The sequence below is a fragment of the Ammodytes marinus genome, assembly GCF_949987685.1.
Source record: "Ammodytes marinus genome assembly, chromosome: 19".
NCBI lineage: Eukaryota > Metazoa > Chordata > Actinopteri > Uranoscopiformes > Ammodytidae > Ammodytes > Ammodytes marinus.
In genome coordinates, this window is record NC_137223.1 from 21,687,801 (window position 1) to 21,758,029 (window position 70,229).

The 70,229-nt window shown below is 42.0% G+C and overlaps 5 protein-coding genes across 5 annotated transcripts; 3 read left to right on the plus strand and 2 right to left on the minus strand.

Moving 5' to 3' along the window:
- Window positions 1–17,251: 17,251 nt before the first annotated feature.
- On the plus strand, window positions 17,252–19,116 carry srp9 (signal recognition particle 9). Its single transcript, XM_080048332.1, has 3 exons — window positions 17,252–17,412; window positions 17,552–17,620; window positions 18,622–19,116. Exons 1-3 carry the CDS (start codon window positions 17,341–17,343, stop codon window positions 18,739–18,741), a joined length of 261 nt encoding a protein of 86 aa, XP_079904458.1. The 5' UTR covers window positions 17,252–17,340; the 3' UTR covers window positions 18,742–19,116.
- Window positions 19,117–20,415: 1,299 nt separating this feature from the next.
- On the plus strand, window positions 20,416–27,568 carry ephx1 (epoxide hydrolase 1, microsomal (xenobiotic)). Its single transcript, XM_080047612.1, has 9 exons — window positions 20,416–20,511; window positions 21,780–22,030; window positions 22,425–22,605; window positions 22,917–23,135; window positions 23,854–23,983; window positions 24,107–24,321; window positions 24,797–24,905; window positions 25,257–25,379; window positions 25,852–27,568. The coding sequence occupies exons 2-9, from the start codon at window positions 21,848–21,850 to the stop codon at window positions 26,054–26,056; spliced, it is 1,365 nt and encodes a 454-aa protein (XP_079903738.1). The 5' UTR covers window positions 20,416–20,511; window positions 21,780–21,847; the 3' UTR covers window positions 26,057–27,568.
- Window positions 27,569–29,134: 1,566 nt separating this feature from the next.
- Window positions 29,135–31,220, plus strand: tcf23 (transcription factor 23; the record flags this gene model as incomplete). Its single annotated transcript, XM_080047497.1, has 4 exons — window positions 29,135–29,305; window positions 29,727–29,879; window positions 30,293–30,457; window positions 31,083–31,220. The coding sequence occupies 4 exons, from the start codon at window positions 29,135–29,137 to the stop codon at window positions 31,218–31,220; spliced, it is 627 nt and encodes a 208-aa protein (XP_079903623.1).
- Window positions 31,221–40,484: 9,264 nt separating this feature from the next.
- On the minus strand, window positions 40,485–48,255 carry slc5a6a (solute carrier family 5 member 6a; the record flags this gene model as incomplete). The annotated part of the gene is made up of 16 exons (XM_080047498.1): window positions 40,485–40,682; window positions 40,994–41,115; window positions 41,602–41,705; window positions 41,871–42,052; window positions 42,522–42,608; window positions 42,800–42,867; window positions 43,200–43,312; window positions 44,114–44,202; window positions 44,294–44,423; window positions 44,968–45,108; window positions 45,529–45,683; window positions 46,057–46,124; window positions 46,288–46,339; window positions 46,732–46,797; window positions 47,383–47,604; window positions 48,130–48,255. 16 exons carry the CDS (start codon window positions 48,253–48,255, stop codon window positions 40,485–40,487), a joined length of 1,923 nt encoding a protein of 640 aa, XP_079903624.1.
- Window positions 48,256–59,157: 10,902 nt separating this feature from the next.
- rpl7l1 (ribosomal protein L7-like 1) lies at window positions 59,158–63,460 on the minus strand. The gene is made up of 6 exons (XM_080047396.1): window positions 63,405–63,460; window positions 62,903–63,011; window positions 62,496–62,659; window positions 60,970–61,107; window positions 60,448–60,557; window positions 59,158–59,919 (listed from the first exon to the last, which is right to left on the minus strand). The coding sequence occupies exons 1-6, from the start codon at window positions 63,416–63,418 to the stop codon at window positions 59,711–59,713; spliced, it is 744 nt and encodes a 247-aa protein (XP_079903522.1). The 5' UTR covers window positions 63,419–63,460; the 3' UTR covers window positions 59,158–59,710.
- Between the last annotated feature and the right edge of the window lie 6,769 nt (window positions 63,461–70,229).

Consider the following 70,229-nt stretch of genomic DNA (forward strand, 5'->3'; position numbering starts at 1 on the left):
CAGAGCAATGTCAGGATCAAACAAGAACAATGTCTGAGCTACCAAACCAATCTTGAAGCACAGTTTTTTACAGTTTTCACCCCTCACTAACTAAATGTATCCAATAAAAAAACCACAATCAAATGGAATAAATTTGCTTCTGCGTCACATTTGTGCTCCGTCCTCTGCCAGCCTACCATGTCTCCTCACTGCACACTGACCAACAGAGCTGAAACTGCATAAAATGAATATTAGCAACAACAACAAAAAAGACTAGTGCGGATAGAAGGGAGAGGGGGAGAGGTTGACAGGGCAGAGCAGAGAGATGCACATTCATGAGCTGTCGTGGTTCATCATGTTAGTTAGCCCGTCCAGCGCGCGCCTGTAGCCGCTCAGAGCCGCACCAATGACCAACCGCCACGCACTGTTGACTGGCACACTGTCCCAAACACCAAGACACACTGAGGAACTAAATACAGTGGCAAGACCTCACACACACACACACACACACACCTCTGCACAGCTCAAAAACACACCAGCAAAATGCATGGTGCTGCATATGGATCTTTTTTTTTTTAGCATGTTTGCTAATAACTTGTATGAATGTACTTCCTAGCAGGCAGGGTTGGTGTTTGAGCATGTGTGTGTGCATAAGCGAAAATGTATGTAATGCAGCCGCAGTACACTTCATCCGGAGAGCCATCTGTACACCTAGACCTAGTCACACACAGTTGCACGCGCACCCACACACACACACTATATAGGTCTCAAAGCTAACCCTGCCCCCAGGTGCAAACACCAAACTGTAGCTTCACAGCATTCCACCTTCTCATACACAGCTATAGCGATGTCAGTGGCAGGAGCACACCAAACCCACAGGGTGGTGAGCACGACACCTCATGAGCTACACACACACAGCCCTCCTGTCAATCAATCACTCACACACACACACACACACACACACACACACACACACACACACACCTTAGCCAATACCTATTACTATCAGTGCCCACAGTCTGTGACCCCTTCAAGTGGACAGTAATACTCTTCCATTTCAAATGAACCTCATTACACTACAATTAGGAAGCCGTAAAAAGTTGACAATTCTTTCACTTAATAAAAAGTGATTGCACTGCAGTTGAGTTACTTTTGTCTTTATTCATTTATTTCAGCTACAATCAATACCGCTAACACGCTACAGTGACATTTTTAGCGATGGTGAAAATATGAGCGAGTGTGGGTGCAGCCTCAACAGGTGGGTGTGAGCTTGTGTGAGAGAAGTGGAACAGAAGCGCCAGTGAGACGTTGCTGCTAATCTGGTTTCACACCTCCCCGTTGTGATCCTGCATGGGAAGTGACACCAGAATAAGAGAAAGTCTGCCTTCTCCCAGGTCTGTACAACACTGCAACTGTTGACCGAAACATTTTCTGAGTTCCTGTCACATATTTCTGGACATTTTTAGTCATTTGCTAGAAACACATGTAAAACTTTTTACAGTGTCACACAAGACATAAGAGTTTGAAATACACAGTTCAATGTATGGTCTACGTTATAAGGTCTCACTTAAAGCTGGGGTATATGATTTCTGATTGGTCAAAGTTAACATGAGCTGTAAACTTTGACCAATCAGAGCGAGGCTCCGATTCTCTGTTTTTATTGGCTGTTGGGACTGTCCATTCACTTTGGCACGACTTTGTTGGTGTAGAGCGTGTCAGGGAGGGACCATAGGGGACAAGTGGAGCGGTTGAGGTATTTGAATTCGAATCTCTATCCCAACTGCCATTTTCTCCCCAAAACCTCCACCCCAGCTTTAAGGCAAAAGCTAATAAAATCACTCAATTAAATGCATGCTGTAGTTTCTTTAACCAGCAGAGGAAAACAATCTGTCTGCTGCATCATTAGGCCCTCATGTAGAAATGAATGTTCAACAGTATTGATTGGATGGCATCCTGTCCTCTTTATATTGATTAAAACATTGGAGGCTTAATTATTAACAAGCAGCAGATGTTTACTGTTCACAGTCAGGATCAGAAGAGAACACAAGCTCAGGGCAAAAGTTCCCCCGTGTTTCAATAAGATTTCTGGGAAAAAACAAGCAATAATTGTGTAAAAAAACACAGGTTTGTGAAGGCTTCTGATAAAATAAATAATACTGGATTTATAGTGGTGCCAATACAGACCATATCAAGCAAAAAGCAGCGTTGGCCATGACATCATTGATCCACATTTATGCCACTTTCTTTGTGGTCGTTTCTGTACCAGTTACAAGCTTTTGACGATGTACTGCCACACTATGCAGTGTACAATGTTTAAACTGTAGGTCAAAATGTGTGTTGAAGAGGAGCAGTCAGAGTCCTTACTTATTAGCACTATGACAAGCTACAGACAGGGGACAGTGGCATGGTGCTCTCTGTGCGACTGACTTTATTTATGTTGAGCCCAGTGCAAAGCTGAACAGAGAGTCCATCTGTCATTGGATTGCAAAGGGCATTATTTGCCAACTGGAACAAAATGACACATCGGAAAAGGCAGAAAAAAAAACATGAAAGAGAGTTTATTAACCTGAGTGTCTATGGAGTGACTCATCATAAAAAGACAAGGGAAAAGGGCAGAGTTAAACATCAAGCACAGACACAGACAACCACAGACACACAGACACACAGACACACACACACAGACACACACACACACACACACACACACACACACACACACACACACACACACACACACACACACACACACACACACACACACACACACACACACACACACACACACACACACACACACACACACACACACACACACACACACACACGGTGGTAGTATACTACTGTACAGATTAGAGACAGAGGTTGCTGGTTTGAACCGCAGGTCAACAAGGAGTCTAAGTGTTTCAAAGTGAGTGAGCGATTCCCCATTAGTAGATATTGGTGAGACACACTTGAGCAAGGCACTTAACCTTCAGCTGCACAGAGTGAGAATGTGTGCTCGGGTTAAAAGCAGTAACTGTACAGCACATGACTTTAGCTGGTCTTTCCTTCTTTCTCTACCATAAAGGGTGATGGTTAAAATGTATCATAAATCAAACAATTAACAACATATGAACAAATCCTTATGTTATACTATTCGGAATAGTGCTAAGAATGATTATGGAAAGTTAAGTTGATGTAAATGCTTTAGAAGTTGAGATTTTTGCTTCAGAGTATTGAAAAACACTAGTGTTGAGTTGAGTCAAGTCCGTTTAAGATTGTTGTATAGGAAAAATATTCAGACGCAATCCAGCAAACAAACATGGTTTAGTAAAATAACACCAGTACATTTTGGAAATGATTTATTCATACTACTATGAAAGAGGACATGTGATATAAGTAAAATAGAGAAAAATCTTAAAATTGACGAGTGGTTGAAAATAACTATGTTTTTTGCCTGCTGTGTCTTCCCTTAAACACAGTGGTAATCTGTGACTGGCTGCCAGTGGCTACACTCGGAATTCAAAGTCACGTCTTTCACTCTAGTGAATCAGCAATAATCCTGGGAGAACTGTGTGTCTGTGTGTGTGTGTGTGTGTGTGTGTGTGTGTGTGTTCTGTGGTGTGTGGTGTGTGTGTCTCAAACAAGCTGTGATTACTTTCCTCCTTGGTTTGACTTTTACCTTCTGACAACGGCCGGTCAGCAGACGGCTGAAACACAAGACGTGACACGTGAGGAATGAAACTAGTTTGGGAATAAAGGGGGAGGAAAAATTTAAATGAAAAAAAGCAGCCCTTGTTTGAGCAGATAGACAGGGGGAAATGAAAGAGTGAGATTAAGGAAGGATTGACGGAGGAGAGGGAGGCTGCAAAAGGGAGGAGAGGAGAGGAGAGGAGCAGATGGTGCAAATGCAATCAAAAAAATCAAAAGGGAAACCACTGGAGCAAAAATAAATTCATTCTCTTGCTATTTGTTTCCGTGTGCATGTACTTATTATTTCATAGCTCCGTCCACCTTTCAGATACAGTCAGAAGAATAGCACAGAGAGACGGACACAAGAGAAAGGGGACAATGAAGGGAAATAAAAGAGATTGCATTGGTTTAGCTTATGGGACGATTAGGTCAATGCATCTGATTAGTCTTTTCCGGATAATTCTTTCTGGACATTTTATCATATGAATTATTCAAGATTATAGTATCCGGCCGGGGAATAATATTAAGCATCAATCGCTCTGCATGGATTACCAGGCTGACCCGCGGGGAAAACTTGGATCAGTCTGTGCCCTTTTCATGGCGGACAATAATATATTAAAAGCGCTATCGAAAGAGATTTCTAAGCCTGCGTAATGACTTTGGTATACGATTAAATATCATCTTTACAGTCTGGGGGACATTTTTTTTTTTTTTTATGTCCGCTCGATTTGGCTTATGATCACTTTGTATGAGAAAAGAGGAGAAGCGGACACAAGGTGCCTTCAGAGAATACTGACCGATTTCACACAGTCCTTTACACTGCTAGGTTACATTCAGTTGCACAATAGGACAACGCATAGGAGTGTTATTGAAGAGATCTCAAGCCCTGGGAGTTCAACAAAGACCACCATATTGGATGGTCAAATTGAATGTGAATTAGAGTTGTTCTGCTCCCTGGTTTAATGAAGTCATACCTCTATGATGATGTAACAAAGATGTAACAGACATTTGTCTTCCCTGTAAAAGGAGAGACCAGACATCTATATACCATGACTCAGCTCCTTTTCTGACTGTTTCATTGCATCTCTGTTTAGACTCAATAAAACTGAAGAAGACACTTAAGTCAACTGACTGGATGTAATGTATTCTCACATGTCCATTAAGTCTCAGGCTGACATCATTAAAAAGGTGGAGTCAGTCAATTCTAGAGAGAAAAGCTTGTTCTGGACACTACATTTTTTGACAAAAAGTGATTTTGACTAGAAGCATTCTCTAAAAATCGCTTCAATAAAAAATGTGGACAAGGTGGATAACATAACAGTGTCGTTCCAATTTTAACTCCTGAGTGTGTTAGGCTGTCAACTACAGTCAGATAAGTTGCTCAGCTGATGTCATTCATGTGTGTGTGGCGTGAAACCTGCACAAGGCATTTCAGCGGTTGTCAAGGCTCGTTACCGTGACACCTCGCAGCCCCGACGACGACGCTGCTGCTGCTGCTTATCAAACTGGCCTCAGATAAGCATGACATCAGCGCTATGTGGCGCCTGACACAAACCAACCGCTCACCGTTATTTAGCCATTCTCATCTCCATCCTCATGCTTATGGAATGTGCTCCAGACAGGTATCTCTGACCTTCAACACCATGGGCTGCTACGCCTGGCTAGGCTAAAAAGTTTGTTTGAAATAACAGCTAGCTTCTCTTGATGCCATACTGAGAAATAAACAGAGAGTTTGAGGGGCGCCCTTAGCTCAGTTGGTAGGGCGTGTCCCCCCCATGGGCCTCGGCCAGCAGCGGACCCGGGTTAGATTCCAGCCCGCGGTCGTTCTCTGCATGTCACTCCCCTCTCTGCCCCATTTCCAACTTTGTCTCTACACTATCAATAAAGCATAAAAATGCCCAAAAAATATCTTAAAAAAAAATTATAATAATAATAAATAAACAGAGAGTTCTGTGGAGACGATAGGCATAATCAACTTTGCGTCAACTCTTTCGGCTCGAATGTAACAGACTTCCAGCCTGTGCTGGGCAGACAGGACTACTGGTCCTGACATGTCAGCTGAGCAGAGCGGGGACATTTGATCCACCGCTGACGGGCTGCGACGGCCAGATGACCATGACGAGTTCATCCATGGCAAACCTCTCTCAGCTTTCACTGTTCAGTCGGCCGGCACTGGGAGTCAATGGACTACTGGGGACTTGAGCTGCACTGGGTGTGTGTGTGTGTGTGTGTGTATGTGTATGTGTATGTGTGTGTGTATGTGTATTTGTATGTGTATGTGTGTGTGTGTGTTTGCATTTGTGTTTGACGGTGAAATGGGAAGTTAATGCTGAACCACGGCCGCATGTGCTGAGTGTACCCAGTAACCACCAACCTGGGGTCGTCCACAGCCTTATGGCACAGTAACACACAGCTGAAAGAGTCCTGCATGAGTCAGCTGTGTGCAGCTGGGGCCGCCACTCACACACACACACACACACACACACACACACACACACACACACACACACACACACACACACACACACACACACACACACACACACACACACACACACACACACACACACACACACACACACACACACACACACACACACACACACACACACACACACACACACACACACACACACACACACACACACACACGCACGCACACACCCCACCCCACTGACACCCCAATCTCCCTTTGAATGACAGCAAGGAAACCAACTTGAAGTTTGAAGCTACAGTACAGTAAGCGTGTCTTTGTTTGTGTTCTTTCTGCAGTCAGCGGTTTGGTGATGCTACGTTTCCACCCATCCTGCTTAGTTACAGAAGAGATAGGAAGATAGGCTCCACAACAAAGGAGAAGATGGTACAAACGACAGATGAGAAAGTTGTTAAACAGTATGAGGAAAAGGGTGGATAAAAAAGTTAACGTTTTCCATTTAGGGACATGGACGCAACATGCAAATCTTTGAAACAAGCCAAGCTATTGTTAACCACAGCTTGGCCTACCGATAGATTCCAACAGCTGGAATCAATTAGGGGCTTTCTTAAAGGGGGCCGGCCCCATCCCCGCTGCGTCTCTCTCTCTCTCCTCAACACACAACGTTAGATCATGGGTGAAAAAAATAATAATCAAGGTCACACACACGACACTAACATAGAAGCTGTTATGACATTTGAGCTGAACATCAGTCAGTGGCACACAGGGAGACATCTGAACAAAAAACTGCTGTGTCGACCGGAATCAAGTAAAACCAACACTTTTTTTTTTGCCTTATTTTTGTAGCCTCAGCAACCCTGCTTTTGAGGACATGTCCGCAAGAGGGGAGGAACTAACACAAAACAGCTCAAAATGATGACCACTCTGGCAGCTTTTCGTTGCATGTTTGTCCTGGATGAGTCAGATGATGATCCCCCCCCCTAGACCTTGACCCTGAGGTGGAAACAATACGCTGTGAGCTTCCCGGAGGCATTTTAACAACTCCACCAAGAGAGTAAGCATCTATAAAGGCAACTGACTCCAAACAGAACAGACCATACAACTAATAATTACAGCATGTTCTGCTCCACTACTGGCCACACAACTTTCTGTCTTTAAAAAGGTGGTGTCAGCAATTCTGGAGGACGCTTGTTGTCAAAATCTGAGAATATCACCTAAAGATCCACTACACTGAGGCTACTGTGTGTGTGCGCTGAAAGAAAATCAAGTGTCAATACACAGCCTAGGCTATGTAAACAGGCATTTACACAACCTTTTTTTATAAAGCTGTGTATTAACACTGGGTTTTGTTTTCAACGCACACACACAGCAAGGTTGCAGAATGTGAGGTGATATTAACCAATGTTGACCAAAGGGAATCTGACAACTATAGAGCGTTCTCAAGAATCACTGACTCCACCTTTAAGTAGCCTTAACTCAGCTTGAGGTCATCGTTGCCCTTTAAATGACAGCCAACCTCATGCACATCATAGCGGGGGAGAAAAGACTCAATTTATGTTACACAACAGCCACACACAGCATGGCCTCACAATGAACATCTGGTCCAGTGTGCCCATGGGTGTCACAATGATGTGTCTTCATGTGTGTGTGTGTGTGTGTGTGTGTGTGTGTGTGTGTGTGTGTGTGTGTGTGTGTGTGTGTGTGTGTGTGTGTGTGTGTGTGTGTGTGTGTGTGTGTGTGTGTGTGTGTGTGTGTGTGTGTGTGTGTGTGTGTGTGTGTGTGTTGGCCAGAGGTGCGCGAGCCGAGCAACAATATCCCCAATGTGGCATCAAATGAACGCTGCGCTCATCAGCAGGCAGCAGTGCTGAAAGATAATCCCTCTAGTGCGGTGTAGCAGGAGACACGAGCGAGCGCCATTCCAAAGCCCAATAGCCCATGCATGTCCACAAATACAGCAGCATTTGAGTGTTTAACGTTGAACGAGCCTGTCGGTGCAACTAAGCGGACAGTCTCCTAAGCTATTCCTCCTCCAGTGAGGCTTTAAAACACAGACATATCGACACACTAGTCCTCCTTCAGTAGCATATACAAGCTGCGGTAGGAGCATGTTTAGAGACAGTGTTTCTGTGTAGGCAATGATACATCAAAGCAACATTTTAAGCTAATATGTCAATTTTCCTCGCGCGCGCCGCGGTACCCCTTCTTCAACTCCCGACTTTCATCACGTCGAGAAGCCACTTCTCTCATGTTACCGGCTCAACTAGACTATTTAAGACAAGTATTAGCTCCTTACCTCATGGCGAAAAGTGTTGCCAGGCCAGATATGTCACAAACTCCTTATTGGTATCGACGTCGGGTGACTTGTAGGCTTGTTCCCCGTCAAAAGTTGCCCGCGCCGCTCGCTCCGAGGCTGCACTGCAGGCGACCAGATGAATGGGATTCCGACTGCGTGACAGACAAGAGGCTTCACAGTTCGCAGGCTGTCCGGTAAAAACTAAAAAGTACAAAAAAAGAAAAGAAAAAAGAAAAATTGGGGTTCTAAAAAAGGAACAGTCGTATCCTACATGATATAAGGCGTCGCAGGCTCCGCTGGTAGCGACGAGTCACTGGGGAGAAAGTGGTGAAATTGAAGCGTTTCTCGAGTTTTTCTTTTTCCTGACGCACTTGCGTCGGTGTGATGCGGCGCTGTGCCGCTCGGGTACCGGTCTGCTGCCGCTGCCTGCTGGCTGCAACACGTGCTGCATTCAGGGTCGCTCTCTGAGCCCCTACTTTGGAGTTCCCCAGTCATAGCCTACACTCTTTTTCATGAAAAACGGTTTCTATTTTTTTCTAATTAATGCGTAATATTGGGAAAAATGTGACACCGGTGTTTTTTTTTAGTAGGCTTCGAAAGAAAAGTATTTATTTAGCATAATATTGTAAAGGTGTACGCTACATATTCTCATTGAAAAGTTAATACAAATTGGGCTACTGAACAGCAAGATTATTAGCCTGTTATTTGGACAGGTAAAGGTAGATGTATAGGCTCTACCAAACTGCCCCCACAGCTTGAGAGAACCTTTCTAGACTAGGCGTAGCCTATTTCATTCATATGAACGTAGGTTATAGCACACTGCCCCAGGTTGGGACAGTAATTTATTTGACAGGGTTTGTAGCCTATTAAGCTAACGTAGCTTCTGCTGTCAAATGTTGGGTAAAGAAACTTTTGGTAAGGTCTTTCATAGGATATGCGCTCCATATTTCAGGAGGTCTTTAATTTCCCACGGCACCCGAAGGCAGCATTTTTTTACGCAGCTTGTGGGACGTAGCACGTTGCCTACAGGTTGCCCCTGACAACTGAGTTGGCTCTTTTGCTGTGGGCCTCTTGTCTGTGATGTTGAGCTGACCAAAGTAGACTGAATAGGCTATATTCAGTCAGTGTCATCCTTCAGGGTATATTAAATAAGCATGTTAAATTGTCTGTTTTAAAAATAACTACAGTAATCCCCGGATACATTTAAAAATACAACAGCATAGAGTCTTAACTATAGCCAATATTATATCCCTATAGGCCTATATAAACTCTAGTTTATATAGCCGGAGATGACATTGTACAATCTGTATTAAAAGTATACTCGAATTTTATTGGCTTCACCCACAGTATGGCTTTTTTTATAGAATTAATTAAGGGCCTATCAAACTACTGCACAAGACACTGAGGAAATGATTTAGTGTCAAAGAAAACGTAGTCAAATAAGTTGAACATGTCCCATCTCTGGTACATTAAAATGCACCTTCAGATTGTGGAGATCTTGTGCGAGTGCAAAAGCTGAAGAAAAAAATTCTGAATTCACCAGAGCCACAAACAAACAACAGATGGGGTGACAGGAGCTGGTGTTCTGCCAACAGGTGGCCAATGTCACCAGCTGTGTGTGTGTGTGTGTGTGTGTGTGTGTGTGTGTGTGTGTGTGTGTGTGTGTGTGTGTGTGTGTGTGTGTGTGTGAGAGAGAGAGAGAGAGAGAGAGAGAGAGAGAGAGAGAGAGAGAGAGAGAGAGAGAGAGAGAGAGAGAGAGAGAGAGAGAGAGAGACAGGAGAGGTGGGGACCTTTGATAGTCAGTGTCATCCTTCAGGTTTGAGTCTTTATGTCATCCTGTTGATTATATATACATCATCATACAATAACGTCACAGCAGCCAGTGAGGCCAGGTCTATAAACTACTTATCCAAAGAGGGACCAATTGAGGCTTACCAGAGCCGGGGCCAACTCCAACTGTTTACAGCCAAACATTTAAAAAGATTTCTTAATTTAGCTCAGTGGGATACTATTCTCTACCGTTGATTTATATATATATGAGTGCAGTGCAAAAAGCATCATACGAATGTTGATTAGGACAATGACAGGAATAGCTCAAATGGTTCCTCTCTGGCCTTGCTATTGAAAACTAGCTGCAGGGTATAAGCCCCAATGGCCTTGTTTGGCCCACTGTTTGAAATGAAGCCTCCTGACTTATAAGTGTACAATGCGTATTAATAATATAACTGAAGCCCTAAGCTGCTGTGGATACGCACTAACTATAATGTTTAAAAGTAACCCGGCTAATCCTGCTGGTTATCTGATGTTCTAAAAGAGGATTATGAAAGGGTCTTCTAAAAATAAAATAAAAAGGTTGAGGCAAAGGTCATATGATAAGCTCCTCTGCCTTTATGTAATGCCACTTTGATGGAAAGGTTCACCTCCGTGGAAAGGGGACAGAGATTTTTTACCAAGGGAACACCAGCAATTTTCCGTTGCAATTTGGCTATGATGCACATGGTGTGGATTGTCAGGTTGACTTTAAACTAAAAATAAAAGTGTTGTTCATGTTTTTCAGCATGATAAAGGATGGCCCTTTCAGCACCTCTGCTCATGACTAGAGATTCCTATAATATGAATTATATGCTGCTATATTTTCCATATATAGATAGATAGATAGATAGATAGATAGATCATTTTTATTACAGACTCTAAGTCCAGATACAAAAGAACATAAAACAATACAAACAGCGACGACAACAACAACAACAACATACAAGGTTGTCTAGCAACCCCCTATTAAAAGACACTTGTACCAGTGTTTCCAGAGCAGTGATGTGTAACGTGTGGCACTAAATGCAATGTTCGTCAGTTCCAAAACAATCAGATATAATGCATGTTTATGTGTGATTATGTGTGGAGAGTAACTATAGGACCCATTTCTTTATTTTCACGTGTTGATTATAAAAATCCGAAATAGAGGCAATGAGAGAATTAAGAAGTCAGTCAGACACTGGAGTGACTGAGGTGCAGCTGACTCATTTGATGATGAATGAGCTTGTCAGCACGCCTCCCACTCCACACCAGCTCTCTAATGTGACATCTAACGCGCTGAGCCAATGAATGTCACTGAAGGAAATTAGGCTTTTACTGTCATGCTAAACTTGCTGTAAATTGGTAAGGAAAAAAAGTTGCCCTTCTTAGTTCATCCACTCATCTGAGCCACCCATAGAAAATACATGAACATAGTCTGCCATCTAGCGTCCACCCATGGAATTACCACTCCCATTCCAAACAGCTGGACCAGTGGTTATTTTTTTATATATTTTTTTTTAATGCTGCATACATTTGAAGGCCTTACTGATAGAATGTTTTGAGGTACCTGTGCATTTCCATTTTATGATACATTATTTTTTTATTCTCCACAACATTTCAGGGGGTAGCCTATGTTAAACTTTTTATACCATTACATTTACAAAATGTAATTTTAATTTATCAGCTGAAGTTCCAAGTTATTTAGTAGAATCAAATGCCTCGTTTCCACTGAGTAGAGCGGGTAGTTATAAGAAACTTGAGTGAGAGAATCTTTTGACAATTTATTTCCTTCACCTGTTATTACAATACACAGCAGTATGTATATTTGCCTGTTTATGAAGTCCATGTAGGCCTACTTTATACCTAAGTAGAGTTTACAACTGGAAGCAAATTTGATAATATTTTCCCTTTATATACACACAAAACAATTCTCTCTTTCCTGATTTCAAGATTGATGCCCAAAACACCAAACTGTTTTAAAAACAACACCATTGTAGAGCTTTACAAAAGGCTTTATTTGAGAAAAGTCAGGCACGTGTTAACAAAATATAGTTGATCCAATAACACACGTAAGGTGTTACAACAGCATGAAAGTGGCTACATTTCAACTTGATTGGTCACAGAATACTTGATGTGTAGGTTGCAGTGGTTAAATGTATCTGTTCTGGCCAATTCTATAAACAGGTCTCCAACAAGATCAGTAAGAAAATACACAATGCAGTTTTGGGATCGAGTGTGGGTAAGGTGCTGGAGTCCTGCAGGGTTGAATGAGACACCTCATGGTCCTTGGATGGCACTAATATTTTTGCTGGCAGGAATGGAAAGTGCAAGATTTCTCCAGATCTGTTTTGAAGAGAAAAATACATAAATATGACTTGGGAAAGAGGAGCAGATACAGAGTGTGTGAGTGGTAAATCAGTTCAATGACTGAAGTGTTAATCATGATCTTATTGTACAAACCTGGAGTGGAGTCAGTGCACTGTCTGAGTGAAGTCATGGCAGTGACATACTCTGGTCCCAAGAACTGGCTGTAGGTTCTTCCAGTTGGAATCTCCTGGAGACACTTGGAACATGTTGAATGAGGGATCGCTTCCACTAGTACCAAACTTGGCCTATAAAAAACAAAGATTGAAACCATTTTTTTTTTAAACACTCCAAATCAAATTCAATGCAATATTTTGAAATGCAAACAACCAAAATGGTCACTGACCTGCTGGTCCTGGAGAATACGGACCACTTCATCGCGGATCTCCGGACGAGTCACCACGGCATGTGCGGGCACGTTAGCCAGGTGACAGGAGACAAAGTCATTGATTGGCACTGGACTCTTATTGGGGCAGATCAGCTCGTAATCAGCAGACTTCACAGCACTAGCCCAGGCTGGACCATTTCCTATGAAGAAAAGAGGCGGCATGGAAGAATGTTTTAGTTTTGTAAGAAGCAGTTTTATTTGTCAATCAAGTTGTGTATTAAATTCTGTTTATGTTTGTCTTTCAGATAATTCAGCTTTTGCACAGACGCCGCCGCCGCAGGCCAACAGTTTAGGCTTTCAGCAGAGCCAGTTCCAGGATTCACACACACACACAGTGGGTGCAGAACTTCAGAAGGAACATTTCTGTACCTTTGCAACATGATGCGTCCAGCGCTACAGAAGCAGGACACAAACTATCGACTGTGTGTTTCCCTGAAAAAAAGAGTTGCCATCGCACTGTGGAAGCTGGCCACCAACAACGAATGATGACAGGAGCATAGGTCATCTTTTCGGTGTGAGCACAACAACAGTATGTCGATGTGTGCAAGAGTTCTGTGATGCTGCCTGCAAGGTGTTGGCTCCGGACCAGATTTAGTTGAGCGTGGAAGACTTTTTCCAGCCTGCACCAGGAACATTGCAGGGGTGAATGCTGGTCATTACACTCTGGGAGACTCTGCCTATCCTTTACAGAACTGGCTCCTCAAACCATTCCGTGAACATTTGATTTTCTTTGGCCATGTAGATAAGTAGGTTGAAGTTGTTTTTTCACATGTATCTTTTATTTCTTTATTGTTTTGAACACAAATAAAACCTTCTGCTTTAACTCTGCCTCTTCATATTTTGTAACAATTTGCGATGAGTTAATGCTGTATACAGGGCCGCCGCTCCCTATACGCAGAGTACGCAGACTGCGTAGGGCACCAAGTTCCTGGGGGGGGCACCCCAACAAAAAAAAAATTATAATTTTTTTTTTTTTTTTTTTTTTTAATTAAAAAGGAAAAAGAGATGGTCCGGGGCCCCCCCAAAATAGTTTATTTTTTTTAAAGTTCATGATAATCATTACATTACAAAAAATATATAAATTAGTTATGAACAGGCCCATCGTTGTTATTTCTTAATTGTGTAACCTATCCAGGGGTGGATTACTGCACAGGCACACCGGGCACAGGCCCAGGGGCCCAAGGGCTCAGGGGGGCCCTTAGCCAGAGATACTGATAGTAACTTTTCATGTTGCATAGTCAAAGAGCTCAGTCACTGATGTCAATAACAGGGTCCAAAAAGGAATAGCCTAAATATAAATACTCATTAAAATGTAACAAGATAGAAATCATCATGGGCCCCTCAACTAGTAGGGGAGAAATACAAAAGCAAGTTAAAAACAACAGCATTAGTAGCTCTGTCTAAGGGAGTTGAAGGCCCCCTCACACATACACAAATAAACTTTATATGTGTGAATTCTAAATTGTTCATATCCACCCTTTATCTGTTGAATGGGCCCCTCAATCATAGAACATGGGTCTGCAGACCAATCTACTGTTTTTACAGTTGCAGAGTAAAGAGTGCTACCTGTTTAAGAAAAATCTGAAAAATAATGTTCCTTCTGCATCTCAGGATTTGATATCTCTCTAGTCTCTAAAATGTCCTCACAAAGTGCACCAGATTGATGCATTTTACTTTAAAAAGGTAAAAAAAAATTCCACCCACCCCCCAACAAGGTACAGGGTCCCTCCAACAATACCCCAAAATCCTGTGGGAAACACTGACTTCCTTAATATGTTTTTGCCATTAATTGTATGTATCCGTGTAGAAAATTCAGTGTACCTGACTGGATAGGGACAAGTGGGGGGCCCTTTAAGAGTGTAAGCCCAGGGGCCCATTATCTCATAATCAGTCTATGATCCTAACACTCAATTCCTTTGCAAAGGCAGTTTTTTCACAAGTTAAGCTGTTCTTTCTGTTAGTAAATGTTGGCAAATGTGCCAAAAAGCAGTCGCAGAGATCTTGCAAGGGCAAAAAAATTTCGCTCGCGCCCTGCGGACGCGAGCTTCTGGGTGTTTTTTTTTTTGGGGGGGGTGGAGGGGGGCATCACTGACAATTTCTGCTTAGGGCACCCAAAAGCGTAGCAGCGGCCCTGGCTGTATAACACAATGTATATCACAATTGAGTGAGATGAACTTATTACTTATTAATCACAAGAGTAACAAGTAGGTAGTGTTATACCAGTACATTTCCTCTCAGTTGGGTATTAATCAGGTGAACCAGCTTAGATTTTTTTCGATTAAACAGTGGGCACAAATGAAACCAAAGGTGCAAAAATCCTAACAGTGTGCATCAATAACACGCATAATTATGTGCAATTCATGTGCATGTTTACGAAACAAGCTCACTCGTGCAAAACATGGGCAACATATTTCAATGATAAACACACCTTTTGAGTTTAAATGATCTGAGTTATTTTAAATAAAAATTATCATTTTTGTTATGTGTCTAGATGAGCTTTAGTTTATCAATATTTCAAAAAGTCTGATTTTTAAATTACAAAGTTCTAAAAAAATCTCTGATTTGCAATTTTGCATAAAGCACACCTGTGTGCTGTTGCTGCTTTGAAAGAGTAATTCAAATGGTGCATGTGTGTATCATCTTGATGCTAAAAACAGTTTTGAAAAGGGATAGTTAGGTTTGGTTTCAAGACACACGGAGACAATTTTGCAACATGTAAGCATTTGGCAAAACCTGTAGATGAAGATTTCTTAGCCAATAAAAAATTAAATGTTACAAACAAAACTCCTGAATTTCCAGGGCTGTAATACATACAAAAACAGTAAATGTAAAGTCTAGTCTCTCAAAGAGTGGGTGAGTACACCTCCCCATTCAGCTGATGAATAAAGTGCAATGAATGGTGGCACTACGGCAATTGAAAACAAACTTAAACCCCTCTTGTGAAAAAAAAAACTATGATATGCCCATCACAATTTCTCCATGGGGTTAAAGTTTACCTTACCCAAACTAAACTGAGTTTATAAAATAAATAATTCTGGGTAAGAGTATCTGGAGCTCAACTGTGGCAAATAGTTAACTGAACTTCATTGTGACAATCAAATGTGTATGGGAAATGTATAGAAACAAAATCCTGTTATAGTAGAGAAAATGTGCTTTATTTACATAGACACCTTTCAGGTCAAATGTAAAAACAAAGCAACAAAGTGGAAAGCAACAAAGTGGTCTTTACAAAAGACCAGTGAATAGTGTAAAATGCAAAACAAGCAAAAACAAATGTAAATAGTTAAAATAACAGCAAGCAAAAACAAATTTAAAACAAAGTGCAACAAAGTGGTCTTTACAAAAGACTGGTGAATAGTTTACGAAGTAAAAAAACAAACGACTTGTATTTATAAAATACAAATTTAACGTGAGTTTTGGCTGGATCATGGCACAGGGTCACGGCGTCCACCCAGCACCTGCACCATCTGACTAAATGTCTGGAGGAAGGCGGCGTTGAAAGAGGCAAGGTGCTCCATCTGTACTCTTGCCACCTCAGCCGCTTCCTGCCTGGCAATCCAATTTTGCATAGAAAGCATATGATGAGTTAATAAAACATTGCTGGCCTGGTACAGAAAATACCAGTAGCCTAAATAGCAATAGATTGGCCTACCATTATCCATGCCTCCAACAATACTGTATTTTTTTTCTTTATTATAATATAGCCTACTGTAGGCTATGTTTGGGTATTGTTCTCTTACTAGTTGGCTACTACTAGCCTACACTGTTGCAGAAGGCTATTTCTGCCTTACAATGATAAGCAACATGCATCAAATTATATTTGTTTAGGACAAGCAGACAATTTAAAAAAAAAACATTTAACATAACATTTTGATTACGAAATACTCAAATACTGAAATAAATCTTTCATATTCCTAGCGTTAATGACTGGTCGTGTTGGAGGCCAATCATTTTTCCTTTTTTGTCAGCTTTATTTGCCACCGCTAGAGGGCGACCTGTAGAAATTCCCACCATACAACTCAGGAACATTTCCGGTTCTGCTGCTGAGGGTCGTTTCAAAACAAGAGTGGCTTGGCGGTTAATTTAATTTTAATTAATTAATTATTATTGTTGTATTCTTTCTATTTATTATGTACTTTATTTTACTGCATAGATGTTTGTGTATTGTCATGCTTTTAGTATTCTTCTTCTAAAGAGTTAATAAAGAAATGGTTAAATGTGACTAAATAGCAGAGATGTTGCAAGTTATATTTACCGTGCCATTGTTGTGAAACAATAACCCGGAAGTGGCTTCACCATCTCGTTGATCCTGATTGGCTGTGTTCACGCTGATGTGGTGTTCCCGAAGTTAGCATAGCTGGTGTGCCGATACTAAACAGATTGTCTGGTAGAACAGTAACTTTAGATTTCAAAATAATGCCTTACTTTCAGACCTGGGAGGAGTTCGCCCGCGCAGCAGAAAAACTCTATCTGACAGATCCCATGAAGGTGAAAACACGCTGTTTATTATGTCATTTAGCATGCTAACTGGGTAGCCTGCTAGCTCGTTAGCCACGTTAATGTGCCAACTGATTTTTTTCCCCTCTTCTCAACTTTCGATTCTAATATTCACTTGTTGTGTTTGCAGGCCAGAGTGGTTCTAAAATACAGACACTGCGACGGCAACCTGTGCATAAAAGTGACCGACAACGCCGTGGTAAGTGACACGAGGATATAATGTTTTAATTGGACTGTTGGTGTTACATGCAAATGAGTGGTGGTTATGTTTACACTGGAGACCTCTGAAACCTTTTCTGGCTAACGAACAGTACTGCTTCTAAGCTTTTTTTTTTGAGTATGTCACTTGGTTTTAGTTTGGCTAGGAAGACTGGCGTTGAAACTGAGGATACCAATGATCTGTAATGTCAGTGCTGCTCGTCACAAAGCAGTGCAAGTGTGTCTACAGACACAGTGGCAGCTCTGTGAGGATAGATAGATAGATAGATATGATGGTAAATAAAACCTTGGTTTGATAGATGAGTTTCAATTTTACTATCACATCACTATGGTTCTAGTAAAGGAAGGGGATTTACGATGCAATAAGATGACTTCAATATCTGTACCCACGTTTAGTGCCAATCCATCTGGTACATGTAGAGAGATTTCTCTGGAAATCATGAGAAAGATTTGGCCGGCCAGCATGTTCACACATCGCTTGCTCCCTTATCTAGGCAACATTAATGATTAACTAATAGTTCATGTCAATCCATCTCATAGTTGTAATTATGGTTCTCCAATCACATCACAGCACTGTATGTATCAAGATTAACATGTCATTGGGTTCATTCATGACATTTTGATGTGACTTAGCTGGAAAAGCACAGAGGCAGCTAATTACGTTAATTTCCCTTTGCCAGCAGCCACTCACTGATGTTTTAACCAACACTAGTCATGCTGTTATATGATACAATTCCATGTTAAACCTTATTCAAACAGACATACTTGTAATGTGTGCTGAAAACAACATCTAGGGCTTCACTTGCTAAAAAAAAGAGAGGAAAACTTATAGTGAAACGGGTCAAACTAATAAAAACAAATGGCACCACTTCTATAGTCTATATAACATTATGTTTGGTGTGCAATCAAAATGATTGTGTCACCTTAGTTGGATGTAACAGTAGCTTCCATTGCCCTCACACTGTCTTCTGTCCCCCGCAGTGTTTACAGTACAAGACGGACCAGGCCCAGGACGTCAAGAAGATTGAGAAGCTCCATGGGAAACTGATGAGACTCATGGTGTCCAAGGAGACGCACAGTGGTTCAATGGAGACGGACTAAAATGTTCCAGAAGGGATCAAGCCTTCTGGAACATTCCAGGACTGAGTTCAGTGAACACCATAGATATAATATACGTATATATGTCTATGAGTGAACACACACAGGAGGTTGTTAAAAGGCACAGTACCATCGGAGTGCGCTGTGGAGTCGGTCATAAAGAGGGATTGATGTGGAAGCCTACACTCATCTAATACTGTCAGAGATGTGACGCATATATACTGTATATATTTTATTCTCTCAGGATTTTTATTTTTTTTTTATGATACTTTTTAGTAGTTAATTAAAGATCCCATTATCCTGCTTTTTTTTTTTTTTTTTTTGCCAGGCATTTTGATCACATCCCTGATGGTATTATTAATATAAAGTAAAAGGTTGTGTAGGCTGCTGGGGGGGGGGGGGGGTTTATGAAACGTGGCGAGAATGAGGGGTTGGGGGAATGTGGGACAAAATGGTCCCGAAAAAAAAGTACAAATCCGCTGCTGCCTGTGTAAGCGGCGTTGGCTCTTTGATTTCTTAAGAGGAGCTTGCATTTAGTTTCAGTTTTAAAGGGGGCGAAAAAGGACGGCAAAGTGAAGACGTTGCATGTCTTTTTCAGTACACATCACAAAGTAGCTGGATGTTGGATTCCATTTCAGCACAGCGGTTGCTTTTCATTTTGTTTGTCCTCATGGACTCGTGCCACGTGAACGAAGCAGGACCTTCTGTTATCCGTACGTCGGTGTGGAGAAACACACCATTTCTACAGAGAAAAGCCCCCACACCTCAATATGCCATCTCATCATCTGGGAATAATTGAGTTACATGTTCAATAAATGTTTATTTACCCCAGTACAAAACACTACCTGTCCTGCATTCTCTGTGTTCTAATGAATAAGCTCGGCATGTTGGGTCAAATATGGGGGGGGGGGGGATTTACGGTGTTCCTAGAAAGGAGAATTCAAATGGGGAAAAACATTATTCGGATGATCGTGCCCTAAACCATTTAATCTATACACTAATTGTGTGCACTTTCAAGAGATACTAGATATAATATTGTGCAGAAATAAGTTAGTAATGTTATCATGAACTTCTGTGGGTGAATATAAATGTAATGCTGTAGTTTGGAGTCACATAAATCAGACAAAACAAAAGATAGTATAAAAGGACAAAACCTGCAGTCAGTGTCAGCCAGTCGTCCTCCACAGAAGACTACATGTCCCATCATAAAAAAAGAGGAAAACTTATAGTGAAACGGGTCAAACTAAAGAAAAAATGGCACCACTTGTATAACATGTTTGGTGTGCAATCAAAATGATTGTACCATTTAATCTATACACTAATTGTGTGCACTTTCAAGAGATACCAGATATAATATTGTGCAGAAATAAGTTAGTCATGTTATCATGAACTTTTGTGGGTGAATATAAATATAATGCTGTAGTTTGGAGTTACATAAATCAGACAAAACATCAGCCAGTCGTCCTCCACAGAAGACTACATGTCCCATCATGCACCTCTGGTGTGTCCACACATTCAATTCCCAGGATAATTTTTTGTCCTCATGCACATATAATTACCTTTTATTATAATCTATGAAAATGACAAGCAGTACATGCGTATGGTCAGCTGGCTTAGTTTACAGCTAAATATTAAAGTGTGTAAGGTAAAGGAGAGAGGGTTCGCATCAGGTTTGGATGGAGAGGACAGGGGGCGGTGCTCAACGGGACCAGCCGACAGACAGCACAGACGACGGCGTCCAGGACCTTGCGTTTCGCGGTGGTACGAGAACAGGTAAAGCTGCTAAAAACCTTTTGAGTTCTGTTGAATTTTCTTTGTCAGTTGATTTTTTTAGACTGCGCCAGAGGCGACATGCATCTGCAGTGGTGACCACGTTCGCTTATTTTCAACCAAGTTAAAGTAAAGTTACAAGACGAACTTTGTACCACCTACCTACTTAATATATTGAGCTATACAAAGTATTACGTTAACTTGACCAAGTTCACTTCTAATGAGGGGACGTTTTGTGTTCGGTCGACTTATCTTCTTACTACGCAGCCTTAATAATGTTTTGTAGCCTACGTTAACTTATCGCTGTCTAGCTGTGATTTATGTCGCTGCTGGAGACGCATTAAGTTAACGGTTTCATGTCTATCACCTTAATAATAGCCAGTGTTTTGTTGTTGCTTGTTTATCAGAATAATAGCTTCGTCACTGGTTGTGTGTGTGTGTGTGTGTGTGTGTGTGTGTGTGTGTGTGTGTGTGTGTGTGTGTGTGTGTGTGTGTGTGTGTGTGTGTGTGTGTGTGTGTGTGTGTGTGTGTGTGTGTGTGTGTGTGTGTGTGTGTGTGTGTGTGTGTGTGTGTGTGTGTGTGTGTGTGTGTGTGTGTGTGTGTGTGTGTCCGTCTGTATATTGTTCCAGAAACGGGTCTAGCACACAGGTCGTTCAACCCCATTCACAGTGCTCTGTTTCAGGCTAGCATTACAAACTCATGCTAGGTGTCAGCTCCACCAGCTTTGTTGAGTGTGGGTCAGCGCTGTTCTTTACCTAATCCCGTCAGCTGGCCACTGCACCTAACACAACAACACTGACATCTTTGTTTGACTGCTCCCATAGTTCCCTCTGTGCCCCAGACTGACACCAGTGGCAATATAGTACTAGTCAGCATACTGGTCATGTTGAACTGGTGTTTCCTATGATTAGAACCCAGTTCATTCATATTTCCTGTGCAAATCATGTCTGTCATTTTACTCAATTTTTTTAGCCTTCAGTTGGCTTCAGTAAGACATGAAATGTTAATTTTGTCACTCTTGTTCATAATTAATTGTATTTTTCTCTATTATTTTGTCTATATCGGACATAATAGGTAGACTCCATTTAAAAAAAGTTTGAGGATTCTTTAAAGGTGCAATCATTATGTCATGTGGGTGGGACATTGTGAAAACAAATATGGCTTCCGTATATTGTGTAGGTTTAATGACGTGTTGGCCATCTAAAAAATGTGTTATTATCATGTCATTCTAATAAGATGATCTATTTCTTGTTACCATCTGTTCTACACAGCATACCAGTCGTCTATTACTCCATCCATCCATCCATCCATCCATATCCCTGCGCAGACTCGGGTCACCATGTTCACCGAGGTGCTTGTTGCCTTGGTGATTGGAGGGGTGATCTACTTCTTGGTTCAGCGGAGCAGGCAGCAGGTTCTGAAGACAGAGGACGGCTGGTGGGGGGCCGGAGCACAGCCCGATGGAGAGGAGGACGTATCCATCCGCCCCTTTACAGTCACCACCAGCGAAGAAGAGATGGAGGTTAGATTTGAAGAGTTAACTACTACAGTTTATCTAGCAAGTGCTGGAAAAGTCCTTGAACTTTACTCTGAAAAAAAAGCTGATTGAACCATTATAATAGCTTTGTATAGCACCTTTAAAAACAATATTTTACAAAGTGCTTTGACATAAGAAACATATAGGAGCAAGTACAAATCAAATACTGTACATACATGCAAATCAAAAACCACATATACAATAAGATAAATACACATACTCAAATATACACATGATGGTGAAAAGAGAAGAAAACTGGGCACCAAATACAACTCACCAAACGAGATTAAAAGGTGCGTGGGTAAAAGGACATTGAGGAAGAGAATAAAAATGAACATCTTGTGAGAGCTCCCACATATCTCCTGTCTCTTCCTGTCAGGACCTGTACAGGAGGATAGACCAGACTCGCCCGGTTCCCTCACTAGAGGACAGCCAGTTTAACTACGGCTTCAACTCCCACTACCTGCAGAAGGTCGTGTCCTATTGGAGGAACGACTTTGACTGGAGGAGACAAGTCGACAAAATCAACCAGTACCCGCACTACAAGACACGCATAGAAGGTGAGGCTGCACTGCTGACTCAATCCCACAGGAGATACTGTCCTACAGATGATCTAGCCAATGTCATCTTTGCATAAGTCCCAAGCAAGTTTTGATTCTGGAGAACGCTTGTTACCAAAATTACCTTTAGTCAAAATCAGTGAATATCTCCTCAAGATCCTCTACCGGTCCATAATTTATGTTGGCCTCTGACCACATGCATTAATGTTTTTCTACCATACTAAATAACAGTAAAGTATGGGTATTGGAACGCAGGCAATACCCATATCCATATCTCCATACCTCTGACCTCTTGTGCCTCTTCCACCCAGGCATCGATGTCCATTACCTGCATGTGAAGCCCCAGAATGTTCCGGAGGGAGCGACTGTTGTTCCTCTGATCATGGTGCACGGCTGGCCCGGTTCCTTCTATGAGTTCTACGGGCTGATCCCTCTGCTGACAGAACCTTCTGGCCCAGAGGACATAGTGTTTGAGGTGGTGTGTCCCTCCATACCCGGGTACGGTTTCTCTGAAGCACCGCATAAGAAAGGTGAGCATTCATCGCGGAGTTTGGAAAAATAAAAATGACAGATTTGGGATCAACTTCGATATTGTCAGGATTGTACCAAAATGGCAGGCCAGAACCCAAGAGCACGACAACAAACAGTTCAGGTATAGCAACAAAGTTTAATGAGGAATCAAACCAGGTAGCGAGGCAACAAGTCCAAGAGGGGCAGGCAAAGGGATAATCCAGGATCCAAAAAAGGATGGGTCAAAACACGAATAGGCAGGCAGGTAAACAGGCAGGAATTCAGAATTGGCTGGAGAGCAATGTAACACAAAGACAATCTGGCAGGGAACTGAGGGAATGAACCGGTATATATACTGTGGGGCTAATAGCTGATGGGGAGCAGGTGAGTGTGGTTAGGCCAGGTGGAAGTAATCAGCAGGGAGTGCAGAGCAGGGGGGAGTGGCCGGGTCTGAAATGACAAGAGAGTTAATATGGGAACAGACAAGTGACAAAAAACTAAATTGTGGCTGAAGTAGTGACAGATATGGTGTTGTAGAATACTCAAAAGTTTTTCTTGCTTTTTTCAAGAACTAATACAATGAATTACAAGATGATTCTTAAGAACCCTTTTGGTTAATACTTAAGATTCCTGACTGTAAAATACTCCTGAAAGATATATCATTTCTATGTGTACCACGGTGTAATAACTGAAAATAAAGTAAAACAGATAGTAAAATAAGTGTGTGTTTGTGAACAGGTTTCAATTCAGTTTGCGCGGCACACATCTTCCTCAAACTGATGAGGCGTTTGGGCTTCCAGCAGTTCTACGCTCACGGTGGAGACTGGGGCTGGCAGGTCACCACCAACATGGCTCAGCTGGAGCCCAAGTAAGACACACAAGAACAACAGCGATTTAAATACACCTATACGTTGACTGTATTCCTGCACACTGTGTTTGTCAATGCAATAATAACGTCTCACTACATCGCTTACATTGCTTCTTGCCTCAGAACAATCAAAGGGCTGCATGTGAACTTTGCCCCGCCCTCTAAGCCCGGCCTGTCCATGGCGCTGTCCATCATGCTCGGTCGGCGCTTCCCCAAGCTGTTTGGTTTCACTGAGGTAGACACTCAGCGTCTCTTCCCCTGTGTGGACAAACTGCTGGTGGAGTCCATCAAAGAGTCCGGCTACATGCACATCCAGGCCACCAAGCCTGACACTGCGGGTAAGGACCGGACCCTCCTTTTCAAATTCTAAGAGCCAACTGGACACTGGCTACATGTGTGGGTATGGCAGGCTGTCAGGAGTGCTTGCTTATCCTATAAAATATATGTGTCTCTGACTTGCTTCAGTATTGGTTTAAAAGGATTCATTAAATGCACAGTGTTGTTCGTGATTTGGGTGAACGGACATTTTAAAGCTATAGTGCATAACTTTTTCGTAATAAATGAATGTATGTTACATTCAAGCCATTGCCAACCTGGATGTACAGCAGAAGGTATTAAATCCATGAGCAATCACGGAAGGCTAACCTCATGTAGATCATGCGCCCACAGTTTTGTTGTAATTACTCAGAATTCCTCATGGGGGCGACAGAAGTTACACACTTTTGCTTTAAGGTCACAGAACAACACATGTACAATTATTTGAAATCAACAAACCCATGAATCAAATAGTTTGTGTCTGATTTTGCCCCTCAGGTCGAGGACTGAATGATTCTCCGGTGGGTCTGGCTGCTTACATTCTGGAGAAGTTCTCCACGTGGACAAGTCGCGACTTCAGGAACCTGGAAGACGGAGGAATCACCAGGTAAATACAACACAACAGAATGGAATACAATATGAGGGAGTCCATGCTGATAGTTGCCATTGCCACATCCCTTTCTTTATACTCTGGTATAAAGATATTGTATCAAAGGTTTTGCTTAAGATTTGTCCAAAGAACTAATCCAGAACAGATAGACAATATATTGATGGACAATGAGTTCCTACAGTGGCTAAAGCTCAGTGCCATCATTACAACACCATTGTCATCACTGAGACGTTTTGTGTGTGTGTGTGTGTGTGTGTGTGTGTGTGTGTGTGTGTGTGTGTGTGTGTGTGTGTGTGTGTGTGTGTGTGTGTGTGTGTGTGTGTGTGTGTGTGTGTGCGTGCCTTTCAGGAAGTTTTCTCTGGATGACCTGTTGACCAACGTGATGATCTATTGGACGTCTGGCTGCATCATCTCCTCCATGAGGTTCTACAAGGAAAACTTTGGCCAAGGCCTGGACGCGCCTCACGCCAAGTGAGTGACAACCACAGAGTTTTCATGTGACCAACTTGGTATCAAACTGATCCAGTGTTACGGTGCTTATAGAACAGATGTGGAAAGTAATGTATCTATTTGAACGACTGTACATGCTGCTCTTGGGCCGGCAGTTCCACATATAAACCTCTCATAGGAGTTAATGCAGTGTTTAATGATTAGTTATTAAGGTGCTCCTGAGTCAGTATTTTCCTATATTTGGTATGACTAGTGTGTTAATTATTTATTTTTTAATGTTGATATATATAGCAGCATATAAACCTTGCTAAACTCTAAATACTGAAAAAAATAAAAATGTCATTGGAGCCATCACAATGATGTTCAAATATTGCATCTTCATCATGTCAGTAGAGTTGGCGGGGCAGGGAGTATTGCTAGCTGCATGCATTAGCAGAACTCATATCATCCCTTTGTTAAAACAAAACGCTAACCCATTGTCGTCTCTTCCCAGGATACCAGTGTACGTCCCCACCGGGTTTGCCTCCTTCCCAGACGAGCTCATGCACAGCCCCGAGCTGTGGGTCAAACAGAAATACCACAAACTCCTCACCTACACGCCCATGGCCCGTGGCGGCCATTTTGCCGCCATGGAGGAGCCCCAGCTGATGGCCCAGGACATCCAGAACTTCACTAAGACGGTGGAGAAGAAGAAATAGAAGTTGAAGGAAGTCAAAGTGGAGCATGGAAGAGTTAGTGAGATTAGTGATACTGAAGTAAGCACAGTGGTTCTCTATGAGCTGGAATCAATAATATAGTGTTTCTTTATTAGGGGAATTCCTAATATGTCTTATAATAGCTCTGGACTTTTCTGAAATCTCAAACTTTTTACACGTTTTTCATGAACAATATACTGCTCGTTTGCAGCTTTAAAAGCTATAGTGCGTAAATTTTTCGTATAAATGAATGTCGGTTATTGTCAAATGAGTTGACACAAAGCTGAAGAAACACCTAAGAAATGTTTCAGTTGTTGATTCTACTGCTATGAAAAAGCCTGGACGTCTACAGCAGAAGGTATTAAATCCATGCGCGATCACAGAAGATGCGGTTGTAGATGCGGCGACAGTGTTGCTGTAATTACTCAGCATTCCTTGCAGGGGCGACAAAAGTTATGCACTAAAGCTTTAAAAAATACACGTCTTACATGAAATATATACTGCATGTTTGCAGCCTTAAGCACTACGCTGAGGACTTTCAAAGTTGCAATAGCCCAATAGTGAATATAAAAAACAGTGGGCTGAAAAGGGCTGCGAGCTGCTTTGCTGTGGGCTTGACCAGCAGTCACTAACACATTCCCAGCTGCACCTGTCAGTCAGTGCAGTGTTAAGTAAAAGTATTTTGCGTTCATTCCTTCTCCCGCTGCTCTCTTCAAAGAGCTCCTCTGCCTGGTAGTGTAACGCTCCACAGAGCAGCTGCAGATGGGAGGGCAGGAGGCCGCATGTTGTTATTGTGTTGACGGCCCGGACAAGGTGCCAGGCATTCCTCCTACTGATAACATGAAATACTATCTACTACTCAAGCCACAACCATGCTGCCATGTTATTGCCTTAAATATCTGAATTATTATTAATTTTATTGTTTTTTTCCCCCTTCAAACTTGTTCAAAACTAAATGAAGTAGTTTAGCACTTAAATGAAGTTGTATATTTGTATTGTATTACACAGTTTAATACATAGTTATCAACAGCACACTACTGCTGCTACAACCACAGTTGCCTGTGATTTAGTTACGTTATGTCTCATTGAATTGATTTGCTACGCAGACTATAAGCGCTGGTTACTCATATTGATATAAAGTGTGTGTTTGCAGAGCTTTGAAGTGGAATGAAGGTTTTTGATATGAAGTACTTACGGTAGATACTGTATATAGCACTTAATAATTCAGGTTCAGGGGCATGATTGGTCCAAAGTCATGATCATGTTAAAGAAGTTTAATACTATGTTGAATGCTGTTTATTAAATGTTGCCTGAAATTGATTTACTTAAAGAATGAAATGAATTTAGTTTCATAAACAATCATTTACTGAGTATTAGTCACTAGAGATGTTTGATCAACTTTTGAAGTACTATTTTACACAATAATGCTTTTCTGTTTCAAGCTACGCAATGTAAAACAAATTGCAGTGTTTGCTTCCATTCCAACGTGACCCGATGCTCCTATTTGTGACCAAATAAAATGTAAACTTAGCCGTGTGTGCTGTCATAACTTTTCATCTGCATCCACTTTCAACCTGGGCTTTAGCATTCAACATCACTGCACATTTAAAACAAACATGCACAGATAACATAACAGTTGAGCACTTAACGGAGTACAATACAATGTGGATCTTCCTGTGTGACCACAGCCATGGTTCAAATTGATCTCAACTAGCTTTATTATAATTGTTTGCCTAGTTTTATTAGATGTTGTTAAAGGTGCAGTCAGTAATTTGGGAGAACGCTTGTTGTCAAAATAACTTTTTGTCAAAATCAGTGGATATCTATTCACTATCATCGTCAGCTATCATGCATGTGTTGAAAATATATACGGTGTTAATACACAGCTTAGGCTCTGTAAACGGGTATGTAAACAAAGTGGCTCGGACCGACCCATCATAGCTAGCAACAATGCTATCAATATACGACCTTGGGAATGGTACTCTGTCAAACTTTGATATTTCAATAAAACGATTCATGAAGTTTGACTGACAGCCACAGTACAATGAGATCCAGGACCGCCATTGTAGAGTACAATGGCGGCAGACAACCATAGTTGACATTTGGAGTGGGAAATCTGGGACCTGTAACAATAGATACATTATTATTTATTATTTATTAGTTATTAGTCCTCCCTGTGTGTCCAAAATGCTGTTTGTTATGTTCCGATATGTGTCACATTAGCGGTTTCACAAAATGGTAGTTAATGCAGCACAATGTCAATCAGACAGTTTGTTTTCATTCTGTCATAATGAGGTCGTTAAGATGGCTGTGAAATGCACTTCCTGTCTGTCTTTGGTAATGTTCAATGTCGCTCTGCCCCGAGCTTTTCCAATCCCACCCTTGTGCAGATGTTAGCAGAGCTTTTTGAGTTTCCCAAGCCCCCCCCCCCCCCCCCCCCCTCTGGTGCCCTGGCTCGGGACACCCTCCCAGTGCTGCACTCCCCCAGACAGGACTGCCTGCCTGCCTGCCTGCTCCTCTTGGCAGCCCACTGTCCAGGGGAGGATCAGGACGACCGGGCGGCCGAGATAAGGACCACATGAAGTTCCCTAACATTACCTCACCCGATAAGGAGACAAGCTAGAGAGAGAGAGAGAGAGAGACAGAGAGACTGGGAGGGATCCTCTGGATGGGATGGTGATGCACAGAGAGACAACTAGGGATTATGGGGTTTTCTCCAACAGTTTAGGGGTCTAGGGTGGTTAGGGGTGAGGCCTGGAAAGAAGCCTGGAGATGCTCAACAGAATGGTCCTCGGTAGCTACAGAAAATCACGACCAAAGAACGGGACGCTTCCGCTTTTCTTGAGATCCGACGAGTAATTTCAGCTGTTCTTGAGTCAGTTTTATTATTTTTTGGATCAGACTTTCAAGATGCCTTCAGATTGCAAAGATGACCTCAGACTGTGTTTCCTGTAGCTAGTGTATTTAAAAGAGTACTCGCTGGTGGATGATACTTTTACAACATTCTCCGACCGATGCAAACAGACTGAAAGAAAGAAAGCAAACTGATTTTTCTCAAGTCTTCTGGAGTCTGGATCATCCATGGCAGTGAATCCTCTGGAAGGTCTCATGTCGGTAGCAGCCAAACACCAGCTGGTCTGCCTGGGCTTCTCAGCGGAGCCACAGAGGCAGCCGACCTGCGCAGCCGGCGGGCCAGCTTCCCTTCACAGACACAGGCAGAGCATACGCAGCGGCCGCGAGCCCAGGAAGTGGGTGAGTCCAAAAGAGAAAAGTCCACTCTACCCTACTGACGCTCAAGCATCACCCTGATTCTAGCAATTAGTCATTCGGAGCAATCAGTGAGATAAGGCATGGGCGATTTCATGGGCGATTTTATTCGATTTCCAGTTACACCGCCGTTTGAAAAAGTCGAGGTTTTAAAACAACTATTATTTTTGGTCTTGCATAAGGTTATCGTACCGTCAGAATACCGGCCCAGTGGGATATGGTAGAACCTTCAATAATTAGGTCGTCCAATCAATCGATCCTTTGATGTTCCCTGATCAAGATTTTAAAAATAGAGTCGACTGAGCCTTTGAAATTGTTGCTCCAACAGGCCAGTTGGGTCTAATTTAATATATATATATATTTGTAATGTATTTATTACTTGTTCTAAACGTGCCCTCTGCTGTAGGTGCATTCTCTGTATGATTCCGGGTCAAACTCTGGTTCTGGTTGTGTGTCTTCGGTCCAGTCCAGGACACTGAGGGGTCAACACTCCCCAGAAAACGCAGCACGAGAGAGGAGCCGCGTACGCAACCTGAGACAGGCCTTCCACAGCCTGCAGGTAACACTACTGATGCTACATCTCCCACCATGTCACTGAGTGTACACACTGAAAACAAAGCTGTTGCTCTTCTTTAACTCTCATTGGCCCCGTAATATTAATGTTATAGAACCAATTATATATAATATTTAAGATTATATTTCCGGACTGGTTTACGCCTTCTCAAAAACGCATAGGAAAAAAAAGCTTGGACATCTGCCCTGCATCTTCATCCATAAATGTTTTGTTCAGTCAGCCAAATATGTGATTAAAAACAGAAACCGTTTTGAATGTCTCAAATGTTTTATTTGTTAGATTGGACAGTCCTTATGAAAAAAATTTGTATTATGTGCAAAATGATTTTAAATGTAGCACAGTTCAGTGTTGAGAGTCAGATGAGAGCCAGTCACAGCCTTGTCCTCCACTGTCCCCAGGCTGCTCTGCCCTCCGTCCCACCAGACACCAAACTGTCCAAACTGGATGTCCTGGTTCTGGCTACAAACTACATCGCTTACCTAACAGAGACCCTGGACCAGGGAGGGGCGCTCGCTGAACACACCCTGCCCTCCAGGCCTGATGGATATCTGCATCCGGTTAAGGTAAAGATAGCAACCAACTACGCACTGTTTCTCATACGGAGAGATTTATACTGACATTATAATATTCATCTACAGTCCTGTAAAGTATCACATTGTGGGCAGGGCCTCCACCAGAAAGATTAACTATTGACAGTCAATCACACATCATACGCCTGAAGACTGCCGTTAAACTGTGCTTTGTAATAAAGAGGAACACAATATAGCTCAGAAGTTATAATGTTGTTATATGGCTACTGAAAAAGCTATTTAGCTCTTTTTCCTAAACATATTCCTAGGTGATTATATGATCATAGCAGTCTACCCTTTAATCTGGATTATTGCCGTTGGAAATGACTTTACCTTGCCCTTGTGAAACTATCATATTGTTCCATTTATCTAGATGAGTTTTGACTAGTTTTTGAGTTCACCACTTTTTCTGTGTGCTTATCATATTATATTTTCTACTCTATATATATATATATATTTTTTTTTATCGTTCCTAATGCATCATGGGCCAGTGATAAACGCCATTTAGATTCTGATGTATGTCTTGCATATATCAGAACTGATAATAAAAAACTTAGACTTTGACTTATTAGCATGAAGAACCAACCCATGCATGCCCTGTGTGTGTGTCTCTCTACAGAAGTGGCCGATGCGTTCTCTGCTGTACTGTGGCGGCGTGGGGGATCTGCTATCAGGAGTCTCAGCCAATCAGATGGCTCCATCTGGACGGGACGGGACACACCCACTGTGCCCCGCCTTAGAGCAAGGCAGAGAGTGATAACACAACATGGGACTTTACTCCAGCGAAACAGCATTGACCAGCCATGTAGCTATAGCACTATGAACAGCAAAAGGCACAGAGGCCAGGGTCAAGTTGTGTTGGTTATTTTATTTCATTCTTTGATTCAAATACAGTTGTTTCCCTGCCATACACATAAATAAATAATATTAATAATAGATCAAATTTATATAGCGCTTTCCCCAGTGCTCAAAGACGCTTCACAATAGCAGCTAAATCATAAGAAACAAAAAAAGCTCAACATAACAAACAAACATACACACAAAAGGTACAGATACAGATACACACATACAGGTTTTTAGAACTTGTACTTCCTAAAATGAGTGCAGGAAATTTTCTTTATTGTAATATGCATTGGCTAAAAGGAAATGTTACAAAGACAAAACAATGTTATGTTAAGCATTTTTCTTACCCCAAGGCATGTCTACAGAAGAATTGCTAATGGTGAATAATCTCAGATAGGCTATAATAGTCTTAAATCGTCCAGCAGTGTTTAACGGTTTGGCCCTGATTCACACAGCACAAGGGGGTTTGTCTTCACCCTTGTTGGAAAAGATTATCGGAGCGCTTAGACTGCAGGTTGTCAGGACGCGATTTAAAGACGAGGAAATGAAAAAGCTGCTTCGCTTGACTAATTACACCACAAATCACCACGCCGGGGAACAGTGTGTTACCCATTATCTTGATTTAAACGTTGTACAGTGTTGTGTTTTCCTTTAGTTTTTTTTCAGGAGTTATTTTTCATGCATGTGTGCTCTTAAAAATAAAATTAGAGCATTTGAGTCTAATGCTTTTTATTTCGATTTTTGTGGTATCACATTAAGTCAGAGTGAGTGTGTGTGTGTGTGTGTGTGTGTGTGTGTGTGTGTGTGTGTGTCTGTCTGTCTGTCTGTCTGTCTGTCTGTCTGTCTGTCTGTCTGTCTGTCTGTCTGTCTGTCTGTGTGTGGGGAGTAAAAGGATGGACGGACAGATGAGCAGTGAGGGAGGGATTGTTGTGGGAACACAGCTGCTCTCTGATCTGCCTTGTATCTCCTGCAGTAATGACCACTTAGTTCTGATTACAGCTCTGCCACAGAATGTAACAAGTTGCTTTGAGTAAAAGACAATCTACAATAACAGCTTGTGTGTGTGTGTGTGTGTGTGTGTGTGTGTGTGTGTGTGTGTGTGTGTGTGTGTGTGTGTGTGTGTGTGTGTGTGTGTGTGTGTGTGTGTGTGTGTGTGTGTGTGTGTGTGTGTGTGTGTTATTGCTTTAAATCTGACACAACGCGTTAAACCTTGGTGTGCAGTGTTAAGCTTCTCACCGTTTGGTCATGGAAGAACTATTTCAGGCACTTTCTCATGATCATCAAAAGTACTTTCTATTTTAGTTATATATATTCTCCTGACATAATCTACATGTTATTCTAATTGAGAAATGATCCAGAATCAGACGATATAATGAAATATGCCCATTTTTTTTTTACATCAGCAGGTAAGTGCCTGTTGCAGGTCTAAACAAATCAAATGCTCCTTCTGTAATCTTCCTTTTTGCAAACATTAGCGTCATGGTGTCCAGACCGGCTACTACTGGAGCTCTTCATTCATTGCAGTGAGACATTCATTTTTTCAACTATATTCTTATTATGTTATGTTTTGGAACCATTGTGAAACCTAAAATTGATATAGGATTGTTGGCTTACATGTACCAGACACTGATTTAGTTTTAATAATAAAAAAAACGGGGTTGGAGACTTCAAACCTTTTTACATTTCAATGATCATCTCTATAGTCCACACATTTCTCTAGAGAGTTAGTCAAGTAGGTTAGTACATCCAACCCAAAAATGGTTAAAACAAAAATCTAAATATATGCAGCATAAGTTTGACGAGATAACAACCTGGAGATAAAAGCTTTCCCAGTGTCCTCCCTTTTTTTCCACAGTATTTGTAGTTTTACTTTTTCCTCATAATTCACAAAGTATAATATATTTTGTTGCCTGTAGTTGCCGATATGAGAGCTCGGCACTCCAAAAAAAATCCCCCTTCCAATAAGTCACGTAGATATGTTTGCAGTGTGGACAAGGAGAAGCCAACGAGAGCAGCCGAACAAGATGGGCTCAGCTCCACAAGCAACAACAGCCCAGTGGTTCAAGGCTAGATCTATAAATCTGTCTAGGGCAAAAGGGAGGGGGGAGGAGAGAGGGTCTGCCCCCGATTTCCCGTGTGTAGTGATGACTAATTTGGACGTGCTGCTACTAAGGAAGAGGTTAGAGAAGGACAGACGAGGAGAATCCAGACGGTTCGATGAAGCAACTTGCAAACAGAGAGAGATTGAGGTCAAGTGAGAAGCAGGGTGACTAGACTCACAGACTCAAGATGATGTGACTGTGCAAATGGCCACATGGGAATGAGGACAGACTGTCAAAAAAATATATTCTTTTCACACCACTAGTGTGTGAGCCATGGCCTTAACGCTGTGAGGAATTGTGTGGTGTGTGTGTGTTATGTAATAGACATAACACACACACAATAATTTCATTTCGTAGTTTTGCACTTTTTCCAGCTCAATTTATCACTTTAAACTACTTTCAAACAGTGCATGAAGCTCAACTGAGTACTAAACTTTGTTCAGCACTTTTACTTGAACTGGTACTTTGGCTTCATTCATTGCTTTCACTGATTGAAATCTAAATGAACTTAAAACCCAACCACTGCCTTCCTTTAAAGGATGAAAAGGAGGAAACCACACAGAAGCAACACTCAAACCACCCTGAGCATTGTCCTCTTCTATTTACCTTGTGAATTGTATATAAATTGTATATTCTATATTGTTGTTGCTGCTTTTTTCTATTTTACTTGTATATTGCATATTTTTATATTTCTCTCTTTGCATTCAGTCTGTGGAAAACAAAGGAAGAATTTCATTGTTTGACTTCGAACCTTGAAAATGGCACAAAGGGAGAACTAGAAGCCACAAGTTATCCTGCTTATATACTGACCACAGGAGCAGAGCTGATTGAACACACCTGTGTGTGATTGACTCACTCAGCAAACCTGAGCTGACTCAATAGGTGGCAAATTAAAGGGGTACACACACACACACACGCACACAAAAACACACACAAACAAACAAAACACAGGACACCCTTCCATAAATACAAACACCTAGTCTTTGTTAAAACATCATGCACACATAGTAATGTCACAAACAATCTCAGTCCGCAACACCACTGTTTGTCATAGCCTGACCACTGTATCAACTATCAGCTAGCCAGGCTGTTGAGTTGGCCGCTGGGCTATAGTGTGTGTGTTAGCCTTTGAAACAGATATGTTAACAAAGGGGGCCCATTGTAGCTAGCAACAGAGCCTAGGCTGTGTATTAACACTGGATTTTTTTCCAGCGCACACACAGTACGGACACTAGGTAGGAGATCGTGAGGAGATATTCACTGATTTTGACAAATGGTGATCTTGGTAACAAGGGTTCTCCAGAATCGCAGACTCCACCTTTAACACAAATCAGAACCCGTAACGGTCATAGGTACATACAGGTGTGGAGATAACTCTACTAAGTGTGTGTGTGTGCTTTTACCCATGCTTCCATGTAAAGGCATCTATTTATGCCACCACATCAGCTTCCAGAAAGCATGTATCCAAAGTGTCTACCCCCTCATCCCAACATGTTTTGGGAGATCATCAACATATTTCCACTATCTCCCGCTCATTATGGCCGGTACATGTTGATCACTGGCTGGATTTATGGAGCCCTGAGGCCCCACTCCCCCCTCTGCTTTGGCCAGGGGCCTCGAGTGGAACTGGGTGGAAGTCCAGGGAAAAGCATGAGAGAGAAGAGGAGGATGACTGGAGAGAACACAATTAAAAAATGTTTTATGGTGGGCTGAGCACTTTACATACATTTTGTAATGTTCATATAACTTAGTCTTAGAATAAATACACTTGTTAAGTTAAAGTATATTTTTTATAATAAAGCCAACGTTATATGTGTCTCTTGTTGGAGGGACAAAACCCATTTATGAACAAAACATTTAGGATTAAGTGAATTAGCATTCACATATTATATCTTAGATAGATGCACCATTGAGTATATCTTTAATGAGTCAATTAAAGTCAAGAGGGGAGGCTGGAGAAGAGTAGAGAAAAGAGAAGTGGACAGAGGCCAATAAATATAGAGGGAATAGGAAGGAAGGAAAGAATAATACAGAAGGAGAAAGGGTTAGCACACAACAAAGGGACTAATTATGTTTATTTTAACCGATACTAAGGATCAAAGCTAATGTTAGAAATAAATCTCATTTGATCAGTGTGAGATAAGATTATACTTAACTGTAAGGCTTTTAAAGTGATGTTACTCTTGTTAGTTTAAGCTTGGCTAAACATTCTAATGGTCAATCTTTATTGCACTTTTATTCGGATGTCACAAAACAAACAAGTCTCTCTCACACAAACTTCCTAAAACTTTCTCTAGTCAACCAGGGCAAACCCGTTTTGGTTTTTCTATTGATCTTAAATGTAAATGAGCTGAATGACTGACTGTTCATTACATTGGTTAATATGTAATCATTTGAGGCAAGTACTGCAAAGAGTGGAGCCACTACTGAATCATTTTTAATTCAATAATGCCTATTTAAAAGAGAGAAGAGAGGCATATTTCCTTATATACAGTACATTCTAGGTAAAAATCCATAGTGCATGTTAACAACAACACTGTTCGCGCATCTACTGTACATGAAGTAGGCCTTCAGTGATTGTGCATGCATTTTGTATGCACAGTACGTCCAGGTTTTTTCTTAGCAGTGGAATCAACAATTTAAACATTTCTTGGGCGCTTCTTGGGATTTTTCTGTGCTCCTGCGCCAGTGTCAGGGGGGGCGACACCAGTTTGTAAACGCTGCCATACTAGGAAATATCGAGTTTTGTGGAGCTCATAAACTTAATCAACTTTGTGTCAACTCATTTGCCAATGGCTTGAATATAACAGACATTCATTAATATGAAAAAGTTACACACTCTAGCTTTGAATTCGAGTCAATTTTTGTCAGTGTGACCCAGCCGGGGTTACCATCTGGGGATATGAGGGAGGAAAGCAAAGACCTTCCTGTGGGATCCAACAGCCAATGGCTGACGAGGACCATCCTGGTTTCCCATAACAACTATCAGCGTTTACACATATCCCCACTCATGGGATGAAAACAAACTAATTATTTCATTTTAAAATCCTATGTTGGTACAATCAAGATGAAAAATGAGTAAAAAATTAAACTACGCCCCATTTTAAAATTGCCACAACAGTGACATACAGTAGATTTCAACAGCCCATTTACTTAAAAGACAGGGATATGAACATCTTTCCCACTAGGTGGCACTAAAGCAGATGATAGGGTCACTATCTTCAATGCATAAAACAGTAGGACATGTTAATGAATTTGTCATAATAATTTTTTAATATCATCGTCTCAGTTCAAGTACATCAAATGTGTAAGTCATACATCCAAACAACAGCGAAACATGTCAACAGATTTGAACGCCGTCGGTTGAGAGCTTTTCAATGAATTTTAAAGTTTTGTTTCATACTCTCTCTCCTCCGTCAGGACGTGGGTTTCGTTTATTCATTCACAAAGCCCCTAAACAGACGTTTGGGGCTGAGCTTATACTCATGGCAACATACCTTGGACTATATATGGAAAAAAGTACACAAGAAAATCACAAAATGAAGGCACAGCCAAAGCAGAGGAGTCGTCTCGACTTCAGTGCTTATGGGGTTGTTGTTGTTTTGGAATGCTAAAACAGGGAGAATTCTTGTGGATGGGAAAACATTTATAATAAATATTGTTCCAAACAATATTTATCTTTGCTGGAAATTACTAAGTGCCATGCGTTTCCCTTCACTCACTGTCTTCTCCACTGTAGTACTGTGCGGTCCAAAGTGATTAAGCTGATAAAAGGCCACTAATCCAGAGTATGGTTCACATAGGTCAAGTACCTACGGTTGACATAATAAAACATGGACGCTGTGCCTACGTTGCTCTACACTAACTGATGGCTGCAGTCAGATTGTGTCAATAGCAGATAACTACTGAGTACTGACTCATTGTGCTTTATTAGGTGAGTTAGTGTTGGTTAGTATCACAGTGCTCCTCCCAGTATGTTCATTAAGCCCCCCCATTAACAGCAATAGCATGTTAGCACTTGAATTATGTTCCCTCACATTATAAAAGGGGGGTTTATCAAGAGGTAACATATCAGGCACACACTTCAAGTAATTTCAGGTATGAAAGGAGAAGGATCAAAAACTACGCAATCATAAATAAAGTACACACATTAGTCTCACGTGATTGAAAAAGTACATCAAAAAACTCTACGAACCATTAAAAAATGCTCTGAAAAATTGTGACTGCGGAGGCAAAGATTTGGGATGTAGAACTAAATAGAATTAGTTTTGTCATTCCCAAATCTGCCCCGACGTGCACAGAAGAGAAACATTTCATGGTTTCTTTTGCATATAGAATCTCCCATTTCAGCTTGTGAAATGCGAGCAGGCTTTACGTGAAAATTACAAAAATATACAAATATGATCTAAAAACATGTCTTCTGTTGGTAAAAAAACAAAAGACAACAAAAATAAGAAAGAAATTCATATTCTATATGCTTTGGATAAATCGAGGTATTTCTTCGAGTATCAGGATGATGGTATACAAACATGTTGGTTCTGTTATGGACTCACTGGGTGCTTAGTTACGTGGGGTTTTTAAAGGGCTCAGCATTCCATGGAACTGGGGGATCTAGTGGTCTCGAGAGTCCCTAATCCTAAAGTAAATGAGACTGGCTAAGCAGCTTCGTTACTGCTGCTAAACTGGGTCACCTTGATTGATACGCCATGGACTTAAAAACTACTTTCAACTGGAAAATGTAAGGCATCTTGAGACCTGGATGTCTTAGCTTAGAGCTAAACTTATTGATGCGGACTCTCCATAAACTCTTAGGAAACAGGGTTGTGTCATGACTGGGTTTGGCCATTACAACCTGAACAAACACAGTAAGTCACGTGACAAAAAATGGCCATAGAAACCATCGTCATGAGCACAGACGGCAGCTACTCAAAACATTGTACACACACACACACACACACACACACACACACACACACACACACACACACACACACACCACCTTTCTTCAATACACGATGACAATGGATGACTTGAAATGCTGAAAAAATGCTCATGGTCAAGAATTCTGTGATTTTCCAAAAATCGGGACAATGATGACACTCAAACTACACACTGTTACGCAAATCAATTACGTACTGGAACTGACAACAACCTGAATTTAAAAAAAGAAAGAAGAAAAAAAATGACACAGGGCACATACAAAGATGTTAAAATACAAACAATTACCACAGATGACCGAATCATCTTTACCTTCAAATGTGTATCAACAAACTTTAAGGAGGTCTCAAAGGTCCACAATGGCATCTCAGAGCAGTGATGTGTTTCATTTAGTGTAGTCTTATTAGATAGGAGCAGAGGTAAACCCATGGAGAAATGTGGGCTCTATGTTGGCGCTATGGAGCCGACTGAGCCACTTGTACTGTAAGGCTAATACAGCAGACAACTCAGGTAGGGCTTTCACACTGGCACGGAACCTACCCAGAACCTACTTTTGAACAGGCCGGCATGTTCACATGACCTAATATAAATTGGTTCTGAACCCGAAAAGTTGGTTCTCAGCTGGAACCAAAAAAAAAAACAGTTTGGGTTTTCTGTGATGTCATCAAGGGGGCGTGTCTAAACTGTGAAGACGAGGAGAAGAAGGAGGAGGAAGCAATGGAAGGCAGCGACAATGTCCAGGCTGCAGACAAGAAGAACCTGCAGTGTTCTGGGGGAAACTAAATGCTTGGTGGAGATTTGGGGCACGAACCGACTTCTAGGAGAAGTTAGAGAGCAGCACACAAAGATCATGACATGGTGGTTAAACTTTGGTTCAGATTAAACTGGTATATGAACGCAGGCATGGTTCACAAGAAACCACAAGTGTTCTCAGTCTCCAGAATGGAACCAGAGCTGTGTCAGTGTGTGAAAGCCCTATTGCTGCAGACACATCCCACGTTAACAACAGCTCATCCAAACAGCAACTCAACTTCAGTGAGGCACTTTAGAACTTCATGGGGATGTTATATGATCGTAAATATCCTGAACATTTACCAGTGCTCGGGATACGTTCGCTATGACTGAACAAAACAGTGCTTAAAGATTTAATGTAGAAAAAAATACACTGTGTATTTTCCCAATATAACCACTAGAGCGTGCAAAGGGGGAGACAGCATCTCGGCTGCTAACTACTCATACACTGCTGGTAGGAACATGGTGATGTGGGGGATTTACTGGGCTCCATTTAATTTAACTAAAACCGTGAAACATCATCTTTGCTCTCATTTTAACACAGATCGGCCTTTGTGGACTCATTTAGACATCTGTAGTAGCAGCTAAAAGGCGACAATTAGTATTAAACCCAAAGGCCATGTGAAGACACTATAATACACAGTGGAACATACCTGTCCATGCCTTCAATTGAAGTTCACTCTTGCTTTTTCTTTTCTATTCTTTTTATATTATATTCTATTTTACATACTCTGGGATTTTTTTTTAAGTTTACAAAAATAACTAAATGTTTTACATCTCGTATCTATTAACTACCTGATGCAGTCACAGTGGCACAGCTCATTGTGCATTTGAGCTTCACCCACTTAATATAATCTCAAACTCCACACATCTGGACAGATCCGTAGCCTGTGTTTGCAGGTTTCAGCTAACGGAGATAGACTGACTAACTTCTTCTTTGATTGATGCGATTTGGGCTTCAAATGCACAGTTCCAGCCTGGCAAATTTTTATATATATTTTTTTGTTTAGTTTTTTTAGACAAAATTGCGAGAAGGTAGCAATAAAACAGTCTTTCCTCACACCAACACTGACGTCCATTGGCCTTTTTTCTATAATCAGAATCAACTGATTACGTCATTGGAAAAAACACCAACTGCCAAAACCTGGAGCTGTAGACCAATAGGACATTCAACTAAGTGAGGGACTTCACTGTCCATGAACCGTCCTTTGCTGCACTTTTCACCAAGGAGCTGGATAGTAGCCTGGCGGGAACAGTGTTTGTGTGTTTGTGTGTGTGTGTGTGTGTGTGTGTGTGTGCGCGCGCATGTGAGTCTTGTGCATGCTAAAAGGAACCAGAAAATACTATCAGAAGGCCGTCTCCTGGACCGTGTGAGGCGTCAGCTGGCACGAGGGCTGAGAGCTCCTGGTGTCCGTGTCTTCGTCCTCCGTCTGTCTGTCGCTCTCGGCCTCCTTGTCCTCTGTGACCGTGTCCTCTTTGCAGAAGGCCGCTCCGTTGCTGCCTTTCTGGGCCATCTGATACGGCTTTGTGTCGATTTCTTTGGGCTGGATCAACAAAAGGAAGATATCGTTAGCCTCATAGCATAATTGCCTAGATCATATTTACTCTACTCTAGTTATCTACTCTATTCTACATCTACTGTACATCTACTTTTCGTTAGACAAATGGCATAATTGCGTAAGTCATATTTTAAGGGTTATAGACTATGGTAAAGTTGATGTAGAGTAGAGTAAATATGGTTTAGGCAATTATGCTATGAGGCTAACGATATTGATATTGATATTGAAAGTTTCAGGTTGTGCTAAACAAACAGAGGAAGAGACAACAGGCGTGCAGTGTGTTAGTGAGCGGTTACCTTCATAGGCAGAGGAGTGATGCAGCAAAGCTTCTCTTTGTAGCGATCGGGCAGGAACCACAGCAACGTGCCCAGGACAGGAAAGACTGTGCCTGGGGTCAGGTCCTTCTCCTTCATAGGTCCTAGTGTGTTAGACATGACATCAACAAGACAGAGATTTACTTTTGATCAGTTTTGCTTTGAAGCGAGTTGGAGAGCTACAGGGTAATATAACAGGACAAAGTGAAATGACCAGAATGCACAAATTGTGATTTCATTCACTAGTGGAATATTACATGATGACCATATACAGCATAGCAAAAAGTGATGTCCAACAATACAAAAGCTGCTCATCTGAGTAGCTATTCACTGTTTATTTGGAACACTATAGTGAGCTACCTTACTGTTAGCTTGGGAAGCTAACAGCCAGCCTGCTGATAGCAAGTTCTCACCAATATTCAAGCTTAAATGTATCAAAGAATAATGAGGTATTCAAACAGGTTGGCCCCTTCACTTGATTGACAGCTGCTCACAAGCAGGGCTCTAGACTGTTTCACTAGTAGCACTGGTGCAACCTACTTTCTCAGATGGTCGCACCATCACATGATTTGGTGATAAATGATGTGTACCTGTTAGAAAGCTGACTATGAGTCCCACCACCACCACAGTGGTTGAGTTGTGAGCACTGTACCACATGTAGGACAGCGAGTAGAGCGCCTCCACACCTGTCGCCCTGAACAACAGAGGGAAGAGAAAATCAATGTTAGTCCTATCTATTATTTTTGATAATCCATTTATAATCACGTGACTGAACAGTCTATCTGTACTGTATGGGGATAATAATGCAGCACAGAATATACTGTATGTATGATGTTAGATGTTGGGGTTCCCTAGTTACCTGGGTTTGGCTATGGCGGTGACCAGTGTTGTCATGGCAGTGGTTGTCATGTTGTCAAACAGAGGCATAGCGGTGGTGTTGAGCCCCAGCTCTGGGACAGGACCAGCCATACGCATCACAAAGCTGCCGATGCCGATCCAGAAGGCCATGGCGAGGCCGGCTATCAACCCAACCACCGCACCCTGTGGGGGATACAGGGGGGAGCACATGGGTTAGTTAGGTATTCTATAGTAACTCTTCTTCGTCTTCCAAAAGGTGCATTTGCCCAGGACGTCCACTATATATAAAAACGTGTGAGGCCGTTAAGTTTGTCCGTTCTCTGTTACTGTAGAAACAACTTTTATTTTCAAACGATTATACACTGATTAAGACATTCTAAAGATTAACATATTCCATTTCTACCAAGTCTAATGAAACAATGCCAATACCTTCTACACACTGCACCTTTAAACCAAATGTGTAGTCATGTGTGATCTGATGTGTCAAATGTCAAAGACTATTTATAATTGTTTATTATAGCAGACAATGTTGTTTTGTTAGCACGCAAATCTACTTTATTGCCATGTATCTATTGGCTCAGTGACACAGTGGCACAATGAGTATATCAATTAAAAATAGAAACAATAAAATCTCAAATGAAACATGACTCACAGTAGGGTTTGCCCAGGGAAAGAACATTCCCAGACAGAAGAGGCCGAGCAGAGGACCGCCCACCATCCCAAAGATGCTGAAGGCTGCCTGAGAACACAAAGCATACGGTTCCTTCAATGGCCGACAATGTTTGTGCTACTTAACTGTACTGTACGGCTGCATAATAATAGCAAAAACACTGTTAATTTCCTTAAAAAAAAAATTGTATAATGAAATCACCTTTCCAGTCAAACAGCTATTATGGTAGTGAAACTCAGACCATGTGAATAGTTAGTTACCTGCAGCACAGATCCCATCAGAGAGGCGAGGTAGGCCATAGCCAGACACACCAGGCCATAGGCCAAAGCTGTCGACCAATAAGACAACAAAGACATGTTTAGTCGCGACACCTGCTACATCTGCCCACTTACTGTTGCCAAAAAGTCATACAGGTAGGTTCAAGTGTCTTCTAAAATGAAGTAGCATTGAAAAGCATTGGGGTAATATTACTTGTTTATAATAACCGTAATCTTTGCTAAAAATGTTCACTGACAAATAACAATAAGAAAATGAAGACAATTCTAATAGACGCTGCTGATTTTATGTTCAACAATATCAAGTTTGTAAGGGAATACTGTATAAGCATGAGCATACATTGCCTAAGAAAGTAAAAACACAAAATGAAAGCAGTGATCCTACCGAGCCCCTTGGACAGCAGCGTGGCTCGAGCTTCGGTCATGTTTGGAAAATAAGGTTTAATCAGGTCCTCCATGGTGACTGTTGCCAGGGAGTTAAAGGCTGATGAGATGGTGCTGGAGGAAGACAGACAAAGGCATCAATGAACAAGTGGGATTTTACACATTACATGGCTGAGTGTCCGGCTACAAAAACCAACACTTTATTCCTATACAATATGGACTGTAAATAATAAAGTATATTTTCATAAAGTAAATTAACGAAAGCTGAGAGAACACATTCTGCAGGAAGATATTATATCTCAAAACCTAAAAGTTATCAAAAGGAAGAATGCATTAGATATGGTTTGAGTTTTATGCTAATGATTTTTTGTGAGTAGAAATAATTAGCACATTAATAACATAAAATAACTCTTGTTTAACCCAGACTACAATTTCCCTCACTTTTGTCACACAGTCACACACACAGTCACACACACACACACACACACACACACACACACACACACACACACACACACACACACACACACACACACACACACACACACACACACACACACACACACACACACACACACACACACACACACACACACACACACACACACACACACACACACACACCTGAAAACCTTAAACCCCCTTTTAGTGGTGAGTGCACTGGGCCGGACAACTCTTTGATGCTTCGATGCTCACATTATCTAGTCTGTCAACCTGGCTTGTTATTGCCAAAACATATTGTTTTATGACTGCATGTGATAAAGCATAAGATTATAAATGACTCATATCAACTAGACAACATGCATCGGAAAACCAGGTAAAAGTTCAACCACTATAAAATAAGTTGTGAATCTGCTTCATTGTTTTACAGTCTAGCGCTAACTGTTTCCAGGTCAGTTTTCTTGGGTCATTTACCTGAGGGCTCCACTGAAGAGACAGGCCACAAACAGTCCCGCGAGCCCGGGCAGATCCTTGAACACATCCATCACAAAGTACAGCACCATCTGCACATAGGGGCTCAATATTAGGACGCACAAGAACAACTAAAACACTGTATACTAATAACTACAATGACGGTGAATCAGTTATATTGACCTGGTCGTTGGTTTTGACGTAGCCCTTGTCCAGAGGGCTGTTCTCCCCATAGCGAGCGAACATGACCAGGCCCATCAGACAACCCAGACACAGGACAATCTGCTGGCATGGGAACACTACATAGCACGACCTGGAGGGCAGGAGAGGTGAGGACAAGTCACAACAACACTGTCAACAATGGACAATTACATTGGTAAGTAAGAAGTAATGCTCAAAATGACAACACTATAACTATTGTAGAATACTTAAAGGAAGACAATAGTTACAAATGAAAGCCGATTGCATCTGCATTTTAAACAGGGTTTCTCACTAGAGGTGGAGTAAGTGATTTTTGGAGAATGATTGTTGCCAAAGTCACTCTTTGTCTAAATCAGTGAATATCTCCTCATGATCCACTACCTGTCTGTACTGTGTGTGCACTGAAAAGAAATCTGGTATGTAAACAAAGGGAATGTAAAAAAAAAAAAGGAGGGGGGGAGGGGGCACCATAGCTAGCAATACAGTATGGACACAGGTAGCGGAAAAGTGATTTTGACAACTTTTTGCCTTCTCCAGAACCGCTGACTCCACCTTTAATATGGGTAAATACTCAGAACTGGGACTCTTGCATTGTGTTATTTCTTAAAGCAGTAATGGTAAGGCCAAGCCCACTGTGAGGCATGGCTGGTACTCACATGATGGCCTCTTTCTCAGAGCGCGCGCTGAGGTACCTCTGCACCTGGGCCTGGTTGACCCCGTACAGAGCCAGCATGAGGAAGACTCCGCCCACTCCCAGCGTCCAGAAGGTGTGACGCTCCGTAGGGTCGGGGTTCAGGCTGCACAGGGAATACAAGGACAACGTGTGAATGTTGATTCCAAAAAGTAAAGTGTGTTTCTTAGCAAGATGTTCTGTCAGTTGTCTACAAGTTAACGAGCAACACTTGCTGTCAAAATCACTTTGTCAAAATCAGTGAATATCTCCTCATGATCCGCGACCTGTTCATACTGTGTGTGCAAAGAAAAGACAATCTGGTGTTAATACACAGCCTAGGCTCTGTTAACAGGTATGTAAACAAAAAGGGGAATACATGCCGTTTACAGGGCCTAGGCTGTGTATATTAACACCAGATTTTTGTTCAAGCGCACACACTGTCAGGACAGGCAGGGGATCAGTGGAGTGTCTAACAACAAGCGTTCTCCAGAATCACTGACTACACCTTTAACTCTATTAAACCTTAAATATGTGGACTACTCACTCTAGTCCTGCTATGCGGCTGCCATTGACTGCCTTCCTCCACACCTCCGTCATGCCCCCTGCCTGACTGGCCCCCACCACGATGACAGCCAGCTGGCCCGCAAACATCACCACCGTCTGGAACACATCGGTCCAGATCACGGCCTTCAGACCGCCCTGCAACACAGGTGTACATGGATCAGAGCTTTGACACACTGTATGATAAATGGAAAGACTTTCTATGTTTCTTAAGTAACCTGAGTTCATAAGAGAAAGTGATTAAAATGTTTTAAAGGGGAGGGATGTTCTGGATTGTTATAATCAGTGGGTAACAGGAGAAACTTCCTGAGTACTGGACAGTTACTCCATATCTTAACCATTGTTTTGTTTTTGTTTATGAAAAAATTTAATTAAATAGAAATAGAAAAAAATAGATTAGATAGAAAAAATCTTAGATGTTTATTTAAGATGTTTTATTTATTTTTATCAAAAATAGTACTCAACACATATTTTTACACAGTTGTAATTCAGAGAAGTGAAAGACCCTCACCAGAGCAGTATAGACGGTGCACACTAGTCCCATGGCCAGCACCGCCCCCCATAGGTCAAAGCCAGTCACTGCAAGGGAACAGAGTGAGACCGTAACCAAACACTTCATAACAGGTTACTTACTACATTTTTTAGTTGAACATTTACACAAACATATTCTGTTGGTTTAATATCATGTGACGGACCCTGCTGTAAATGATGACAAAAAAATAAATAAAAATGCAACTCTCACCTGCATTGAGTGCCAAGGCTGGAGCATAGAGAACAACCCCCATATAAATGACCTGTAGTACAAAAACAGAGCTCAGAGGTCGTGTTTTGGGGCTAGTTCAATCGCACGCACGCACAGTTGGTGTTAACTTCTAAAGGATAAATGCAACAACCATAATATACATTTTACAAGGGTCAACTGGACATTTTCAGGGACAAAGTTGCAGTCAAGCTGTTATAAAATTGTCCAATGAATGAATTCTCAACGGCTGTATTTTCAAAAATGGTCAACTCCTGCTTCAAATGTAATAATTATAATCCTTTTAGGATTGGTCAATGTCTTAACTAAGAAGTGGTTTAAGTAGGTGAGAGGTGGCCATTTTATCACAGTAAATGTGTCAAAAGTGTTGGCATGAGAAAGTGCAGCAGCTAATCTACAATGAAAATATGACACATATAAAGATACCATCTGAAAGATGAAGGTCACGGTCCCCAACACACGGACCGTCTTGTTAAAGCGCAGCTCCAGATACTGTCCAGGGGAGAAAATGTCAAAAAAAAAAAAAAAAAAAAATCTGATTAAAATATCATCTCAGAGTCATTCTGTGACATATGTTCAAGGCTGTGGACTGTCAGTTTAGTACATGATTCAAAGCCAATTCACTCTTTGTTCCAAGGACATTACGGCAGCACTGTACTCTGGCAACTGACTGATTGTTATGGTTAATGATAGACACAGTCTGGCTGCAGATAAAGACCCTTTTAAAAAAAAGATGTTTAGTCTCGAGACAAGGACGAGGTTTCTGTTGAACTTTAACACACCAGCGATAAGCAGATAAGAGATAAGAATGTGGGGCTCTGAGATCATACTGGAGAAAGACAAAGTGAGGGAACAGTGTTGACGGAGGGTAGAAACAGAAAAAACATAGACAGAGGAAGAAGGACATTACAATTAGGAAGTGTTAGAAGGCAATACATGAACAGGTCATGAATCCACTATGGTTGTACAGTCATGTCAAAGTGTGTGTGTTCATTCTATACTTGTGTGTGTAGGTGTGTGTGTGTAGGTGTAGGTGTGTGTGTGTGTGTGTGTGTGTGTGTGTGTGTGTGTGTGTACCTCGTAGGCACTGGACAGCCGTAATCTATAGAAGACTGGTATGAAGACATGAGCTGGGATGAGCAGACCCAGGAAGTAGGAGCAGCCCAGGAACCAGTACTGAGTCCCAAAGGTGTATATCTCAGACGGCGCGCCCAAGATGGCCACCGCCGACTGGAAGGTGGCCAGCAGGGACAGAGACACAGGCAGGCAGCTCATGGAGCGGTCCGCCATCAGGAACTCCTAGGAACCAACAAAATACTGCTGTCAGGCATTTTAAAAAACACTAAAAACTCAACTTTGTGAGCCTTAAAAAAATAGGTGCACTATGTAACTTTGGATGTGTAAGGGAAGTAAAAATTGTATATGATTTATTCTTATGAGTTAAACAAACTTTACACAGGAAAATGACTTCCATGGAACAGTGTTTGAAGTAAGAGAGCTTCCTGAAAATGTACTGTTTCACTGTTGTTGTTGTTTACAGCAGCAGGGCCCACAGTTTGGTTTACAAACATTTTCTGGTCTTGTCTTTGGTTCCAGGTTCCTCAAAATAATTTTGTTTTGATTCATTATAGAATTATTCAATGCTAAGAATGTCAAGTCAGAGTAAATGTTTTGTACACTAACTGCAGGCTCTGAAATGTAACTAAACCCCCTCCTCTGAAACTGTAAAGTGCACCTTTAAAAGCAAAATGGTATCGAAAGCAAGGGGAGTATTGTCTGCAAGGAAATTGGAACAAATCTTTGGTCTAAACACTAACAGTGTACCTGTGTTGTGCGCTGGCGCCCACCAGAGAAGGCATAGAACAGGCCGATGCCAGTGGAGGCCACCAACAGCAAGGCAAAGATGACGTAGTCCACCGTGGTGAAGTGCATTAGGACCACGTCCCCCATAATGCAGCTGGATGTGGGGCGGGTGGGAGGAGCAAATGCTGCTGGAAGCACGGCCGCCGAGGCTGATCACGACGTGCAGAGAAGAGTTTCACCCATAGGGAGACCCACTGAGAGCTGGAGGGAAAGAGAGAGTGAGTGAGTGAGTGAGTGAGTGAGTGAGTGAGTGAGTGAGTGAGTGAGTGAGTGAGTGAGTGAGTGAGTGAGTGAGTGAGTGAGTGAGTGAGTGAGGGGGTAAGGGGTGAGTTAGTTAGTGAGTGAGTGAGTGAGTGAGTGAGTGAGTGAGGTGGCCAAGTTAATTTTCTTCTCACTAAGACCTGGGAGAAGTAGTACCTCAGTCACTGAAATTCTGAATGAGCTTAATATGAGATGAACTACATTTTACTTGTCATTTTCATATTACAAGACTGTCTAACTCCCTGGTTTCCAAACAACAACAACCATCATGTACCATCAATGTTGACATTCAGGCTCTGCCCCTTTTTTCTTCTACAGGCAATTTATATCTATCTTGAAAATGTTTTTATTTTTTCAAGTGAAGACACATACCTTACAGGGCTGATGCTAACATTTGTATCAGTCAGATGGCATTTTAAATACATTTCTGATTGTTTTAAAATGAAATAAAAAAAATTAAACGACAATATAACAACGCTAAACCGTTTTCAACAGTTACAATAAGGGCTGCATTTTGTTGGAGTTACAGTTGGACAAAACAACCTTGATCACTTACTGCAGTTCATACATTGGGAAAACAACACAACTTGTCAGAGAAAGATGCTAACAATAAAGCCGTGCATGTAGAGTCTGCTTGTATATGACAGAGAGAGAGAAAGAGAAACAGCAAAGGACTTACTGTAGCTACTGAGATCAAGCTGCTGCCGGCGGGCTAACACACACACACACACACCGGCCACTCAGACTTAAGGCTCACCGGAGGGGAGTATCTTCGTCACTACCTCCAATCACGCTCACTGTGGAGGAGAAATCATTTAGCCACACATTAGACATGCCTGAGAGAATAAAGACCTGTCATAATATTGTCTCAAAGGATTCAATACCTCTGTGAAAGCTCTCCAAACACAGCAGAACATCACAATCCAATCCCTTTTTAAATATACATATATTTTTACAACAGATACACAAGTGTATTCTGTTACAGGTTTCACTACAGGGGAGATGTTTTTGTTTTTGACAACGAAGACAAGTTCTCAGCTCCTTGCCGTGCTCCTCTGAAAAGGATTCTCCTGTTCCACTACACACAGCGTGCTGGGCTGTGGTCACCTGCTCTACTTTATGGCAAAGGGCCAGCTGACTGCAGAGAGGTGAGAGTGAAATTAATGAGATTTAAACGCTACATATACAGTTTGCTCGCTGAAAAAAATTTTTAGTGTCAAAACGCAGCCTAGAATCTGTAAACTGGTATGTAAACAAAGGGAATGAAAACGAAAAGGGCCCCACCGTAGCTAGCAACATACCAGTTTACAGAGTTGAGACTGTATTAACACTGGATTTATTTTGCAGCACACTTCACAGTATGGACACGTTGCGGAATCGAGAGGAGATATTCACTGATTTTTAACAAAAAGTTATTTCGACAACAAGCATTCTCCAGAATCGCTGACTCCACCTTTAAGGGGAAGCTACAGATAATTGCAAAGAAAATTCAATTATAAAACATGAGGTTGAAAGCAGTGGAGGATTGCAAAAACATAATTAAGGTAAAGCACGGGAAGAGAGATAAGGAGGGACTGAATCAATGAGGTCCAGGTCTATTAACCTTATAGACAGAAAGCTGCTGATCTGAGATAAGCACAACACCGTATATTTGCATGCATGGAGCATTTGCAGCATTAAAACATTGGGTTTAGGGCTTATGGTGAATTGAACTAGTTTACATTAAGGCAGTTTTCACGTGAACAAAACCATGATGAAAAACGCATAGTGTCATAACAGAGGAGAACGAACTTGAGTGATTAAAGCTCTGCTCTCATAAGCACGACTTTATAGACTAAGGCTAAGGAGCCTCAGTATCACATAAGGGCAGCTGTAAATGGCAGCAAAGGGCAACTGTTTCAAATGACAAGAGGCTAACTACCCAGGCATGGTCACTGAACTAGCTGGAGTGCTACTAGGCTGTAGCCTTTTTGGAAAATACAGGTCAGAAAAACCCTGTCTTTGTAGTTACCAAAGGACAACTCGACAAGGATTTACATGTGTGGGGCTGTGTGAGATTATGGTTTTAAGTGTGTGTGTGTGTGTGTGTGTGTGTGTTCAGACATCAGTAGTGTTCTGTACCGACAGGCCTGTCTGTTTGATACTCATGCTGGTGTGATCAAGCACTGGCCAAGACACATGACCCTTTTAAATCCCACTGTAATCATCATTATGGTTTATTATCTCTAATCTACTTCAGTACGAGTGGCTGGGAACAGAAGCACCTGGTTCAATTCAAAAGCGCCCAATCACAAGTTTCAACATACAGTATGTAGGTCTTTTACTAACGGTACAGATGGCCAAGTCAGTGAGTACGCCCTAAACTTAAACTCATGTCACTAGAGGCAAGTTTATTCATTAGAAAAAAATGCATTGCTTCAAGGCATAAAAATAAGACTTTTCAAACATTTGCTGCTACTTAGGGTGTATTCACACATGCTGTGTTTAGTTCGGTTGAAACGAACTCAGGTGCACTTCCACCTTCCATGCGCATCTTTCAGACAGGTGTGAATACAGCAATCGCACTCGGGGGCGGACCAAACAAACGCTCCGAGACCCAGCTGAAGAGGTAGTCTCGATGCGCTTCAAAACGCACTCTGCTGCAGTTCGTTTGTGGTGTGAATTTGGCCGGACTCGATCCGACCCAATTGCAGGAAGCACTGCGCCTTTTCTTTCTTTTCTTTTTTAATAAATCGCCATCAGCTTCACATTATGGGAAAGTGTTGTTGTCGCCATTGTTAGGAAGATTAGTTGTGGTTTGACCGGGAGCCCCGAGCGAAAATATTACATTTGATAATGATGCGTGCGGATCAGCGATCAGATGGAGAGGAGCGTCTCCCGTAGCCTACAGTGCCAACAGGTTCACGCTGCGCTTTGCATGAAGTGTGTGTTTTTATTGTTCTTCCCAACGGGACCGTCAATACTGTCCCCGTGTCAGTTTGGTGCTGAACTGCGCCGAACTGACACCCAGCTGATACACAGCTTAATCAGCTGTGTTTCAGTTTGAGCCTATTCTTCACGCGAGTCGCGCGTCCAGCAGCAAAAATACAGTAAAAATTATGTTTCACATCGTAGGCTAGAAGCCACATAACGTGGCATTGTCATAGGGCTACATATTATAAACATATGAAACAACAATAATTAGATTTTTTTCTTCTTTATTTATAGGCTAGATGTAGGCATTTTTATTATTTTTAACTCCATATTATATCAATGATAAATTCGCAGTTTTTACTTCGTTCTTCCTGCTTCTCTCCACCCCAGAATGTCTGTCCAATGAATGAATGACCTTAGATCACGTGTGGTTTTGCTTCGTAATGCTGGTTCACTTGCAAAAGGGGCAATATGAAAGTGGACCACACCAAACAAAAAAATCCAAATTCTATTTGGTCTGGACCAAAGCAAGTGAACTAACGGACTTTCCATGTGTGAATACACCCTTAGTTAGGCCTGTGTGAAATATGTGAGCACTTTGGTGAGCAGTACAGTGCTTTGCTGTTTCACATGAACCTTTCCTCCTGCTGAGAGTTACCGATGGGAGCTGGCAGCAGTGTGTTGCACTGCTGTGCAGCAACAATACAACCCCTACTGCTCAGATGCCTTTCTAAATGCACAGCAGAAAAAATAAAATGCATCTAAAACCTGCCAAGTTGAAAAGGGCATTGGCTTTTTAATCCCTCCGGTGCTTAAAGATAAAAGCCATGTAACCTCACAGTAGAGGGTCCAAGCTAAAAAGATTATTAAACATGCCAAAGTGACACTTCATTTAATTACAGTACACCTTGGAAGGCAGCAACAGTCATGACACTTTATTTTCTTAAGTAAATCGAATGTGTGCTTGTTCCAGCTATTGCTTTGGCTTCTCATATTCAAAGTTCACCCATCTTTAAAGGTGGAGTCAGCCATTTTGGGGAATGCTTGTTGTGAAAATAACTTTGTCGTACTGTGTGTGCGTGCTGAAAAAAAAACCCAGTGTTATTACACAGCCTAGGCTCTGTAAACAGAGGTGTTGCTAGCTAAATTTGGAAATAGGAGGCTCATGACTGCCAATGCATTTAACTGAAAATGTGTATTGTATTCAGATGTGCTATAATAGTGTGTAGCCCTTAGAGCACTCTCTGTATGTTCCCTCTAACAGGATACTTAACAGTAACCCCACAGGCTACTCCAACCTGAACAGTGAACAGTTAATGGCTGGCTGCAATACAAAATACTTGAGCTTGTTCAATCAAAAGGACCATGCTAGCTCACAGCAAGCAATGTGCTTCTGCACCACTTGGCCTATTTCTCTATAGACTAGAGCTATGCCTTTCCACCACTACGTTTGCAAAACTAACAACACGTTTATCACTCATATCCAGCAATACCACAACTCTGTCTCCTGATTTTAATCAATGCTTAAAGTTATTCAATTGAAGCAGTCGGTTAAGGTTAATTAAAGGCGGGGCGCCCTTAGCTCAGTTAATGAACATTAATTTTCTTTAATTTTTTTTTTTTATTAATGCTGAATACTTAGAATAAAAAATAAAAAAAGCATCTTTTAACCAACCACACAAGAATAAAGCAATTTGGATTAAAGAACATGTTTTGGCCAGGCCTTGTGTTTATGTGTGTAACGGTGGTGTTGTCATGAGCATCCCAAAACACATAAGGAGGTCAGGGAGACTGCGGTTGCCTGGCAACACAGGGACAATGATTGTAGGTTACACTATGGGAGCTGAGCTAGTGGCGTTGGTGCTTTCACCCCCACATCCATGTCTTGTGTTTAAATGGTGGACGACAGAGAGAGAGAGAGAGAGAGAGAGAGAGAGAGAGAGAGAGAGAGAGAGAGAGAGAGAGAGAGAGAGAGAGAGAGAGAGAGAGAGAGAGAGAGAGAGAGAGAGAGAGAGAGAGAGAGAGAGAGAGAGAGAGAGAGAGAGAGAGCAGGTAGGACAGACTGCTGAATCAGGCCTGTGATCTATACAATCCTATCAAGGCAGTTCACGCCCTTATCTTTTCCTCATCAGACAACCAGATCAAACACTGCATTTAATTGTATGTGTGTGTGTGTATGTGAGAGTTACTGCATATTTACAGGGATTATAGGGGTAATACAGAGAAATGCTACCAGATGTCTTATTGTCCTTGACAGGAACATGCAGAAATCAAATCAGTCATCTTGTATCAGTCAGTGTGCCTTGCAGCAGTGTCATCTCCTTTTACAGATTTCAAAAGGTCAGCTTGACAGAACACAGTGCAATGTGTCCTCTCCAAATGCTTTTTACACTCATCTGGATGTCTGATATTAAAGAACTGAAGTCTACCGCTGGGTTCGCAGCTCTGTTTACTCAAACTCTGTATTTGTCCCAAAAAACCCATCAATAAACCAACAAACAATTTCAAAATTCAAGTTCATATTTACCAGCGACCTTTGAGCAATGACATGGGGTTGTGTACAATTGAAAGCAAAATAGCAGAACCCAGAAAAACCCTACAACCATCATGCTCGCCAGGCCAGCTTGGTTAAAATAATAAGATATTAATGCTAGGTATAAAGCTGGTTGTTTGCTCTATTTGAGTGTTCCTAAACTGTATTTTTTTTTGTATTACAAGAGAAAATACTTCAAGGACAATGACGACTGGGTGTTGTGGCGAATGTAGCAAATGCTGCATGCCTGAGATTTTGTAGTGGACCATCCGAGGACATCTTCTACAAAACAGTGGATAGGACAACATAGTAGGTATTACATATTATCTTAAACTGGTAAACAAAGGGTATGTGACTGGTTTTGCCAAAGAGTTATTTTGACCACAATAATTCTCCAGAATTGCTGACTCCACCTTTAAACACCAGTCGATTCTCAGAGCTACTAATTGTGTGTAGCATAATATTTTAAAGCCAGATAACAACAACAACACCACTATGAGGAGATGACTACCTTTGAACTAAGCCCTGTTGGTATATAAAAAGGACTTACTTTTCAGAGTGAAATGTCCTTCTGGTTAAGCTGCATGTATTATTGAGTCTATCGACTACATAAATGACACGTGCATGCTTACTCACAGGCGGTTTACTGTCATCTTCGGAATGTGTGCATGCACGGGTCCCAGCTCTGCTTGTATCTCAGTGACAGAGAGAAGGCCAATCATTTGAGTAATCATTAAACCTTCCACTGAACCCTGGCCTGCCCTGTGCACTAGCTACCAACACCTCCAACTGTGAGGCAAGAGCTAAAATACTGGAGGCATCACTTTTGTGCTTTTATAAAGAGACGAGATAAAGAGTTACTGAAAAGTGAAATGTAATATAATAATATCACCACCACTGATTAATGTGGAAAACATCACTTCTAAAGGCCAGGACACACCAGTCCGACTACCCGAAAATGGAGACTGCCGATTCAGGGAGCTCCAGTCTTCCCGTCGCGGCCGAAAAAGTGCAAAGAACACACCAAACCGACTGCTGACTTTCCGTACGCTCTGCGCTTGCGCGGGACGTAATGTCTCCATAACAGCAGGCGGCGCTAATCTGTATTGTGGCCCGAAAAAATACGGAAGCCGGAAATGATGGGACGGCTCTCTAGACCATAAACATAGGTAGAAATACGTATTTATATTTATGGACCATAAAGAGCACCATTTTTAGCAGAGAGTGTCGAGCATGGTGTCGAGCAGTCAACAAGGGTTGATGCATGTGAGTACTCGCTAGCCCTCCACAAATCAAATTGCTCCAACTGAAAGACTGCCCACCGCCGATTGAACATGATCGACTCTACGACGGCGATTTTCGGGCCGGTGTGTCCTGGCCAGGACACACCGGCCTTAAATACATAATAATCGCCGTCGTAGAGTTTCGAGGGGACGGAGACACGAATCTGTTTGGTGTGTGCCGTGAAATCGGCCGTAGTTGTTGTCGCCGGGCTTCTTTTGAGCCGATAGAACATGTTCAATTGGCGGCGGACAGTCTTTCAGTTTGAGCAATTTGATTTGTGGAGGGCCAGTGAAACCCGGAAGTGAGGCGGGTAGCACAAACAGCTAACAACAGTTAGCCATCGTTTTAATGTGTTTGTTTGTTTCGTTCAGCGAGTACTCACATGCACCAACCCTTGTTGACTGCTCGACACCATGCTCGACACTCTTTGCTAAAAATGGTGCTCTTTATGGTCCATAAATATAAATACGTATTTCTATCTATGTTAATGGTCTACAGAGCCGTCCTATCATTTCCGGCTTCCGTATTTTTTCGGGCCACAAAACAGATTAGCGCCGCCTGCTGTTATGGAGACATTACGTCCCGCGCAAGCGCAGAGCGTACGGAAAGGCAACAGTCGGTTTGGTGTGTTCTTTACACTTTTTCGGCCGCGACGGGAAGACTGGAGCTCCCTGAATCGGCAGTCACCATTTTCGGGTAGTCGGACTGGTGTGTCCTGGCCTTAAAAGAACGGGTTGTGAGTGAAGAAATGCATGCGCTGTTGCATTGAAAGGAACTGTTTAAACTGAACTAAAACATCACATTAACACTGTTAGTCTTAAAGGAATACTTCACCCATACAGAACCGGTGTTCTATCATTATAAAATCGCTATTATAATATAATGAATGAGGATGTTCTTCCCTCACTAGTAAAATGTAGGGTTAGACAGTGAGACCATGAAAACTATTTCTGCCTTTTCCCAGGCTAGGATAAACCAGTTTCAAAAATGTTTGCACATTTATAGTATACTACTACATAGGATCTCAGAGTTCACTACACCTTCATATTCCGACTGGTGAAGTAGGTCTTTAAGTGACAACTGTTAATGAACCACCACATTTGACTCTAAAAGAGAATGACATCTGGCTGAAGGTTGAGTGTAATCATTAGCCTGCAGCATATGGATTATTCCTCGTAGTAGATAACAGATGTCAGCGTGACTCTCAAGATGATCCAAGAAATTCCAGAGTTTCCACTATGGGAGTTGGAACTAACTGTGTGTGTACCAGTGTCTGTACAGTTGCTCAATGGCAACTATAAGCACTGTAAAATGAACCAACTTTTCTATTGTCTAAAATATTCTATAGGTTGCAAATGACACCATGCAACCTGACGTAGATTATGCATGCTGACTTCTGAGTGTTCCCCCTAAACTACATTACATTTAAAATCATAGCACACTTATAAGTTTTCTTTTGAGAACATATCAATACATGTTCAAGATGTTACAATGTATTAAGAGTTTTTTAACTGACTGTGCCTCATTTATTATACAGTAAAATAACTAAAAACTTTGTAATTACATAGTCAGTGTCCTCCTGAAGAGATAGCCGTTGCGAATTTCCGCAAACCCCCTTTATGTTTGTATGGCAGTTCACTATGAATACATTATAACTGTCGTCTAACGTCATTTGAAGGGACAGTAGTTGACAGGACAGTAATAGTTTCCCTGGACAGCAGTTTTACTACTTGAAAATTGATATTGTCACACTCATGAACGATCTGATGGCGCTTTCAGCAAACCTTTTATTAGTAATGTAACGTGAGTGTAATGACTGGTGTATTGCGGCTTTTCTCCTATAACAGGTAAGGCTACTGTAAAGACACGAATAGACGCGCATGTGAAATCCAACAGCGGATGGTGTTACCGGGTTTTCGCAAACGATGACAGAACGAGGATTTCACTTCACCTCAGTGAATACGCAACGTACACATAATTGCTACTCACTCGTCTAATAAGTCCCCACACGGCCTCCGTCCAGTCATTCATTTCAGCTGCCTACTATGAGCTAGCCAAACCGGCTTACACTTGCTAGTGGGGCTGCTGTGCTGAACCGCTCGCTTGGTGCAGTAAACGTAACAGCACGAGACCTGACCCAGCTATTCTGTAACCAATAACAGCCGCATTATTTACCACTACGAGCTAAATAAACCACAACCAGAGTGAACGAACACACACACAAAACCGGTTTTATGCGCCCACATGGTCCTGCTTCCCAACCATCCAAACTTTACTCAGCAACCGCGTGCACCAACGTGACACTAATACCAGGCATGGCAACCTCCGAGGCGAGCCTTCAGTGACGACGCCACGCATCAGAATGTTTAATGTGAAGAACCATTGAAGGAAATAATGAACCAGAATGGCATAGGCCTACCTTTGACCTCTCTCCGCTGCCAAAACACTGGAGCCACGGTACATCACCACACTCGCATCTGTTGGTTGGTTTAAGCGTTGGGTTGACACCGGTTGACACTAGTCTCACACAGCCAGTCAGACCAAACTACAGCTCGTAGTATTGGTTGACACCGACAGACCGCCCATTCTCCTTGACATTAAATTGGATGCTGCCTTCAATGCTCCTTGTAAACTTGACATTCGAACCCAACACCGTAACAAAAAAACTATTTTCGTGCGTCGTGTTGTATGCTATTGTTGCACCCGCAGTTTGAATCGTTCTGGTCAAAACGAAAAACACTACTTGACAGTTAACACGCAAATCACAAGAGAGTCGGTTGTACCGCTATTGCAATTTCAGTTATTTGACGCTGCATCAGCCTAGCATTCATTCACTGTCATTGGTCCAGTTTCCCCGATCCTTTCAATATCGACCTTTCCCGACATTCTTAAAGGCAGCACAGCACGTGCTTCGGCGGTCTGAAATATATTTAATTAGTTACATTGATTGCTGATGAGCACAAGCTTTCCATTTTGAAATAAATAAATTGGATTCAATTCTTTCTGAGGGACATTGCATGTGACCTCAAATAATGACAACGCTTAAACTGTAGAAATTCATTGAGAAATACCATGGCTTCCTTCATGTGCGTTTGTTGTGAAACAAGGTGACGTGGGGGGTGGGCAGATAAGGACCAGGTTTAACGTTTCTCGTGACGCCAGTCTGAATCCAGTACTGCGCTGGAGGCAGGGAAAAACGTCATCATGGTAATTAATTACCATGGCAATGGTCGCGGATTGATTTAGTTGATTAGCCAATTTCTCCCCCTGCAGTAACACGCACAAGGTTATCCGTTTCTTACCTTTTTTTCTCTTCTATGTCGACGGCAAGTGCGAGTACATTTTGACAGGACCATCCTCCATCGCATGCATCTCGCCACTGACACACATCAGCATCCAGCCAGAGTTTAGAACGAACAGTCACGACGCCATCCTCCATTTGTCCCTGTGCGCATTGGTGAGCGCGCAGCTGCATAGGTCTCCACATCTTTCCCCTCCTCCAGCTGGTGACTCATGTGTATCATTGGATTCATAGTGACACCAGTTTAACACCGCGGGGGCATGGCAGTACAAACATTACTATTTATAACCTATCCAATCCCTTAACCCTAAAAGGTGGAGTCAGCAATTCTGGAGAATGCTTGTCAAAAACACTGTCAAAAATCATTGAATTTCTCCTCACAAAATCGGGTGTTAATACACAGCCTAGGCTCTGAACTGGAATGTAAACAAAGAGGCCCATCATAGCAACATGCCCCTTTACAGAGCCTAGGCTGTGTAACACAGTTTTTTTTGCAGCACGCTCACAGTACAGGTTGTGAGGAGATATTCACTGATTTTGACAACTAGCTTTATCCAGAATCACTGACTCCACCTTTAATTGCTTGTATTGATAATACAAAAAAATTGACTTTGCTGATCAAATGACCAACGCCAGAGCTGAGACCACACACAGGCTCCCAGTTTGAGTTAAACATCTTAAGATATCATTCCAAAAGTACTAAATCATTGTTTCTTTATTTATTGTAAAACAGTATTAACAGTGAATCATAAATCAATGAATTTACTTCAGACTTTACAACTTTCACACCAACAATACTGTCTTTGCATACAGCCAGTAGTGATGCATTCCTCTGACAACTTCAGGAATATAGTGAAGCCACTAAGCACCCTTTAGGAGACGATATTTTACATTTCACAAATGTTTTAAAATAGATTTACACTTTCACCAAAGAGCACAACTGCTTCCAGGTCTGTGGCCAGGGGCACTATGATATCATTTGTCATACTTGAATTCAAAAACCAGAAAGAAAAAAAGAAAGAAAAAGGAATTACGACTAGAATCCACTTCAGGTCCTTCTGTTTATCTCCCGGCGTGCCGTCGTGGTAACCAGAGAATGGGTGTACAGATAAACAAATATTAAACGTGACTGAGTGAAAGCCACAAGCTTCTCTGCCACAGCAATATGTTGTCATTGCCATTTGCTTTTTTTTAAGAAGTAACACATCCTTGAAGATGCTGCTGAGCGTCCATCTTGGATAAGTGTCTCCTCAGTTGAGTAGTCTGACGATGGCGTTAATGTCTTTACCGCGGAACCCGGGGTTCCCCAGGTCTTTCAGCATTCCGGCCTTGTCCTTGGCCGCGTGACGAGCCACTGACAGCTTGAACGGCAGCAGGAAGTTGTTTGTCGCCCGGAAGCCCCGACCGACCGAGTAGATCTCATGGATCAGGTCCTCCAAACAGATGATGCCATGTTTACCTGGTGATTGGAGGTAAGCAGAGCGGCATTAGAAGATTTTTACAGATGTCAGGATGGTGGCAAGAGTGGGAACAAGACCAAAGAGAGAGGAATAAGGCCAGGCATTGGAGGCTCAAACATTGTTTTTTCAAGCACTGGTCAATTTAGAGATTTTTGTCTATTCACATGCAACTTCTGTGTTGCCTCTAGTAACGTGTCTTCTTTCGTACTTGTATAAAAACAAGGGGTCTACAATGTACATTTATTTTATTTTTTTTCTAAAACCTTGTTTGTTTGCGTCGGTATATTTCTCCTATACAAACCTATTGAATAGCCATTATCTCAACATTAGTTTTTATCAATACTCACATTGTCTGATTTTTATTACATTGTTATTAAAAAAATGCCTGTGTTTTTTTCAAGACCTGTGAATAGTATTTCTTGATTCATAAAATGTAAATAAATCAAAAAAGGAGCCTTCTATGATTGTTGGTGGTTTGCCCTGCTATCGTTATGAAGTAGCTAAATCTATCTGTGGAAGTCACTTACCCATGTGCTGCTCGATGAAGGTGTTGTCTGTGAGAGGGACACCCCTCCTTCCTATCCTGGTCTGTCCTCTCTTCAGAATGAGCTCACGAACAGACTTCAAGTTTGGAAATCTAATAGGGACATTACCACGTGTAAATAATATGCAAAATACAAACAAGACAACCAATTCAAATCAAAGCTTAAAGGAATACTTCACACATATGGAACCATCGTTCTATCATTACAAAATTGCTATTAAAATATAATTAATTCGTTTTTTTAATTTCCTCAGTCTTCCCTTGGCCCAGCTGTCCTGTTAATCCTACATTTTTACATAAGTGATGTCACATCTGTAAAATGTAGGGTTAGACAGTGAGACCATAAAACACTCTTTCTGCCTTTTCTCAGGGTAGGATGAACCGATTTCAATTTTTTTTGCACATTTATACTACATAGGATCTCAGAGTTCAATACACCTTCATATTGCCACCAGTGAAGTAGGTCTTTAACCTTTTCAAGCACAAACTGTCACTATCTACTCACCCCCAGGCCACGTAGGGCTCCACCACCTTCATCATGGCCACAGACGTCTTGTTGATTTTGACGAAGGCGCCGCTGAAGATCTTCCTCAGCCTCAACATCTGGACCGTCTTCATCACTTTGGGACTGACGCCTTTGATCCTAACAGGACAGGAGAGGATCATCCAGGTTTACCACAGTCGGTGCGTTTACATGCAGACTCATAATCTGGTAAATAAACGAATAAGACTTCAACAGGACCTGTAAAATGCATGTAAACACCTTTATCCGATCTACTTCGCACACAAATCGGCACATTAACGGACAAGCGAAGTCGGATAAGAACACCTAGTTAACTCGTTCATAGTCGGCTTTCTCTCTGCATGTATACAGGGATCGGACATCGCATATCGGAGTTTGCGTTCTGCGCTTGAGAATCCCTGCCGGGGGATTTCACATTGAAGTGGAAGGAGACGATGTAAAAAATAGTAGGGTTGTTGCCGGAAGGGAACCGGACGTGGCTCTATAACCACTTGTTGAAAGGGCTACAGTGCCACCTAGCATAGTGGAGACAGCCATGCATCGGACATTTATCCGATTCCTGAAAGGCCATGTATACTCAGACAAGTAACACGGTCCGTTCGAGTGTCTAGTTCGGTATATGTCTTAATCCAATCTAGTTGTGCCATGGAAACGCACTGACTGAAACAGAGTCTTGATTATGCTTTTATTATTCTTTTTTTTTAAATCAGGAAAAAGGTTTGAGTTGAGGGACAGTGCCTTAGTGCAATGACGCCACTTCAGCAGTCATAACTTTGACACGGTAATCTTAAACGCAATGTGTGTTTGTTTCTCCCGACAGGATCCGAGGCGAGGAATTGAGCCTTCACCACAGGTTTATGAGAGAGTCACTCTGCCCCCGTGTTATCACCAAGGCCAATTGTTAGTCCAGGGTGGGCAAATAGGGGGCAACTTTTATTATTCTTAATAATGCAGAGATACTCAAATACAACCGTTTTCCCCCCCGTATATACACTGTAATAGACAAGATATGTCGTAACCGGCTCTTTTAACATCGTATATCGAAAAGTCGAGGTTGGTGAGAGTGAGCAAGTCATTCGAGTGTAAAAGTTAAGCGATTTGACCCAATAGGTTTCAGAAGTACCAACCTCAAGATGGTGTTTACGAAGAGCTTATACACAGCCACAACTGTCTTTTTTAATTGTTGAATACACAAGATCTTATATAACAGGCCCTTTTTACATCACATATTGAAAGCTTCTGTGGCAGCCCATGCGCCAAAGTCTTATTTGTCCCGCCACAGTCTCAAATCGTGGCCACGTTGGTAATACCCACTGTGAGGAGGTAATTGGATGACAGTCTAAACCTGTTCATTTTGAAGGGAGGAATATCATTTAATAAAACCACTAGCTGGGACAAAGCACTAAATGGACTTGACTTACATAGCGCTTTTTAGCCAATTTTCTCAGCCCTAAAGCACTTTACAATTCTTACCACATTCACACTCATACACAGATGGCAGTACTCACTCTCTGATGCGGACGGCGAAGGCTAGCTTGTTCTTGGCAGGAGGCAGAGGGGCGGCCGGCCTGTGCTCAGCTCTCCGGATACGCGTCTCATCGCGATGCCTCCTGTGACTGTCCTTCAGATGGTCTTCCAAACGCTTGAACTTTAACGGTTTGCCTTTTGATACCTGCAGGGTTACGGAAATACACACGCAAGCAGCAGTGAGAAAAAAATAACTAGTCTGTTATTGGTTTAGCAACAAGTCTACATTTGGTTACAGTCAACCATGGTCCAACTGTCACTGTCACAACAGCACGTTCCTAATGCTTATTTTACCTGTATTCAATTTGACACAATAGGCTTCAACGTGGCCCTAACCCTTGACACTGAATATGTTACTAAACAATCTTAAAGGAAACCAAAGTCTTACCTTTGTCTTCTCAAGCAGAGCGAGCTTGGCCTGTGTGGCTTTGATGGCCTGGTATGCTTTCCTCTTTTTAAGGAGATACTCGGGAACCAACTTGATCACCTTCTTAGGTCTGAAAATAGAGGCGACACACACACAACGTTTTAAAAGAACATGTGAAACAACGAGCCATTGGTAACAGTTCACTACATTCAGCATACGGTTGTCAAAGTTACTATAGTAACGTCATAAACGCGTGAAATACAAGATGTTTAACTACAGGTAAATGTTTCAAATATTGTCAAAACACTAAGCGAGCTATACTGTGGCTGTATCTCTGTGGTAAACACTTGGCCCCATGTGAAATTAAATGCCATAGAATCCGCTGTTTCTTACTAGCAACCGTCTAAATATTTATATCAAACCGAAGCAGTGAACTTTAATGTCTTAGAATGTATCGTAACAATACAACAGCTTATTAAAAAAGGACGGATGGACTCAGATAAAATGTAAAATAAATACATACTCAGCTTCGGCCATGGTGAAGTCTAGAAAGTCGACCGTCGCTAGAAGATGATGTCAGAGCCCCTCATATGCCCTCGTGTTATTTTCGGCAGACTGGACGCACGTGCGCACACTGCCACCCAGCGGCCAATAATAAAGACATGTTTGGCTGATGTAGGCTACTGTATAAAACAGACAAGCATGTTTCTGTTTCAACTTCTGGTGTATTGTACGGTAATCTGGTTGACGACAAGCATACACAATAAACACAATTTACACATAATGAACAGAGAAAACAGAAATAACATAGGATAATAAGTACGATAAAATGTATCTATAAAGTATAGGCTACAATAGGCTACAAAAAAAAGAAAGAAAGAGCAAGAATAAAATAAGATGAAATAATGAATTAACTAAATGAACACAATAACTGTGTGGTTCCCAAATAATTTCAAACTATTATTTGTTCATCACTAGGCCTAGGTATATTCTATAGGCCTCCTGATTAAAATGTACTGCATGTCTAGCAGGTAAAAGAAAACAGAAAGTTTCTTACAGAAAACTATGGCATTACACAAAATAGAAAACATAACGCAATAGGCACACCGTTATCGAAAGGGTGTGGTTGCCAAGGGAGCGTTGTCACTCTAGAACTTTCACCACTTGATTCCACTAAATATTCCAATATTCCACACTGCACTAGTAGTAGAGTAGAACTATAGTGATGTCATAATGGGTTAGAATAGAACTGTAGCCGTATCATAGTGGGTTACAGTAGAATTGTAGTGATATCTGTAGTGATTCATTCCTCAGGTCCTCACTGAATGATCTGTGATGTCACGTCTGATATCATAAATCACTGATCGAAAGTCTATAAATAGGACCTTTTTGAGCCTTAAAACTAGCTCCTCGTGCCGTTGCCTAGACCCATGAGCTTGCTCCTGGGACAACCTGGCCCGGTGGCCAAGGCCTTAATACGAGTGATGGGCGCTCCGGTAGTATGGAGTTGGCGGTGGAATCAGGAGGAACCAACCTCCTGAAAAAAAAAAAAAACCTGTGTCCATGGACACAGGTTAGAGACCTACAAATATCTGTCAATCAAAACAACAAAAAGGAAAACATACCAACTTCAAGAGCCCAGCCGTCTTATAGGAAGTACTACGGCCTGAAGTGTCAATCACAACGGCAAATAGGAAAACACTACTGGCACCGCCCGCCTACGTACTTCCACTCAATTTTCATTTCCCTTCAGTAGTCAGTCTGGACCTGCGGTATATTAGTGGGTTTTCTCCACCAGATTTTTGGCGGTCCAATAAGCGAATGAGGGAGTGGCTGAGAACAATGGCGTGCGCCAGTTTCAGTTGTAGTCTGAAGCCGGCGCATGACATACTGTATGTCACGACCACATGTTATGCAATTGGTTGGCAGATTCAGAGTGGCACTGGGCAGATCCAATAGTTTTAAACTACAAGAGATACCCGACATCAAGTGATTTAAAGTTTGTCAATTGAGCGATTCCAGATCATCTGTACAAAGGAAATGAAGTAGGATGGTCAGGTAGGACCAGGCTAGGAAAACACAACAACAAGTCATTAAACACAACCACAAGTTACCCGTAACAGAATTTAACTCAAACAAGTATAGGCCTAACCGGTATCATGGGAAATTTTCTATGTTCATAGCAAACCATATTTCATTAAAATGTGTTCAGAAACAGTGCTGAAGTGACCTTCATGACACCTTTTTGACTTCCTATTTTTTGTTTTACATTTACCTTTAATAAAACAATGTCTAAGAAACCTTTAAAGTAGAGTACGCCATGCTAGTTGTTTATTTTGTTTTGTCTTTTGCTTGTGTGTTCACTTTTCCAGTTGTGTGTTTGTGTTTTTTAAAAAGAAAAATCCAAAATAAAGTGTTTAAAAAAATTGTTCAGAATGAAGCGAGTAACAGTCTGTTTTTCCCCCCAAATACCTTTTCCCAACAAACCTTTTTTCACGTATTGTATGTGTTTTGCTCCAAGTAGGGTAGCCGTAGCTAGCTGACGAAGCTGGCGGCCGTTCTGATCATGCACAACTCACATCGTGCAGGGGACTCACTTCATGTAACCACAAAGGCCACTCTAGCTTCTGTAATTATTCAAAAGGGAGTGGTTGCCAAGGGAGCGTTGTCACTCTACAGTAGAACTTTCACCACTTGATGCCACTAAATATTCCAATATTCCACACTGCACTAGTAGTAGAGTAGAACTATAGTGATGTCATAATGGGTTAGAATAGAACTGTAGCCGTGTCATAGTGGGTTACAGTAGAATTGTAGTGATATCTGTAGTGATTCATTCCACAGGTCCTCACTGAATGATCTGTGATGTCACGTCTGACATCATAAATCACTGGTCGAAAGTCTATAAATAGGACCTTTTTGAGCCTTAAAACTAGCTCCTCGTGCCGTTGCCTAGACCCATGAGCTTGCTCCTGGGACAACCTGGCCCGGTGGCCAAGGCCTTAATACGAGTGATGGGCGCTCCGGTAGTATGGAGTTGGTGGTGGAATTCAGGAAAATAACCTGAAAAAAAACCTGTGTCCATGGAGGGGGACACAGGTCAGATGTCAATCACAACAACAAAAAGGAAAACAACAATACATCACAGACTGGTAAAACATCTGCAACCGTTTTTTTACAGATGTTAAAAGACCCCAGCCGTCTTACAGGAAGTACTACGGCCTGAAGTGTCAATGGGTTTTCTCCGCCAGATTTTTGGCGGCCCAATATTTCAGTTGTAGTCTGAAGCCTGCGCATGACATATGTCATGACCAAATGTTATGCGATTGGTTGGCAGATTCAGAGTGGCACTGTTTTTTCTTAATGCCTTTGTCATGGGTACACACTCACCCAGGAACAACAGCTGGCGTAGTAAAAACACTACTGCTATTGTCCAAAGGGGCCGCTAGAATTAACACAAACTGAAAATTCTTCGGATCACCTTTAAATTGTAATTTAGTTGATGTTGATCTGTCAATACATCATAGAGGCGAACCAATTTCGTCTAAATTCAGATGATTCGTTGTATAAATGTGTATTGATAAAGAGAATGCATGAACGCAAGTCTAAATTAAGTTAAATTACAGTGAGAATAAATGGATGACAAAGCCTTAGCTTCTGAAAGAATCTTTTAGATGAACTCTAAGCAGCGGTCATATGGGTCACTGTGAACTTTCATGACTTTTACCATCTCTACATACTTACATTACTTTCATCACTGTTTTGTATTTTGCTTGTGTGTTCACTTTTCCAGTTGTGTGTTTGTGTTCTTTAAAAAGAAAAATCCAAAATGAAGAATTAAAAACATTCTGCACATGCGCGACTCATATCGTGCAGGGGACTCACATCGTCACAAAGGCCACTGAGTGTTGTCACTCTAGAACTTTCACCACTTGATTCCACTAAATATTCCAATATTCCACACTGCACTAGTAGTAGAGTAGAACTAAAGTGATGTCATAATGGGTTAGAATAGAACTATAGCCGTGTCATAGTGGGTTACAGTAGAATTGTAGAATATCTGTAGTGATTCATTCCACAGATGACGTCACTGAATGATCCATGAAGTCATCTCTGACATCATAAATCACTGGACATTTCTCTATAAATAGGACCTTTTTGAGCCTTAAAACTAGCTTCCAGGCTCCCTTTATGGGGCCAGGATGGAACGCTCTGTGGCCTTCAAACCTTGAGTAGAGGATGGATAAAGGACGATCTCCTCGTGCCAGTGCCTAGTCCCTTGAGCTCATGGGACCGCCTGGCAGCTCAAGTCAATAATAAGGCTTGACGCTTAACAGCTCAATGCATACCTGCGTGGCTAAAAAGCCCCACAGGTATGTCTATTGGCTAATTGAGTGAAAGGCGCTCTAGTCGAAAGGCCTACGACTGAGTGCAACAGAGCTGACCAATGAAGGAGGAATCAGGAGCCTGGTTGGTTGGAGACCTCACTAGCTGGTGCCAAGGATCAAAGGAGATGGTGGTGGTGGACTTCAGGAGGAAGCAACCACACCTCCAGCCTGTGTCCATGGAGGGGGACACAGGGTAGAGGTCGATGTGGAGACGGTCCAGACCTACTAATGTCTGGAGCTGCAGCCGGACGACAGGCTGGACTGGACAACACTGACAACAAGGGGCCGAGCCGCTGTGCTATACGGTGGCCCTGAAGTGTCAATCACAACAACAAAAAGGAAAACAAGACAACTTCCTCCCCAATACATCACAGCATGAAAGAGGACACACTGACCATGATAGCACTGCTACCACAAGCTTTCCACATCAGTATAACAACCATCTGCCACCTTCTATGAAAAGTTAAATATTTTATTTTCAAATTTTCTTAGACAATAATAAACAGATACAATATACAAAAGAAGTTGCACAACACCTTCACAAATACACCTCAGAACTCAACGAAACATCACAGTATCTCTGGATTGAAAATCCACTATTGCTGGCAGGAATACTGATAGGCTATTTAGGCGAAAAAATATCAAATTTATGTATTAAAAAAAACCTGTTGAACACATCATGCATTCGACCTTGATTGTTGCTGTGTGGGTTTCACGGTTCTGCCTACTACCCGCCCTTCTTCTGCATGATCCGCGCCAGGTTTTCCGCTCTGCCCTTTATGCTGTTTGACTGACAAGGGAGACAACCAATTATCATTGTCATCTGCTCCACACCTGAATCCACTCTCCTCATCAGCCTTGCCTTTAATGCCCATGCCATGCCATGCAATCTAGACCCAAGCCTGTTCCTTGGACTCTGTTTTTCGCCAAGTGTTTTTTGGAAACCTTTTTCCCTAACAGCCACACCAGAATCTAGAGTTGGCACTGAATTATTGCTACCCATACCCATGCCCATGCCCATGCCATGCCCATGCCCATGCCCATGCCATGCCCATGCCCATGCCATGCCCATGCCATGCCCATGCCATGCCCATGCCATGCCCATGCCATGTCCATGCCATACCCATGCCATGCTCATGCCCATGCCATGCCATGCCCATGCCATACCCATGCCATACCCATGCCATGCTCATGCCCATGCCATACCCATGCCATACCATGCCATGCAACGGTAACATTCAGAAGCAGTGACCCTCCGATGTGCCAGCAGCAGCATTGTGAGGTGGAAGCAGCACTAGGCTTGTTTACAGGCTTGAATAAGCGATACACTACACAGAAGGTTGTCTAAGTCGGTTTGGACAAAGTAGGAAGTGAATGAGCTTTTGCACACAGCATTTACTAACAGAAAGAACAGGTTATCGTGTGAAAAAAGTCACCGAGCAGCGTTTTAACTACCTTTGCAAAGGAAAGACTGCGCTCTGTGGGCATAATAGATAAGTGACCACAGAAAAGCAGGTGATGGGTGAATCACCTGGGGCTGTCCCCGTGCCAACCCAATCAGAAGCTAGGAATGGTCCTGGTATAGTAAATACACATATTGTAATTGGCTGAAAAGATGAAAAAATTTGTTTTCTTCACTTTTGATTGGGTGGGCAGGGCGCACATTTGGGTGGACTAAGCCCACCCTTGCCTCTGGCTATCTATGCCCCTTGCTAGTTGTTTTGTCTTTTGCTTGTGTGTTCACTTTTCCAGTTGTGTGTTTGTGTTCTTTAAAAAGAAAAAATCCAAAATAAAGTATTAAAAAAAATTGTTCAGAATGAAGCGAGTAACAGTCTGTTTTCTTCTCCCAAACACTTTTTACCAACAAACCTTTTTTCGTGTATTGTTTGTGTTTTCCTCCAAGTAGTGTAGCCGTAGCTAGCTGACGAAGCTGACGGCCGTTCTGCACTTCTGTAATTATTTGAAAGGGAGTTGTTACCAAGGGAGCGTTGTCACTCTAGAACTTTCACCACTTGATTCCACTAAATATTCAAATATTCCACACTGCACTAGTAGTAGAGTAGAACTATAGTGATGTCATAATGGGTTAGAATAGAACTGTAGCCGTGTCATAGTGGGTTACAGTAGAATTGTAGTGATATCTGTAGTGATTCATTCCACAGGTCCTCACTGAATGATCTGTGATGTCACGTCTGACATCATAAATCACTGGTCGAAAGTCTATAAATAGGACCTTTTTGAGCCTTAAAACTAGCTCCTCGTGCCGTTGCCTAGACCCATGAGCTTGCTCCTGGGATAACCTGGCTTGGTGGCCAAGGCCTTAATACGAGTGATGGGCGCTCCGGTAGTATGGAGTTGGCGGTGGAATTCAGGAAAATAACCTGAAAAAAAACCTGTGTCCATGGAGGGGGACACAGGTCAGATGTCAATCACAACAACAAAAAGGAAAACAACAATACATCACAGGCCACCACAGACTGGTAAAACATCTGCAACCGTTTTTTGCAGACGTTAAAAGACCCCAGCCGTCTTATAGGAAGTACTACGGCCTGAAGTGTCAATGGGTTTTCTCCGCCAGATTTTTGGCGGCCCATTATTTCAGTTGTAGTCTGAAGCCTGCGCATGACATATGTCATGACCAAATGTTATGCGATTGGTTGGCAGATTCAGAGTGGCACTGTTTTTTCTTGATGCCTTTGTCATGGTACACACTCACCCAGGAACAACAGCTGGCGTAGTAAAAACACTACTGTCGAGTAAGAAGGACGAGCTCCAGTCTCACTAGAGACTAGGGGCAACAGAGCTAACCAATGAGCTCCATGGGGCCTGGAAGTGACTTCAAGTGAAGTTCATCTCTCTCTCTTTCTCTCTCTATCTATCTCTTTCTCTCTCTATCCTTTCTTTCTTTCTTTCTTTCTTTCTTTCTTTCTTTCTTTCTTTCTTTCTTTCTTTCTTTCTTT

Coding starts and splice junctions, on each gene's coding strand:
- rpl7l1 (XM_080047396.1), bottom strand. Junction 60,558..60,969: donor GAGCCCTACGTGGCCTGGGG/GTGAGTAGATAG, acceptor TGTCCCTATTAG/ATTTCCAAACTTGAAGTCTG. Junction 59,920..60,447: donor CTTCATCGAGCAGCACATGG/GTAAGTGACTTC, acceptor TCCAATCACCAG/GTAAACATGGCATCATCTGT.
- srp9 (XM_080048332.1), top strand. CDS start 17,341: ATGCCTTACTTTCAGACCTGGGAGGAGTTCGCCCGCGCAGCAGAAAAA. Junction 17,413..17,551: donor ATCTGACAGATCCCATGAAG/GTGAAAACACGC, acceptor TTGTGTTTGCAG/GCCAGAGTGGTTCTAAAATA. Junction 17,621..18,621: donor AAGTGACCGACAACGCCGTG/GTAAGTGACACG, acceptor TGTCCCCCGCAG/TGTTTACAGTACAAGACGGA.
- ephx1 (XM_080047612.1), top strand. CDS start 21,848: ATGTTCACCGAGGTGCTTGTTGCCTTGGTGATTGGAGGGGTGATCTAC. Junction 23,136..23,853: donor TGAAGCACCGCATAAGAAAG/GTGAGCATTCAT, acceptor GTTTGTGAACAG/GTTTCAATTCAGTTTGCGCG. Junction 25,380..25,851: donor CTGGACGCGCCTCACGCCAA/GTGAGTGACAAC, acceptor GTCTCTTCCCAG/GATACCAGTGTACGTCCCCA.